Source organism: Quercus robur, chromosome 5 (genome assembly GCF_932294415.1).
Source record: "Quercus robur chromosome 5, dhQueRobu3.1, whole genome shotgun sequence".
In the NCBI taxonomy this organism is placed as follows: domain Eukaryota; kingdom Viridiplantae; phylum Streptophyta; class Magnoliopsida; order Fagales; family Fagaceae; genus Quercus; species Quercus robur.
The window spans coordinates 43,055,251-43,127,339 of NC_065538.1; the positions used below are offsets into that span (position 1 = coordinate 43,055,251).

The 72,089-nt window shown below is 36.7% G+C and overlaps 6 protein-coding genes across 6 annotated transcripts; 4 read left to right on the plus strand and 2 right to left on the minus strand.

Moving 5' to 3' along the window:
- The first annotated feature begins 7,617 nt into the window (after positions 1-7,617).
- On the plus strand, positions 7,618-8,903 carry LOC126726012 (ethylene-responsive transcription factor 4-like). The gene has a single exon (XM_050431099.1). It carries the CDS (start codon positions 7,767-7,769, stop codon positions 8,526-8,528), a length of 762 nt encoding a protein of 253 aa, XP_050287056.1. The 5' UTR covers positions 7,618-7,766; the 3' UTR covers positions 8,529-8,903.
- A 25,579-nt stretch (positions 8,904-34,482) lies between these two features.
- On the minus strand, positions 34,483-34,893 carry LOC126728206 (uncharacterized). The gene is made up of 2 exons (XM_050434070.1): positions 34,721-34,893; positions 34,483-34,669 (listed from the first exon to the last, which is right to left on the minus strand). The coding sequence occupies exons 1-2, from the start codon at positions 34,891-34,893 to the stop codon at positions 34,483-34,485; spliced, it is 360 nt and encodes a 119-aa protein (XP_050290027.1).
- Positions 34,894-35,073: 180 nt separating this feature from the next.
- Positions 35,074-35,541, minus strand: LOC126728207 (uncharacterized). The gene has a single exon (XM_050434071.1). It carries the CDS (start codon positions 35,539-35,541, stop codon positions 35,074-35,076), a length of 468 nt encoding a protein of 155 aa, XP_050290028.1.
- Positions 35,542-41,565: 6,024 nt separating this feature from the next.
- Positions 41,566-42,960, plus strand: LOC126728208 (uncharacterized). The gene has a single exon (XM_050434072.1). The coding sequence runs from the start codon at positions 41,566-41,568 to the stop codon at positions 42,958-42,960; it is 1,395 nt and encodes a 464-aa protein (XP_050290029.1).
- An 866-nt stretch (positions 42,961-43,826) lies between these two features.
- LOC126728209 (uncharacterized) lies at positions 43,827-45,413 on the plus strand. Its single transcript, XM_050434073.1, has one exon. The coding sequence runs from the start codon at positions 43,827-43,829 to the stop codon at positions 45,411-45,413; it is 1,587 nt and encodes a 528-aa protein (XP_050290030.1).
- A 5,738-nt stretch (positions 45,414-51,151) lies between these two features.
- Positions 51,152-57,561, plus strand: LOC126726013 (protein yippee-like At5g53940). The gene is made up of 5 exons (XM_050431100.1): positions 51,152-51,398; positions 53,917-53,960; positions 56,337-56,445; positions 57,102-57,157; positions 57,240-57,561. The coding sequence occupies exons 1-5, from the start codon at positions 51,303-51,305 to the stop codon at positions 57,316-57,318; spliced, it is 384 nt and encodes a 127-aa protein (XP_050287057.1). The 5' UTR covers positions 51,152-51,302; the 3' UTR covers positions 57,319-57,561.
- The last annotated feature ends 14,528 nt before the right edge of the window (positions 57,562-72,089 follow it).

Genomic DNA, 72,089 nt, shown 5'->3' on the forward strand with positions numbered 1-72,089 from the left:
TACTCAGATGGAGGAATGTGTAAATGTGGTCCCTCACAAAGTCATAGAAGAGATGCATCAACTCCTAACTAGTGATTACAGTGCTGAAGAAGTTAAGGTGGCATTGTTCCAAATGGGACCAACAAAGGCTTTTAGACCCAATGGTATGAATGCTCCCTTTTACCAAAAATTTTGGCATATTGTTGGTGATAATGCGGTAGTGGCTGTTTTAGACTTTCTTAATTCTGGTAATATAGTGCCTGAAATTAATTATACCCATATTGTTCTTATCCCAAAAGTCAAGTACCCTGAAAAAATGGCGGATTTCCACCCTATTAGTCTCTGTAATGTTATATATAAAACTATCTCCAAAGTCCTAGCCAATAGATTGAAACATATTTTGCCCCAGTTAATCTCACCTACACAAAGTGCTTTTGTTCCGAGCCAGCTGATTATTGACAATGTTTTAATGGCTTATGAAGCTTTACACACTATGCATTGTAAAAAGAGGGGCAAGAAAGGGTCCCTAGCTTTGAAAGTAAATATTGGTAAGGCCTACGACCGAGTTGAATGGGCTTTCCTCCGAGGTATCATGCTAAAATTGGGTTTACCAATTTTTTGGATAGACCGGGTGATGACTTGTACTACTTCATCTTCCTTTTCTATTCTTATTAATGGCAAACCCTTTTGTATGATTAATCCTACAAGAGGTCTCCGTTAAGGAGACCCTCTGTCACCTTATTTGTTCCTATTATGTGTAGAAGGATTTACATCCCTACTTGCAAAAGCAAAAATTGAAGGAAGAATTCATGGAGTCTCTATTTGTAGAAAAGCACCAACAATTTCTCACTTGCTGTTTGCAAACGATTCATTGCTATTTTGACAAGCATCAAAGAATGAGGTGCAAGTGATAAATGAGATCTTACTAGGCTATGCCAATGCCTCAGGTTAATGCATCAATATGGAGAAGTCATCTGTTTTCTATAGCAGCAACACTCCAAGTCGAATGAAGGATTGGACTAAGGAGCTTTTGGGAGTAAAAGAGGTGGATCGGTTTGAAAAATACTTGGGTTTGCCTACTTTGATTGGCAGGGCGAAATATCAAACCTTCTCTTATCTTAAAAATAGGGTTTGGAAAAAATTACAAGGATAGAAAGGCAAGCTACTATCTAAAGCCTAGAAAGAAGTTTTAATCAAAGCGGTGGACCAATCAATTCCTATGTGATGAACTCAATTCATTATGTGCTAGATTTTGGTGGGGGCAAATTAAGGAGGAGAGGAAAATTCATTGGAAGAGTTAGAGTGCTTTAACTCAGTCCAAAAAGGTGGGAGGCATGTGGTTCAGAGACTTGCGATCTTTCAACATTGCTATGTTATCCAAACAAGGGTGGAGACTTCTACAAAACCAGGAGTCACTTGTATACTGATGCTTTAAAGCTCAGTATTTCACACGCTGCTCATTTTTGGAAGCTGCTTATTCATCACACAGCTCTTATGTATGGAAGAGCATAATGGCGGGCCAACCTATTTTGAAAAGAGGAAGTTGTTGGAGGGTGGGTGATGGATCAGCCATAAGTCCTTTAAGGGATAAATGGATTCCAAACCATCCATCAAACAAGGTCCTTTTTCCCACAAATGAGGACCAATGGGAATGGAGGGTATTTGAGTTCATTGATCCAAGTACACGGTGTTGGGATAGAGAATATGTGTTGCTGAATTTTCAAAAGGAAAATGCAGAGGCTTTTCTGAGAATACCATTGAGTCGTAGGCATATTAAAGACTCAGTAATGTGGCTCCATACATAGAAGGGCACTTATACAGTAAAATCAGGCTACCATGTTGTTGCACAACTTGTAAAAGAGGAGAAAAATTGGGTTGAAAGCTCCAGGGGCTCACCAAGTAACAAGGTGTGGGAAAAATTATGGAAGCTTAGGATTCCAAACAAAATAAAGGTCTTTGCATGGATAGCAGGCCTAAATATATTGCCCTCTAAGGAAATTTTATTTAGGTGTAAAATTGCAGCTGATGATACCTATACACTTTGTAAATCTGCTCCTGAATCCGGACTTCACACACTGTGGGAATGTGGGGTTACACGAGATGTTTAGGCTGGTAGTGTTATGAAATTGCAGAAATTTGTTGTAGGACAATATGATGTCCTCAATCTCTTTGAAGAACTCCGAATGTGCCTGAACAAGGAGGAATTTGAACTATTCTTAGTGCAAGCATGGTTTATTTGGAGTTAGAGGAATCAGATCACCTATGGAGGTGTCTTACAAGCACCGGCACAGCTGAACAAAAGGGCAGAAGACTTTCTAGCAGAATTTCATCAAGCACAGGAGCAGCTGACTGTGACAAGCATAGAAGAGAGGGTGCAAACTTGGCAACCACCACCCGCTTCAAAATTTAAACTCAATTTTGATGTGGCAATCTTTATAAACCTAGGATGCTCGGGTGTGGGAGTGATTATACGCAATGAAAAGGGTGAAGTTATGGGAACAGTGACAGCTAAAGGACCAGGTGTTGCAAACAGCATGGAGGCAAAGGCTCTTGCCTGCAAAAGAGTGCTAAAATTTGCTGTGGATATTGGAATTACTAAGTTGGTCATTTAGGGGGATTGTGCACAGGTGATTTATGCAATAACTTCAAATCAATTCAGCTTGTCTAGACTAGGCCATGTATTTGAAGATATTCAGGTGCTCATCGCGGGTCTAAAGTGGGCAGAGGTTCACTGGGTGAATAGGAGTGCAAATTTGGTTGCACATAGCTTAGCACGCAATGCAAAAGATGCCGTACATGATGTAATTTGGTTGGAGGATTCTTCACTACCAGCCTTGGAAGCTTTGTATCATGACTCTTTGTCTATCATTGAATGAAATTTGATTCCAGTTTCAAAAAAAAAAAAAAATGTTTCGTTATTTTTAGGCCCTTAATAGGTCTACAAGAGATCAGGCTTGGGTGGTCAACCTATGGGTCCTCTCTCTCTCTCTCTCTCAATATTAAAAATATATTAATTGATTAATTATATTATGAAAATTATATAACATCAAATATCCCCAATATTCTTGTAACTCAATTGTATAAGTAATCAAAATATAATGAATCATTCATAATATGATGTAGAAAGTTGAACAAGTTACCATCTGTTGATATGATTAATAAAATGTGATTAAGGAACTCCAGGGTTTATTTGTATGAGTTTGATATGCTTGGAGTTTGAAAGTTTCTTGAAAATATAGATATTTTGTCTTTAATTAATTTATTGTTATTTTTCTATTCTAATTATCTATTATTTTTTTGGTTTTTGAGTTAAGATAGGGTACAAATTCCCATGGATTTTTTTTTTTTTTTTTTTTTTTTTTGAGCTCAGTTAGAAATCGTAAATCTAATGAATCTAATATACTACCTCCATCCCTTCCCATCCAGGACCACTTGAACTTGGGTCCTCAAGCCCCACAAGCCTTTGAGGCTTGGGGAAGTACCACTCCACCCATGGCTTGTTAATTGAGTAGAAAATTGAGCTTTTCAGAAGCTGATTGAATTTATAGTTTTTTAGACAATTCTTAATTGGTGTATCTCTTCGTCATTTGTTGGTTAAATAAGTATTATATATGCTAGACATGTATTAGGTGTATTTCAAAAGTGTGTTAATATTATCAATGGAAAAATATTCACTTATCAAAGTAAGAATTCAAATATTTGAGAGGTAGAAATTTCAATAAAGCAAAAATCATGATACAGAACAAGAAGGGTTGAAAAGCAGAGATCAAGAAAAAGAAGACATGAATAGGACAAATAAATAAATAAATATATATATATATATATATATATATTTATATGTATATATATATATATATATATATATATATATATAAGAATGGATTTTACAAGAAATAAGTCTATACAATAAGTTTGAAATCAATTTATCTGCTAAATAAATAAACACCAAAAAGTTTTTCTTTCCAAATTAATCTCACATGTATGGTTTGAATTTGTCTCTATCCTGGCCTAGTAGATGGTCAAGATGGGTGCAAAGTTTCCCTTTGAGAAAAAAACCATTTTGCCCACGCCAATAGAGGATTTTGTGACTGTACATTGCTTCTATAAAAACAAAGGATACTATACCATTTTGTAAAAATTTAAATAGTAATAGATAACCGGATGTAGGGGTGATTTTGAAATATTTTATGAATAGTTCTTAACGGACTAGACATGAATGCTTGCGCATGACAAAGGGAGGGGGAGGGGGGCCATGCCCCCCTAGGTTTTGAAAAACCTCTCCTCCTTGCAATTTCTATGAAAAAAAAAATATATATATATATATATATATATTTATTAATTTTTACACATTGGCACCTTCTTGCTTTGTCATATTCTTGCTCTTATTTCTTGGTAAAAGGTAGTTTTAGGTAACAATAGCCATAATTTTTCCGTACAGAAAAATATTAAATTCTTTTTTTTTTCTTACAACAATTTTAAAAAAAATGCAAAAAGTAATAAATTCAATATCTTCCATTCTATGAGGTGTAATTCTATGTACATTGTAGAAAAAATGAAAAACATTGAGGGTGCATGAATCTTATTCGTATAATTTGTTAGCCAATGTAATATGATTGATATCCATTTTTGCATACACTCCAAATTTTTAAATCTCTCAACCTCTAAAATCACACCTATGATGGATCAAACCCCAGTCCTCTTTATTAAACAGAAGAAGACTACCATTACGTTACAAGACCATTGGTGCAGACACTTCAAAATCGACACTGATTAAATATGAGATGATTTTTAGCCAATGGTCCTTGATAATAAGTTTTATTATTATTATTATTATTATTGGCACATTGTAAAGCCATGCGACAGATCATAATATGCAAATATTTTTGCATGCCAAATATATAAAGAATCACATAATATTAGTGTGATGACCGAAAGTCATGTTAGTTTTAAAATAATTATTAAAAAAAAAAATTCTTTGTACAATAGTGTTTGCCATTGTATATTATTTTGGATAGGGTATATTTCCTCCCTTTTCCACCTCGAATGGCTAATTCATAATGGTGGATTAGGGACCATATACATCAAGGTAAAACAAAATTAATGACTGCAGAGATTTCCCTTTCTCTTTCAACGGTTCCTTTACAAGGAGATTAATCAGAGATGGAAATAAATAACTAATAATATGTAAGCGACTACCTTTTCAAAGACGTCTGTCTTCAAACTTTATCTGTTACTAATTTTTTTTATTCCTTTTTAGATACATCTATCCACCTTTTTTTTTTTTTTTTTTTAATGAAACATTTATCCACATTTAATCTATAATAATTCCTTTTTTCCCAAAAAACCAAAATCCAAAAGTATTTAGCTACATACCTCTGATTCTCAACCCAAAAAAAAGCTACATACGTCTACATTTTTTTTAAGGAAAAGCTACATATGTCTACATAAAGATTGATTTAGCACTAAAATTAATTAACCATTTCCACTATGAATCGTACAGTATGAGTTTGATTCTTTGAAAGGTAAATCCAAAACGAACTTAGGCTCAAATTGTTTCCACATCTACATTTAAAAAATAAATAAATTATTTTTAAAATTTTAGTTTTTAGAAAACTATCTCGTTTTCCTATATTTGGTAGCAGCCTTAAAATGAGTGGTAAAACTATCTCTTGACTTCTCTTATTTAGCTTCGCATGAAATAAAGTTATTTTCCTTATTTAGTTTCATTTGATAAAGAATCATTTTCTAGAAACTTTTAGTGAAAAACATTGCTATCTAATGTCAAGTTAAATAAGAGAAGTTAAAATATTATTTTTCTTTGACCATTTTTTTTAGAGATTAAATTCTATAAAGATGTGTAAAATCAAATTTTACACCCCTCCAATCTCAACATACTATATTATCATATTACATGTTAAAAAATAGGCACAATTACACTCAACCAATTCTAATAGCCATTTGAAGATTCAACTTTTCATTGAGTTGTTATTATGAGTGATAAGATGTATTAAATTTTAAGTAAAAAATTGATGTGGTAATCTCTTATTGGATAGGGTGTAAATAAAATATAAGTTTTATATCTCATCCTTACTAAATTCGAACTTTTTTTTATACTATTAAATATAGAAGAATGCTAAGAAATTTTATTTTTACATAAGATTTCTTTATTAAAATAAACACAGCGTTACTAACAATATTGACATAAACTACACTCATAATTAAGTAAAATGTACGTGCTCATAACATAATCATAAACAAACTATATTTTTATCAAACTTAATTTATAAACCTAATAAGTTAATGAAAATAATTTTCTCAAACGGGCACTTTTTTAATTTTCGAATAATTCTCTTACGAATACGGAATAGTGGAATACCCTCTTTTTATAAGAACAGATGTTATTCGAATCCAAAAAGTAGCAAGAAAAAAGTGTTGCAGAAAAAATTAAACAAGAAATGCAGCGGCGGGCGCCGGGCAGATTTAATAATTTTTGGAAAGTTGGACGCGTGTAAAGCACGGAGATAAGATAGGCGCGTGGAGAGTAGATTATAGATACTTCTGTCAGAAACCCACTCCCCATGTGTAAGCAGCTGACGTTGGGGGGCCAAAGGTTGCGTGAGTTTTCACCGCTTGCCATGAACACGCGTAAAAGACAATGGGACACGTGTCGATCATTGATTGGAGGAGCTGCCTAATGCCTGTTGGTCCAAAAGCTCAAGCGGTTCAAAGGGACGCGGTGATAAAAGCGTAGAGAGTGAAATTTTAGAGAAAGAGAGACCAAAACCAAGGCAACCTCTAAAGCTTTAACAGCAGCCCTCGTTATAAGGAAAAATCAAAAAATCAAAACTTTAAAAAAAAAGAAAAGAAAAAAAAAAAAAAAACGACCCCAAGTCACGCGGCGAGAGAGCAGAATATGCCGACAACTTGTTCAACCGGTTGTTGTTTCAGACACACATCCAAATCTTGAAATCTTCTCTCTCAAGCCAGGCCACTCTTAAGACCAAGGACCATCCTATATATAATCATGGTCCAATTTCTTTTTTTTCTTTTTTGACTACTCATGGTCCAAATAAATAGTACCGTAGTGTTTCGAGAAAAGTTTTATTAAAAAGATCATTTACCCAAATTGTTCAAAAAACCAGAATATTTTGGTCCAATTCAGTGAGCATTAAAAAATCCCATCAGGCCCTCTCATAAATTCACTTAAATGTCAACTTATCGAAAATCAAGTCTCATAATCAACAAATAAAAACAAGAACAAAAATAAATACTAAAAGGCACTTGACTAAATTAGCGAGTGGATAGTGACGCGCTTGAAAAGCGCGTAGATAGTGACCACTCTCTACCGCACGCAAACGACACTACAATTGCAGCCGTTAGATCATGATGATGAGGACGACGATGATAATTGTTGATACAACACCCATTGAGTCTGCCGTCTCGACAACCCACATGCCACGTAATTCAAAAACTTTTTAAAACAAAAAACAAAAAAACAAAAAAAATTAAATTACAATCAAGCTCTCTTTAAGCTTGTAGCCGCCCCTAATTCTCTATAAAAATAAAAATAAAAAAACGTTTCAGTCAAATCCTTGGTTGACTGCGACCATTTCTCTCTCTTATAACTGCTCTATAAAACCGACCCTCGTCTCCCACTTCACAATTGCGAAACCCGCCCCAGTCATTCTCATCTCTTATCATTAAAGCCATTAGCAAACCAAAGCAAAACAGTTGTTTTCCTCAAAAAAAGTAAAAGAAGAATTCATTTTTTTTTGTCTGTCTATTACATGGCGCCGAGAGAAAGAGCTGTCAAGGGAAACGGTAACGGAATCGGAAAGGAGGTGCATTTTAGAGGAGTGAGGAAGAGGCCATGGGGGAGATATGCGGCTGAGATTAGAGACCCCGGGAAGAAAAGCCGTGTCTGGCTTGGAACCTTTGACACGGCTGAAGAAGCCGCTCGTGCTTACGACACGGCTGCCAGAGAGTTTCGTGGTGCCAAAGCCAAGACCAACTTTCCTTATCCTATCGAAAATGCGAACGACATGAACAACAACAAGATTGATGATAATAATAATAATAATAATGTTAATTGTCACAGTAACAACCAGAGCCCGAGTCAGAGCAGCACGGTTGAGTCTCCGACGAGAGACCCATCGGCTCTTCTCGTTGAGTCCTCGCCGTTGGATCTCAATATCGCTCAGGGTCATGCCTACGCTGGCGCCGCGGCGGGTTTTGGATCTGTTCCGGTGAGGTTTCCTTTTCAGCAGCACCACCACAGCTCCGGATTCTTCGCCGGAGGTCTGCCGGAGGCGACGGCGAATCACATGATCTACTTCGACACGGTGGTGCGCGCCGGGATGCTGGCCGGTCATCCGTATAACCAGCTGAATTTTGATCATTTCCAGCCGGCGGCGACGTTTTCCGGTGGGGTCCAGAGCGACTCGGACTCCTCGTCCGTCGTCGATCTGAACCATCGAGAACAGAAGCCTCAAAAACTCGGAATCCTCGGTCTCGATCTCAACCAGCCTCCACCACCGGAGTTTGCATAATTTTTTTGCCGATCACCAAAAAAAAAAAAAAGTCATCGGATTTTAATTTTCGCTTCCTTTTTATTTAATTATAATTATAATTTTTTTCCTTTTTCACTAAGCTAGGGAAAAATAGCCAAAAAAGAAAAAAAAAAAAAAAAGTGAAAAAATACGGTAAGATTGAGAATTATCAGAGGTCGATGTGAATAGGCAGTAGCTGATCTCTTTTTTTGCAACAGCTAAACGATGCGTTTCTTGCTGTTGTTCTAAATTTTACTTATTATTAGGACTCTTTTTTTTTCCGTTGTAATATTTCATTTTCGGCAGTGTTGTATTTTGCTGGATAATTTAACACTAATAATTTCTCAAATAAAATTATATTTGAATTTTTAGAAATTTTATTTAATTTCTGATCCATTATGTATGTTATTGACGGACATGGTACGTGGGATCCATGTCAGTACGGACAGCACACGAGTTTTGTTCTTCATGTTTGTTTTGTGGAAAGTGTTAAACTTTTCTGACTATCTAAGTTTTTCCCTATAGTTCAGACGGTAAAAAATGTATTGACTACGAGGCTACTGTCACGTGTCACTGTGAATCTTTTTAAGTTATTTCGTTTGTGGGGTCTACTATTATGTGAAAGGTAGGCCTCATCCTCATGCACTCGATGCAATGCAAAATATACATATTTCCGTGGAAGGTGAGGACAGGTGTCAATCATCGGCTTCGTCTATGGTGTTTATTCGAAGGTGCAGAAATTTTGTACTTGATGGGTGGATTGTTGTCAAATGTTCCTTTACCGTAGTAGTGGATAACAAAATTGATATTCTCATTCTACACTAAATCTTATCTTCTACTATATTAAAATAATGTTGAAACATGCTTTGATTTTTATAACGTGTCTCTCTCCGTGATATATAATAAATATATTACTCTAATCAAATGAAAAGATGCCACTTTTTTTGGTTGGGTGTGATTCATGTGAAGGGGTCATAATATTGTTTTTCTATTAAAACATGTATGGAAACAACTTGATGTACATGATTCTATTGTTAGATTTTCGATTCCTAAACTGTTTTGCCTTTAGTGACAATGCTTGATACTGGATGTACAATTGAACCCATGCCAACTGGATTCATCGACTCATCATATTTGTGCTAGATCTTGTCTCATTATACAGCATTAAGGCAATATTTTGAGCCCACAAACCCTTTTTTGGTATGTTTTGTCTAACAAATCACCTTTCATATACACTATTAAAATGGAAACTCAAATAAGAATTTAAATTAGTTTTAAATTGCACTCTAATTTTGTTTCAAGTATTTAATTATCCAATAATTTGATGTCCTCTCTCTCTCTCTCTCAAGTGTTTAGATTTTAAATGTACTTTAATTTCATGCCAAGTTTTTGTTTATTTATACTTTATACACTAATTTTGTGTCAATTATATTTTACATGCAAATTAATGCATTAAAGCCGTATAAATATAAAAAGACTCAAATCATAATATACTATACTTATATATAATATTATGACTATGTGCATTATGTTAGTTATTTTAGGAGAAGCGTTATATGCGTGAAGGTGGATAACTATGTAAAAATAATATAATTGTGGTTCTTTAATTTGCACATATGCATAGATATTGTAACTTTTAAATTGAAGTCATAAGCCGTAACATTATCGCTAGCTTCTTAACAAGACGTTGGAATTATATTCATATTTTTTTATTAACTTTCTCAATTTTCCTTTGTGTTTTTATTTTATTTTATTGATAAATCATTTCAATTAATTTATATGATTAAATTCTGAAAGTAAAGTAGACACCAAATGATTCTATTTCAACTATATACATAGACCAAACATGAATATATATATATATATATATATATATATATATATTTAGAAGGTTGTTGCTCTGGCATAACTTATTTACACTGGTTTGTTTTTCTTTAAAAAAAAAATAAATAAATAAGACTCGTCTACCTATCAAAGAAAAAAAATTCGAAAAACGATTATGCTTTTTAATGTTTAAGTAAGGCTGAAAATAAAATGAAGTGTATGAAGGGGGAAAGATGACTAAAGCCTCACGTTTGAGCCACTTTATATATGAACCTCATCATAAAAAATAAGTAAACCTTGACTGTGTTTTAGTGTTACCCATAAATACCTTTATTTAATTTGAAAGAGTAAAGAAAACAAAAAAGGGCTGGAAAGCATTCTGGAGAGTTTGTCGAATATACTGACATGTCAATATGCAAGTTGCTCACAGAACTAGCATAATTGGCTGGCTGCCAACCTTTTCTTTTAAATTACAGTGTGAAAGCAAAGGATTTGTTGTATAATGAGAAAGCTCCTAAGGGTCAACTTGATTGGAATTTAACTCACTATTACAACTACCAGTAAATCTATTCTCACTTCTTTTTCTTTTTTAGAGTAACAAATCTATTCTCACTTAGTTAGGTTAATCTTCTTTTGATTAGTTCCAATCGTTGAACTCATATGAATCAGGCAATTCTGTGGGCATTCAGGGTCCTACAACGTTTTATATATTTTTTATAAGATGTATAGAAAAACTGTAATTAATTTGCCAACATTGTCACTCATGCTTGACCTAGACATACCAATAGTGGGTAAGTTCTGTTACTATGGTGACTGCCTTTTAAATAGCAAATTATTACGATTCTCATTGTCCTCTATAAAGGGAACTTTTCTGAGCGGACGGGAACGAAGTTAAGTAATAATCATGCTTTCTAATCCTCTTTTTGACCAAGATAAAACAATAGAAGACCCCATTAAGACCTTAATTGATACAATATATTAATGTGGATTGCCAAGAAGCAACATGCATCCATGTGATTAGTGCTTGTAATTTAACGGTGTTTTTTTTTCTTGCCTAAATTATTGACATAAAGCGTAGTCATTAAAATGTAATTCTGATTCAGCCTACCATGATAATGTAATTACAAATCATCCGTGTGATCATGTCTTTAATCATCTTCTCTCTTCTTTAGGGTATTTGTGAGCAACAAAACTAGAAGGAGCGTTTAGGCGCGTGATGAAGAAACAACGAATATTGACAAGGGCGGAAAAGGTCGAAAGGAAAACATGCAAATGATGGGAATATCAATCAAATTTAAAAACATGTAGGGTTCCCAAAAAAATACAAGTTTCCTTGTTATGAAAGCTAAAAGATGCTCCTTTGGAGGATTGCTACCGGTGTATTGCCCCTTAGATGTTATTTCCAATGGAAGTTAATACTGGATCGGGAGCCATAAGGAAACAAAATATTTCGCTAGTAATCAATATCGGTCTATATATATATATATATAACCTCAAATAATTTGACATAAAACCTCTCTGAAACCCTTCAAGTTGGAAATGATCCGGTAATAAATAAGTTAAGAGTACAAGAATATACATAAGTCCTCTAAGTCTTAACTACCTAAAGTACCTAAGCCTTCCAAACTCCAGCTACCAACATACTTCTTAGAGTCCTATCTTCAACTACCTTTCTGGATCTCGCAACACCACCCAATTGCACCACCAAGCCTTACTGGTTGAATAATACATAGCTCCAATGCTTGCCAAGCTCCAAGATACTCACAACACTAAAATTGTGTGAAGGTTGTGTTTGGGTAAATCTCCTTCCAAAGTATGACAATAATATTGCAACAAAAAAAGAAAAAGGAAAAAAGATAATATATAACTTTGGCAAAAGACATTTTTTTCCATCTTGGAGGGGCAAAACACAACAATTGAAATTTAGTTTTTTCCATATCGCCATACTTTTTTAAGTTCAAATCAAAATCATCTACTAAACCTAATTAAAAATTTCTCATGACACTCCAGCTCCAAAGTCTAATTTTTTAAATTATGTCTTATTTTCTCATGATATTAATCCATGATACCTCCATTCTTCCACTAATCATTTTTCCTCCTCAATCTATGAACTCTTTTACAGTTTTAAACTCTGGATTGTGGCAATAAACTTTGGGTTCTCCAACAACGAATGGTGATAAAAATTGTTTATGAAATTGAATGGAGATTATTGGATGAATAATTGATTAGTTACATACATATTACAAGTGTCAGCTAATATTTTTTGTGTTTAATTTTGTTTCCAACTTTGACTTATAATTTTGCCCCGCTCTGAACCGAAAATCCTAGCTTTGCTGCTAATACTATCCTTAATCTTACATTAAGTGTGTCTCCATTATAAATTTTATATAATTACTCAAACTCTAAAAAGAACATAACTATGCGCTTAAAGTGAAAAAAAAGTTTACATCATTATCATTTATACGTAGAATAATTTGGAGACTTTTTTTTACATTTTATTTATTATCCTTTCTTTAGATGTAAAAATATATTATATAAGTGTGTGTATTCTCAAATTACATGATCATATACTCTGTGATTTTTAAGCGACATGAATATTATTACATTACATGGACCAAGATTATGGGTAACAAATTGTAGACACTCACCCAAAAAAAAAAACACACAATAATTTGAGAGATATTATTACATTTTACACACTCACAAAAAATAAAAAACACTACTAGCTTTTGCAAATTTATAAAATATATATGCACACACATGGCATTTATTTTAGGATCATGTTAACAAGTTTCCTTAAGGCAATAATTAACAATTCATTTTAGAAAAATTTTGACATCACTTTTATGAGAAATAAAAAAACTTAATTACTTTTTTCTTTTCCTATAAAAACTTTATTTAAATAAATTGTTAATCAATACTATAAGAGCATCCATTAACGTTTTCCTTTATTGTATATGAGAGGACTATAATTTATTACATGGCTTGAGCATTAAAAAAAAAAAAAAAATTGAGGCAGTATCTTTTTTTGTAAGGGTTATACTTGTAAATAAATTATACCATATGGGGAATATAAACTATAAAGGATTTGAAAAAGCAGATTCTCTAAAAAAAAAAAAAAAAAAAAAAGGGATTTGAAAAAGCATGGCTCCCATGTTGGTCTACATGCATTAGCACCATCATTGAAGAAGAATAGGCTTAGGTGCGTATTACGTTTTTTTTTACTGTCATTTTGTCTGCTGCAAATATTATAATTGAAAAATAAAAATAATAAAGGCAAAGACAGAAAGGAAGTAATTTCCTTGTTTGACTGTCTGGTCCTCGAGATTCGAGAACGAAATTAAATAATAGCCGTCCGATGGTGTGCGTGATTGACATTGTTCTTGTTTATTATGAGGTGCGGCGAAGAAGAAGCAGTGAGAAGGAGACAAAGGTGGCCCACGTGGAAATGAAAGTGGAAGTGGGGAAGCGCGGCGGCCGCTTTTTTGAGTGGGCCCCTTGGTCTTTGGTCTTCCCATATCTATGCCCAAAGATTTCGCTTTTTCCCATAGCTACTAACTCCCCCCCCATTTTTTTAATTTATTCATTAATTAATGCTAACATGATGTTAGTTGTTGTGCCTATTTGTTATATTATATATATATATATATATATATTATTAAAGTTCAGGGCCGCGCCGCGTAAGCATTCTCTGCATGATTATTAGCTAGCTAGCGTTACCGGGAAAAGAGGTATTGCCAGCATCTACTGTTTGGTTAACAATAATTCAACACCCTTTTCCTTTTTTTAACGTCTCTCTCTCTCTCTCTCTCTCTCTCTATATATATATATATATTGACATGATTTGAATGGTATCCAAATGGTTTATATCAAGTGGTTTGTGCTTCATTAATCGCATCTGATTTTAACTTACTCGTTCGGTTTGTTTCAGTAATGACATTTTTTGAAAAATAAGTTATTTTTTAAAATATATTTTTTATAAAATCATTTTATTTTCCTATGTTTTGTAGCTATTTTAAATAAGTTGAAAAATAATCTTATAACTTCTCTTATTTAACTTGCTGTAAAATATAATTTTTTTTCAAAAAAAAAAAAAAAGTGAAAAACGATCTCTAAAAATAAGTCATACTTTTTATGTTGATTAAATAAAATTTTACTTTGACTCATTTTTTTTGATTCTACCAAATATTGAAAATTTCAAAAAAATATCTTTATATAAGATTTTTCATCGAAACGAGTAGAGCGCTAGCTTCCTTTGATGATTATTATTAATATTGTCCTTTCTATAGTCTAAGCTAGCTGGATTACATAATGCCAGAAATTCTAAACTTTTCTCTTGCGTCATAAATGATATAGGGTGTAGAAGTAGAAGTTCTTGTTTAAGAAGATTAAAGTAGGAAGCTGGCAAGTTATTGCTTGAAAAGAAGAATAGAGAAAGAGAGGAGGGCAGCAAAAATACAACTTATTCCACATACTAATTTAAGACAAGTGTCTCACCTACCCTTTTGAATGCTTTACCTAACATACCAAATGAAATTATCATAACGTAATTTAAAAAATAAGGTAAAGAAAAGAAAAAGGCATATCCATGGGCTTGACAGAGAGTTATATGTTTCAAGTCTTTGTGTTGGTCAATTCTACATGATTACCAAAGCCGGAACCGCAATTTTCAAGAATAGTATAAAAAAAGAACTAAAGAAAGAAAGAAGGAAAGAAAAAAGGAAGTGAAAAGGTAACAAGTGAAAAACAACATAAAAAAAAAAAAAAAAAAAAAAAAATTGCTCTCTTTTAAACTTCTCGTGATATGGCATGGCATGGCATGCATGCATGAGCTAAAGACTAAAAGAGTAAACCTATGTGCATGACTGCATAAAAAATGATGACTTTAACATGCGTGTAATACACACTTAAATGCTTCGTGCCATTATAAGAAGCCACCCCCATTTGAACTCTTTACATCGGATTCCATTTTTATATTAGTTCTATCGTTCGTCAACGTTAAAAATATGACCATTAAATATTAATTTAATATATAGTAAATTCTAATTAGTTTAATTGATAAAATTTTTAATGATTGAATAAGAAATATGAGATTCAAGTAGGATCCAGTTAGTTTAACTGGTAAAATCTCTGATGGTTGAATAAAAGATCTGGGGTTCAATCTTCGCTTACACAAAAAATCGATTGGTGTCTTGGTCTGATGATAAAGAGCATCATCAGAAGTGGACGCCATAGGTTAAAACTATCATAAAAAACAGACGCTATAAATTAAAATTTTTTCTTAGAAAAATATTAACTATGTAATAAAAAAATTACTAATTTAGCAAAAAAGAGAATCAGAAATTTTATTAATTATTTATTTTCATTAACACTTAACCGACGTATTACTAATATGAAAATAAATATAAAATCAAACGAAAAAATAATAATTGATCCGTGTCTATAATCTATATGTGATCCATCCCTCCATCCATCCATCATAATCAACTAATTCAACAAATTAGAAGGAAAGTAGTAATTACGAGTAAAGTAACAACTAACAAATGCTATATATAGTACTATAAAAAAAGAAGGATAAAGTTTAGCTACAAAATTGGTTGTAGCCTTAGGCTACAAACTCACTCAATAAAATAAATATTACTGCATATTTTGAAAATCTAACCGTTGAATTACATGTTCTTTACGCTTTTAATACACATGTCAATTTTTGTGTCAATCGGATATTATTTACTATATAATCTATAATCTTATATTTCATGTATAATTTTAAATTACAAAAACTTGCAATTTAAAAATTTATAGATAACATAGTTATTGATCTTTAATTTTCTTGAAATTTTGCAAACATGGAGGATATAAGAAGAAGATATAATCCAATGATGGATTTGTCAAAATTCACCTCTAATAAAAAGATATTGAATGAGTTTGTAGCATAAGGTTACAATCAATTTTGAAGCTAAACTTTGTCCAAAAAAGAATTGTTTTATATTGGGGTATATATATCATAAAAAAGAGTACGGCGCAAAGAAGCAAGGTGACGTGTCGGGTGGGGACAGACAGTAACACTAGCGCCGGCGGGTCGGCATGTTTGCGTAAAAAAGATATATTTGGCGGTGTTGGGACCCAAATCCCATCTCGAGAGAGATTCCCTCGTGATGCGCCACGTTTCACTCCCAAGAGAAGGAACCAATTAAATAATTGTAATAATAACTGTAAAAGCAACCGCCAAAATATAAATATGTTAGGTGAGGGCGGCGGCTGCTGCTTCTGCCTTTGTGTCCACCATCTTCTTCTTTTATTTTTATTTTATCTTTTAAGTGGACTTTTGTTGCCTCTTGAGGTGACACTTTCTTTTTCTTTCTTTTTCCTTTTCTTTTTAAAGTTTTTACCACTTCTACTATTTTTTTATCTTCCCAATTTCTATAATTGGAATATTCAAACATCTTTCACGCGGATAAAGTTTCTTCTTAATTATTTTCAAATCTCTATTAAATTATTTTAAATAAATTATATAGTTGCTATATTAAATAATAATAAAAAAAATGTCCCAAGAAATTTAAAGTAACATATATATATATATATATATATATATATACCCATACACTTATAGAACAAGACTTAGATATATTATTTAAGTGTTGTTCCTTAGATTTCCCTTTTAAAATATGCTATGTGAATTTTTTCTAATAAGATGAAAGTGTATTTTTTAGTTAAGTAGCCACATAGCTAAATCTTAAGAGATAAATTTAAGAAATAATACTTAAAGTACTGCACCTAAGTTTTGTTTATATATATATATATATAAAAATGTTAATAGATAACATAAGGCTATGTTTATTTAGAGGGAAAGAAGGGAAATAACGAGAAGATAAAAGAAAGAAAGAGGAAAAATAAAGGCAAAAGAAAATATGTATTTGGATGCAAAGGAAAAGGGAAATGAAAGATATTGAATGTATTTTATACTTTAATCATTTTAATTTATAAAGAAATATGGATATAAATGTAATTTCACATAAAAAAATGTAATTTTATGGATTTGGATGGAAAGTTAAAAATAAAAAATTGGTAGAACCTATTGAAATCTTTTCTCTCAATATTTCATTTCTCACCTCTATTCTCTTCTAACCAAACAAATGATATGATGCTCTTTCTCTTCTCTTTCCTCATTTTCCTTCAAACCAATATAGGCTAACACTGTGTTTGGTTGGGGTGATTTTAGGGAGGATGGAAAACATAGGGAGGAAAAGTGGTTGGAAAACAGTGTTTTTCACTGTTTGGCAAAATAATAAAAACACTGAGGATGGAAAACCCGGGAGAAAATTTTCTCTCCCGGGCCCACAAATCTCATCCTCCTAAATCGGGAGAAAAATTATGGGGAGAAAAGTGGACTTATGGCATTTTTACACAAATGCCCTCTGGAATCAAGTTAAAAAAAAAATAAAAAAAAATAAAAAAATAAATAAAGCACTAGAGAATGAGAGCTGCGCCTAGAGAATGAAGCTTGGAACGTTCTTGAACTTGAATGAGGGAGACAAAGCAAATAAAAGAAGGGGGATAGAGATAAGGACAACGTGTGAAGGAGAAAAACAAGAAAAAAAAATGTATGGATGAGTTACAAGACTGAGAAAGGAAAAATAATATAAAGAATAAAAAAAATCTTGAGAAATGTTACCACAGTATTTTTACAATAAATTTTAAGTAACAGATTGTTATTAGTTAATATTGGTGAGTAAAAAAATAATTTCAGTGGTGGGTTCAAATTAGACCTAGTAACAACTTTCCATATAAATTTTGTTGTGAAAGTATTGCGAAAAATGTTGTGGACGTAACACTTCTCATTGAAAAATATAATTGTTGGTAAATTTTATATTATTTAATGAGTACAAATAAATCTATTTCTTACCTATTATGTAACAAAGGTATAATAGTCAATTTATATAAATTACATTTTATATTCTCTCACTTTTCTTTTCAACGAAACAAAAGAGTTTTCCACTCTCCCACTTTTCCATCCCTCCAACCAAACACGAGGGAAAATTAAATATTTTCTATCCTCCCACTTTTCCACTCCTCCAACCAAACAGACCCTAAAAGTAATAGTTTAGAAAATATTTTTAAAAATATTATTATAGAAAAAATATTTATTTTTTTGACAAATTATTATATTTCGTATAAAAATGATATCAAAATTTTCTTAAAAAAATCAATTAACAAAGATCTTAAAAGCATTTGTTAGCCGAACCTATGAGGACATTTGGTTCACCGTGATGTTACATCACACTATAATATTATATTATTGTAATTTTACATTAATGTAATTTCAATACAAGAATATAATATTACATTGTTTAGGAAAATGATAAGATTAAGATGATGCGATATATTTTATAATTTTAAATTATGATAATGTTAGAAAAAATAAAATAAACCAAAAATTTTAATATTATATTATTGTAATTTATATCACATCAAAAATATGTCATAACGAACCAAACTCCTTATAAAGTATCGTGGTTTAAATTGGAATTTAAAAGCTTTCCTTGGTGATATGCGCAAATGAGGTCGTGTGATTCCGTCAATATGACAACCTATGTGATTCCATCAATATGACAACCTAGCATTTATGGGGAGAATAATTAAGGGCTGGATGGCTTTCAAGAGTTTAAAGGGAGTGTTTGGTATATGTATTTCAAAATATGTGTTTTGTTATTTGAAAATATGTGTGAAAATATGTGTGAGTAAAAAAATGTATGAAAATACGTATAATATTGTTTAAAAACTAAAAATATGTGTTTGAATAAGTGTATCAAATACCCTCTAAAATGTGGCCAAAGAGAAAGTCGGAATTGAGTGAGACAAAATATTCGTTGGCGAGTGTAGTACTACAATTAATGTTAATGAAAATGATTACCTTTTTCTGTTAGGGTACGTTTGGTACACTGAATGAAGATTACGACATGAATTGTAATCTTTATTATTGGGAATAAAATGTGTTGTAATTTAATAACTAAACTTATTCATTAGTCTGGTTGTGAGTTATAATATTAGAATGAAACTTAACATTTATATTTGGAAATTTCTTACTCATACAATTATATCTCCTTAAAATTTGTTATTTTTAAATTTAAGATAGATATGTGTTATTTTTTTATGATGTTTTATTTTTATAATTGTTAGATATATATGGAAAGTTTATTTACTTGAAAATATATTAAGTTTTGAAATTATTATACTTACTAAGGAATAGCTAATACAACCTCTTAAAGAGGAATATTTATTCCTCATTTTGAAGAATAGGTATTCATAAGGAATGATTATTCCTTATAATAAAAACATAACCAAACTAAAGAATAACTCAACTATAAAAATAACTATTACATTACAGAGGCTATTACAGTCTACCAAACATGCCCTTAATTAATTGTGATTAGTGTGTGGTTTTGGTTGTTTCAAGATTTGATTCATTATGACTTTTTAGATTATAGGTGGATTATTTCGAAACGATAAGGTTAATAGCATCAAACAAATTTGTGGTCTCACAATATCACTAGTCACTCGTTATAACTAAATCACTGCACGTGTGATTGCTTTTTATTTTTTTGAGAAGACGTGTGACTGTTTTTGATTCTTGAGCTTTGGATGATTCTGTTTTGGTATGTGCCAGCAAATCCATACAAACTAATTGGGTGAATGATGTGTATTTATTTTAAAATATTAAAAATAAAATAAAATAAAATATTTTCCTTTAAAATATTTTTAAAAATATTTCCTAAATCAATACCCTTACTATATTGGTTAACATTTTCACTTCTTTTTTTTTTTTTTTTTTTTAAGTTTAGCTATAAATTAATTTGTAGTTAATATCTATAACTTCCATTACAAAAATTAACACGACTATATATTTTGAAAAGATGAGTACTATGTCCACAAAAATTTCACAATAAATTATAGTATAAAGTTTAATTACAAAATTAGTTCTAACCTAAAGTTACAACTTCTTTTAAAAAGATTAACATTAATACATGTTTTAAAAATATAACCGATGAATTGCATGTTTTTTACGCTATTAATACACATGTCAAATTTGTGTCAATCAGATATTATTTACTATATAATCTATAAGCTTATATTTTATACTTAATTTTAAATTACAAAAATTTGCAACCTCTTAAAGAGGAATATTTATTCCTTATTTTGAAGAATAGGTATTCATAAGGAATAGCTATAAGGAATAGCTAATACAACCTCTTAAAGAGGAATATTTATTCCTCATTTTGAAGAATAGGTATTCATAAGGAATGATTATTCCTTATAATAAAAACATAACCAAACTAAAGAATAACTCAACTATAAAAATAACTATTACATTACAGAGGCTATTACAGTCTACCAAACATGCCCTTAATTAATTGTGATTAGTGTGTGGTTTTGGTTGTTTCAAGATTTGATTCATTATGACTTTTTAGATTATAGGTGGATTATTTCGAAACGATAAGGTTAATAGCATCAAACAAATTTGTGGTCTCACAATATCACTAATCACTCGTTATAACTAAATCACTGCACGTGTGACTGCTTTTTATTTTTTTGAGAAGACGTGTGACTGTTTTTGATTCTTGAGCTTTGGATGATTCTGTTTTGGTATGTGCCAGCGAATCCATACAAACTAATTGGGTGAATGATGTGTATTTATTTTAAAATATTAAAAATAAAATAAAATAAAATATTTTCCTTTAAAATATTTTTAAAAATATTTCCTAAATCAATACCCTTACTATATTGGTTAACATTTTCACTTTTTTTTTTTTTTTTTTTTTTAAGTTTAGCTATAAATTAATTTGTAGTTAATATCTATAACTTCCATTACAAAAATTAACACGACTATATATTTTGAAAAGATGAGTACTATGTCCACAAAAATTTCACAATAAATTATAGTATAAAGTTTAATTACAAAATTAGTTCTAACCTAAAGTTACAACTTCTTTTAAAAAGATTAACATTAATACATGTTTTAAAAATATAACCGATGAATTGCATGTTTTTTACGCTATTAATACACATGTCAAATTTGTGTCAATCAGATATTATTTACTATATAGGGTGTGTTTGGATAGAACTTATTTTGCTGAAACTGAAAACTGAAAACACTATAGCAAACTAATTTTTAAATATGTGAATAATGCTGTGGGACCCATTTTTAATGAAAAAATGGATAAAAAATGAAATTTGTGGGTCCGTGAACAGTGCATATATGCACTGTTCACGGCAGAAAGTCCACTTTTGCGGTTACTGTTCATTGAACAGTAACCGTAATACTCAAAACGCGTGAAAAAAAAAAAAAAAAAAAAAAAAGAGGAAAACGCAGCAAAGAAACGTGGACGTGAATACAAACACACACATAATCTATAAGCTTATATTTTATACTTAATTTTAAATTACAAAAATTTGCAACCTCTTAAAGAGGAATATTTATTCCTCATTTTGAAGAATAGGTATTCATAAAGAATGATTATTCCTTATAATAAAAACATAACCAAACTAAAGAATAACTCAACTATAAAAATAACTATTACATTACAGAGGCTATTACAGTCTACCAAACATGTCCTTAATTAATTGTGATTAGTGTGTGGTTTTGGTTGTTTCAAGATTTGATTCATTATGACTTTTTAGATTATAGGTGGATTATTTCAAAATGATAAGGTTAATAGCATCAAACAAATTTGTGGTCTCACAATGTCACTAATCACTCGTTATAACTAAATCACTGCACGTGCGACTGCTTTTTATTTTTTTGAGAAGACGTGTGACTGTTTTTGATTCTTGAGCTTTGGATGATTCTGTTTTGGTATGTGCCAGCGAATCCATACAAACTAATTGGGTGAATGATGTGTATTTATTTTAAAATATTAAAAATAAAATAAAATAAAATATTTTCCTTTAAAATATTTTTAAAAATATTTCCTAAATCAATACCCTTACTATATTGGTTAACATTTTCACTTTTTTTTTTTTTTTTTTTTTAAGTTTAGCTATAAATTAATTTGTAGTTAATATCTATAACTTCCATTACAAAAATTAACACGACTATATATTTTGAAAAGATGAGTACTATGTCCACAAAAATTTCACAATAAATTATAGTATAAAGTTTAATTACAAAATTAGTTCTAACCTAAAGTTACAACTTCTTTTAAAAAGATTAACATTAATACATGTTTTAAAAATATAACCGATGAATTGCATGTTTTTTACGCTATTAATACACATGTCAAATTTGTGTCAATCAGATATTATTTACTATATAATCTATAAGCTTATATTTTATACTTAATTTTAAATTACGAAAATTTGCAATTTAAACAATTTATTGATCTTGAATTTTCTAGAACTTTTGCAAGGATGGAGGATATAAGAAAAAAAATGTAATTCAATAGTGAATTTGTCAAAATTCACCTCCAATAAAAAGATATTGAACAAGGTTATAGCCTAAAGCTTTGTCCTTTTGAAAATCTAACTTTTAAATTGCATGTTCTTTACGTTCTTACACACACAGGTCAAATTTCTTACCAATCAGATGTTATTTCTATTTGACTCATAAACTTATTTTATTTTATTTATAATTTCATAATACAAAAACTTGAAATTTAAACATTTAGTTGATGACATAGCTATTGATCTTTGATTTTTTGAAATTTTTTCAAACATTGAGGATATAAGAAAAAAATGTTATCCAATGGTGGATTTGTCAAATTCTCATCAAATAAAAAGATATTAAGTGAAGTTGTAGCTAATGGCTACAACTTAGTTTGTAACCAAATTTTGTCTCTTTTTTTTTATTAAAATAAATAAATAAATTGAATGTAAAAAAAAAAAAAAAAAAGTAAGGAAAATTTAGTTACTTAGATATTGGGTTTCTAATTAAATTTAAACACATTGATATATTCACCAATTAAGCACAAAAAGTTTTATATTTTTAGAGAATAATTAAAAATTTAAAACAATGTAGGTATGTATTTAAATTTAATTCAAAACCTAATATACTGCAAATAAATAATTGCATCTAAGTATTACCCCAAAAAATAAAATGATGGAACTCAATTGTTTTAGATTTCAGAACATTAATAATGAATTGATTCAATAATAAACATGGTATATCCTAAATATACATTAAAAATATGGTTAAAGTAGAATTCTAATATAAGCCATGCTAGAGACATGAATGTAGTAAGTAAATAAAAATAAAAACCTAGAGACAAAGCATTCTGTACAAAATTTCCCCCACAAATAATAACATGATATGTTATGATTTGAGCAACATCACGTGGATTCGTCACTAACATTACTTATATTACATGCATCAATTACAATAGGTTATATTAGCAGTTGCGAAAGACTTTGTCTTTAGACTTATTGTTTTTGATAATTTCATAATTTTGTTCTTTATTATCACTTGGATGATAAATAATCTATACTACTATTTAAGGGCCTTCTCCTATTTAGGATTCTCAATTTTGATACCCAAAATACCCACAAATTTACCCATTTGTAAAGCTTAAATAATAAGGTTAAATATGTGTAGTTGCTGATTTTAAAAACTCCTATATTTTATCTTCTTTTTTTTTTTTTTTAACATTTTTTTTCTAACCACTTCTCCTACCTCCACATTTCTCTCACACGTTAGTAGTCAAGCATAATTCAACTTTTTTTTTAATAAAAATAAAATTTCTTTTTTTCCACTAATGCACTCTTTCTTTTCTCTTTTTTTCCTAATTTCCAAATGAAATTTCCGAAAGTCTTATAAAAGAAAAAAAAATTCCACAAGTTTTTCTATACTACTATTTTTAAAAAATAGGATTTTTTTTTTTTTTATCCTCATCCCATCATCCCAATTTATTAGTTTGGTTATGAGTTCTAACATTAGAATAAAACTTAAGAACTATTTTAGGAAATATCTCAGTTATACAATTATATTTCCTAGAAAATAATATATTTTAAATTTTAGAGAGATAAGTTATTTTTTGATGATTTTTTATTTCCATAATTTTTAGGTGGATATGGAAAGTTTTATTTATTTATTTTTTATTTGGAAATATATTAATGTTAGAAATTATTATATGTACTACGGAATAGATATTACAACTCTTTTAAGGAAAATTAATAGGTACTCCTAGAGTACCATAAATGCGTACTCCCCCTCTCTCACATAAATGGTGGGTCCCACCATGAATTTAATTAGTGGGACCTACCATTCATGTGAGAGGAGGGAGTACGCATTTATGGTACTCCAGGAGTACATAATAATTTCCCCTCTTTTAGAGAAGAATAATTATTTCTCATTTTAAAGAATATCTATTCATAAGGAATGATTATTTCTTGTAATAAAAACATAACCAAACTATTGCTAAATCATAAGAATAATTATTACATTATAGTGCATATTATAGTCTACCAAACATGCCTTAAGTAAACTTATTATGTTTCAAAATCCTAAATTTTAGGCTACTTATAAAATCTTTCTTTTTTATTTCTCTCTCATAATTTTTATGCACATTTAATTCTATAAAAAATAAACCCAATTTTACACATGAGATAATTATTGATATTTGATAGTATTGAAATTTTGCATGCATAAAGGGTATAAGGAGATAGTAATTCTATGGTGGATTTGTGAAAATAAAAAAAATATTGACTTGTGTAATGTTGCAAAAAATGATTGGAAATCAATAACTATTTCATCATAAAAATTTCAATCTCAAATAATTTTTTTTAAATTTAAAATTATATGAAAACATAAGTTTATGGATTAGATAACAAAACAATGTAATTTAATAGTTGATTTGTCAAAATATTCCTTTTAAATAAAATAAAAAAGAAAAAGAAAAGAAAAAGAAAAGAAGAAGAGTAAGAAAGAATGATGCAACATCATACAAAATTAGATCAAATGCAACTTGAATTTTTTATTTTTCCCATAAGGCGAGTCATTAAATCGAAGAATGCAAAATATCTTTACTACATGTAGGGTTTGTCGATAAATTAGAGTTCACACACAAAGGCAAAGTCATAAATCAAAATATGGGTAAGTTGCAAAGTACACCTCTAAAATTTAGGAGGTTGCTTAGATTTTATATCTTGAAATTTGAAAACTGGATTTTACACCTTGAAATTTACCTTTGTTAGTGGACTCGCCCACATAGAAAAAAATATTATGCATCAGACACCAATGTGTGATTTGACGACCACATAAGCAAGTCTACTAATGGAGGGGTTGTTTTTACTTACGGATGTAAAGTGTAAATTTCAAGATTTGAAATTCAATCAACTAAAAAATTCAGATATGTATTTTGCAATTTACCATCTTTTTAATATTACTTCTAATAATAGAAATCAGCATTGTTAAAGCCTAACGTGGCATTCGGACCTGAACCTACCATAGTTGGACGTTAGACTCACTACAACACTAGAATTTCCCACAGATGGCACCAATTGTAAGGACGCAATTTGGGTCCCTAGCCTAAAGGATAAATGAACTTAGGCCTAAAAAGCGTAATACAATGAATTTGTAGAGAGTGGGTTGGAAAACTAGGCTTTAATGAATCAGACAACGAGTAAAGTGGATTCAAATAAGGAGAAAATGAAGATAGATTGGTTTATTCTAAATAAAATCATCCTCGGCACAGCCCGAGGAAATCAGTTCTTATATAATTCTCTCAAGTTAGATTACAAGTTCAATTCTTGATTGCTACAGTATTTTTCTCTTGATTTCTCGATCCCTTCTTCATGAAGGGTCACTTACATTATATAGTTCTCTTTAGACAATCTTGGCCCTCCACTTGTTGATCATCCAAGCCACTACTTGAGTGTTTGTCCTATCAGACACTCTCTCAGGCCCTCTGTGAATTGGGGCAGCCAAGACAGCAATGTTCAAGGGTCTTCTTCACGTTAATGTAGCTAGAAAGTTAGCTACAGAGTATTTAATGCGGTGGTAACAGTTTTCCCTTGAGATATTTCATGGCCTCCCTCTGTCCAGTTCCTTCTAAATATTTATCCTCATCAGTGGAATTGTCCGAAACATTGCTCCTAGTGTCAGACCACACCTTTTGACCTCGGCTTTGCTTAGCTGAGGAAGTATTCCTCCTCGGATAGCCTTCTAGGATGGTTATGATTAGACCTCACCTCTTTACTTACCAACACGGATTCTTAGGAAGGTGTTTACTCGTCCTCAGACTATTTATATCCTTGGATTGGGCCCCTGGTCCAATATATATATAGATATGCATTCTTGGGCCTATCACCCCTACAATAGCCCCTCGAAATTCTTCTTTCTGGCTCCTCGGAAAGAAAGGAGGATTTCGATGTCATTATAGTTACTCCATGCTCATCACACATCACCTCTGACTGCGTAAATTCCTTTTTAACTGCCTAAGACATGCTCCTGACGCTTCGTCATACGAGACGCGCCTTCATTAAATTTTTACAGCTCCATGTCCTCCCTATTTATGGCACGATGCGGATCCAACGGCTGAGGAATTTGTTAGAACCCGGGCGGGAATTTTCCCGCTTGTAACTCCTTCTTTCATATAAATATTACTCAAATCAATCATTCACCTCACTTTGGCACTCATACACTGAACTTGCAGACTTACCCAAACTACTTGTGCCCTCATAAATACCAAGAGCTAGCCTGAGGAGATTAGTTCCCTTTCTTATGTAAGTCTTTACAAATCTCTTCATTTACTTTTTCCATCTACTTTTCTTTTCTTTGTCTTTTCCTCCTCGGCTTCTCTTATTTCTCTTAATCTTCTTAGTACCTCCAAATCTTTCTTAGGAATGGATAGTTTTGCCATTTGGTAGACTCTGAGAAGGGTTTAGAGAGCTTCAAAACTAGGTATAGGATCCCTTCAAGAGTTGCGATTAGATATTGTAGGGAAGGGCAGTGGCATGCGGAGAGGCAAGAGGGAGAGGTGGTAATCCCAATGATTACCTTTATAGAAGGAGGGATGAGGATCGCTATGGGCATAGTCACTAGGGACTACCTTAGGGCACATTGAGTGGGGGTTAGCTCCCACTTAATGTGCCCCAAACATGTTTAGAATCTTAGGTAGTGTAGATGCCCTTAACGAGAGAATGGGCTTAAACATCACTCACCATGACGTCAATTGGAGTTACAACCTCCATCACCTAACGGGACAGGGGTATTACCTAAAATCTAGGTACCCTGAGGTCAGACTCATCTAATGCCTCCCTAATTCCAACAAAGGCCTAAAAAAGGACTTTTTGATTGTATTAGGAAAGTGGCACGATGGCCTCCCCTGTTTGACGAGAAATGGGATACCAGGTGGGGTTCTAGGTTTAGGTTCATAATTTCAAAGGTACCCCCTTTTCTTTTTCTTTTGTTTGTGTTTGTACATGAAATTTCTTTTGATTTGCGTTATTTTTTGCTAATGATTTTTTTTGTTTCTCTTAATGGTTTTGCAGATAAAAACGCTACTATTCCCAACTTCAATCTTGTGAACTAGTCGAGCTTGGACAAGATCTTAAAGGCCGAGGTGTTCGTCCACACAAACAGCTAACTGAGGGCGGCCCATCTTATCTTGGACTATATCCCCATCTCCAAAAGTTTCTAGGTGCCGAGGTGCGTAATCAAAGCAAGGGACCCTCGCCTATACCAAATTAACGTAGCTGCGCTGAGCTTCCTAAACCCAGGCCTCATACCACAAGGCATATTAAAGGTAGAACCGATCTTTCCATACAAAGCCGAGGACAAGGCCACCCCTTCATAGCCAGCAAACAATAAGGAAGAAGAAGAAGAAGAAAAGGTAGTTGAAGGACTTAACTCTGAAGACGACTTTGAAGTCTTTAACTGACCTGAGTCCTTGGAAGTTCCCATCAGTGACTTTAGTCACTTGCTTTCTGCACAAGTGAGCCAAATACAAGAAAAGCTTCCTGTCCCTGAAGCTATGGGCATACAATGTAAACCCAGGGCCAGCCTCATGGCGGTAATGAAGTCTCAAGTTAGGGGAAAGGCGCCCAAGGTGGTTGCTCAAGCTAAGATTCCCTCTCTTCCCCTTCCTCATGACCCCCAGCAAGAGCTTGCCGATTAGAAAAGGAAATGAGAGCAGAAGTGGAAGGACGTGGCGGATGAGAGCCGAGGTGGCCCCTCTAAGGAAATGGAGCCTTAAAAGGGGGCCAAGGTAGCCAAGATTGGCCATACAAAGTCCCTGCGCGATGGGGCGCCTAGAGATAAGGAACGAGATCTTCGTGCCAGGGTTTCAAACTAGAACCCCCCCTTTAGTGCTAGATAGGTCCCCTCTCCCTGCGAACTCATCAATCAGGGACTTCCAAAAGGGAAAGGCCGGGTATGTAGTAGATGTTGTAGAGCAAGCTTTGCTACTACCCGAGGACATGGTTGACCTGAGGACCATGAAGAAACACGAGGTGTTTCTAAGTCTAAAAAGAGACCCCACTATGGTAGGCCTTTTAAGCTAAGTTTTTTATTTTATTTTATTTTTTATTTTTTACTAACTACCAAGTTTCCTTTACAGGCTGTTCAAGTCGCCTTCAGAGCCGAGGAGTTGGTAGATGCCTCCCACCAACAAATGAAGTATGAGGAGGGTGTAGGCGAGTTGCTGTTGTTAAGGCCTTCAAGGTGGCCGAGAAGGGATTAAAGGAGTCAGATGCTAAGCTTATCGAGGCAAAAAGGGGTAGGAAAAGTGCCGAGGCAGCAGTGGATAATGCAGAGAGGCAGGCAGAGACTCAGCATAAGCAACTCCGCCTGACCGAGGATGAGCTCGCTGCTACTAGGGAGCAAATCAAGCTGTAAAAGAGGAAACTGGAGGATACTAAGAAGGCCAAGGATCAGGCCGAACAAGAAGGCTACGACGTGGGGGTAGCTGAGACCGAGGAAGCCTTCAGGATCGAGGAAGCCTTCAGGGCCGAGGTTTCAAGGGTATGTAGAGCATACTGCATCCAAGTTTGGAATAAGGCTCTTAACCTGGCTAGGGTTGAGGCCTCTTCGACACCTAGGAGAGCGGAGAATGAGTACTACCCTCTTGTAATCCGGGCGATAGGCTCTTTAGCCTCCCCAGATGATGCAACACCCATCGTTGCAAGCCCTATTGAATAGGCTTTGTCCAAGGACCCTCTTCATTCCAACAATCCTCAGGAAGTGGCAGAGCAAGCCAACCCAGTTGATAAAGAGAAAGAAGTCTCTAAGGAGGTCGCCCCCGAGATAACCAAGCCCTTGGACGCACCTAAGGATTCTTCCAGTGAAGGAGTGGTTTCTCAAAATCGAGAGTTGGTTTTGGCAACTCTCCCCATTCCTGCCAAGGAAGACCCCAAGGGCAAGGGTCCGGCATCCTTGACGGCAGCAACCACCCAGCCTACCAAGACTCAAAAAGACAAACTTGAAATAAAGATGAAACCATGAATTGTTTTTTGTTGTTGTTGTTGTTGTTGTTTTTGTTTTTGTTGTTGTTGTTGTTTTTTTTTTTTTTTTTTTTTTGGTTCTCAAAACTTGTAATTTAGTTTAACCTTTTGCAATCGACTTTGCCTCTTCCTAAGGCTCAGATCAATGATAATTATAAGTTTTTTCTTTCGTATCTGTGATGTTTGTATTGATCTTAACATAGTTTTTGTTTCAGTTAACACTTGACAAATGTGGTTATGAAGTATAACTCTGTTTATTAATTTGCATAAGTGGCAGCATAGTTGTCACACATCACGTGACCAGCATCAAGACATGCTAGATTTACTAAGTCCACCACCTCAACAAAGTATGGCTTTAACTTTAAGAACATACACATTGATGTAGTATACATACAGGTTTAACTCTACTCAATCCTCCATTCATTAGTAGGTTTAATGGACTAGAGGAGCAGTTAATTCTCAAACAGACATAGATATTCTTGCAAATGCTTTAAGCGATGCTTATGAGCATTCCCCCCCTTTTTTTTAACATGTTACTACAGTAAAGATCTTTGACATGTAGAGTGGCTGATTCTTTTTTATATTTAAAGAATGAATAAGAAGTACTAATTTACTTTAGGCATGTAGTCCGAGAAGCCTAAAATAACTAAGGCTCTGTTTGATATCTAGTAAAATGATAGGAAGTGTTAATTTACTCAAAGCATGTGGTCCGAGGAGCCAGACATAACTAAAGTTTTGTTTAACACTTAGAAAGATGTCGTTAAGTATTAATTTACCCACAGTATGTGGTCTGATGAACCAAACATAACTAAGGTTCTGTTTAACAATTAGAAAGATGTCGTTAAATATTAATTTACCCATAGTATGTGGTCCGAGGAATCAGGCATAATTAAGGTTCTGTTTAATATTTAGAAAGATGTCATTAAGTATTAATTTACCCAAAGTATGTGGTCCGAGGAAGTAGACATAACTAAGGTTCTGTTTAATACTTAGAAAGATATTCTTAAGTATTAATTTACCCAAAGTATGTGGTCCAAAGAACCAGGCATAACTAAGGTTCTGTTTAATACTTAGAAAGATGTCTGGAGATATCAATTTACCCAATGTATATGACTTAAGGAGCCAGGTATGACCAAAGTTCTATTTGATATTCAAAATAATAATAATAGGAAGCTCGACGAATAATGTGATAAACGAGAATGTGACAAGGAAAACTTTCATTAATAATAATACATTTTTGGGTTATTTACATTCCAGGGGCGTGGTACAACATTTTCATCTAGGTCTGCAAGATGATACGCACCTATTTTAGCCACCGAGGTGATGCAATATGGCCCTTCCTAGTTGGGCCTTAACTTTCCCTATGCTGGGTTCTTTGTAGTACCCAAAACCTTTCTTAACACCAAGTCTCTAGGTGCCAGTGGTCTTAGCTTCACGTTGGCATCATACCCTTGCTTGAGCTTGTGTTGATAATAGGCCAATTGGACCATGTCATTTTCTCTTCGCTTTTTAATTAAGTCTAAACTCTTCCCTAACAACCCATTATTGTTGCTCGGAGTGAAAGAACTTTTTTTCAGCGTTGGGAATCCAATCTCTAGAGAAATAAAAGCCTTGGCACCATAAGTCATTGAAAAGGGTGTCTCCCCTGTTGACCTATGAGGCGTGGTCTGATATGTCCAAAGGACGTGCTACAACTCTTCCACCCATTTTTCCCTTTGCATCATCCAATCTCTTTTTGAGTCCATTCACTATGACCTTGTTGACAATCTTGGCTTGCTCATTCCTTTGTGGATAAGCCGGGGTGGAATACCTATTCGTAATTTCTAATTCACAACAGTACCTCCTGAAGGCTTTGCAATCAAACTGAAGACCATTGTTCGAGATGAGGGTATAAGGGATCTCAAATCGAGTGACAACATTTTGCCAAAAAAATCTCTTGGCATCCATGTCCCTGATATTTGCCAATGGTTCAGTTTCAACCCACTTGGTGAAGTAATCCGTGCTGACTAGCAAATATATTTTATTCCCTGCCGCCTTAGGGAAAGGTCTAACAATATTCGAGCCCCATTGAGCAAAGGGCCAAAGGCTGAACAGAGGATTAAGGACTCCCCCTGATTGATGAATGTTTAGGGCAAATCTTTGGTACTGGTCACACTTCTTCACATATTCTTGTACTTTCTTCGGCATGTTTGGCCACCAATACTCCTGTGTAAGGGCTCTGTGAGATAAGGATCTACCTCCTGTGTGGCTTTCACAAATCCCTTCATGTAACTCTTCCAGAAGTAGCTATGATACCTTAGGGTGTATGCACAGCAAGTACGGCCCAGAAAAAGAGCGCTTATAAAACTTTTGGTCCTCGAATAACCAAAACCGAGGAGCCTTTCTTCACACCTTGTCGGCCTCGGATTTACTTTTGGGCAAGATGTCTTCCTTAAGGAAAAGCACAATAGAGTCCATCCAGCTAGGACCTACCCTAATCTGATGAATATAAGCCACGTTTCTCCCTACTTCAGTAGGCTTACATAAGTCTTCCACAAGGATCACTCGAGGTAAACTTTGTGCCGAGGAGGTTGCCAACGTGGAAAGAGAGTCAGCATGTGTATTTCTACTTCTAGGTATTTGCAATAAATTAAAAGACTCAAATCCTGACTGTTAGTGTCTAACCTGGTTCAAATACTCCTGCATTCTAAGATCTCTAACTTTCAGCTCTCCCCGTACTTGGCCGACAATTAATCTTGAATCTGAAAATATCTCCACTACTTTTCCACCCATTTTCTGAACCATGGTCATTCCTACCAATAGAGCTTCATACTCAGCTTCATTGTTTGTGGCCGAGAAGTCCAATCTTAAGGATTTCTCAATTATGATAATCTCGGGAGATATCAGAACTAGCCTCACTCTAGATCCTCTGTGATTCGCTGCACGATCAACGTATACCCTCCAAGACAAAGGTTCTTTTAAGGAGACTAACCCAACCGGTTTTTCATCGATATCTTGCTTCTCCATTCTCTCTTCTAATGGGGATTCAGTAAACTCAGACACTAAATCAGTAAGGACCTGACCCTTAACAAAGGAGCAAGACATGTACTTGATATCAAAAGCCTTTAGGATCGTGCCCAACTTGGCAATCCTCCCTGTATAATTAGCATTTTGACGTAGAGATCTAAGTGGAAGTTGGGTTAGGACAACAACTATGTGTGATTGGAAGTAGTGGGGGAGCTTATGTGTAGCATGCACCACTGCTAAAATGGTCTTCTCCAGTGGTAGGTAACGGACCTTGGCCTTATGTAGTGACTTGCTCACATATTAAACTGACCTTTGCACACTACTATCAACCCGTACCAGCACCAAGCTCACTGCATGGGAGGCCACTGCAATATAAGCAAACAAAACCTCATCCACCTCGGGTCTAGACATAATGGGTGGCCGAGAAAGGTATTTGTTCAACTGTTGGAAGGCCAGGACACACTCCTCGGTCCATTCAAATCCCTTCCACTTATTCAACAACAGAAAGAAAGGCCTACACTATCTATTGACCGAAAGATGAATCGGTTTAAGGTAGCAGTCATTCCCGTCAACTTCTAGACCTCTTTCGGGTTTCAAGGTAACTGTAAATTGTTAATCACTCTAATTTGGTCAGGATTGACTTCAATTCCACAGTGAGTAACCATGTATTTTGAGAACTTCCCTGATTCGACACCAAAAGAGCATTTAGAAGCATTTAGTCGCAGCTTGTGTCTCCTCAAGATCTCCCAAGGTCGTTAACATGCTCGGAATCTAACTTACTCTTGACCACCATGTTGTTTATATAAATCTCGATGTTTTTTTCCTAGCTGTGGCTCGAACATCCTGATCATCATTCTCTGATAGGTAGCCTTCGCATTCTTAAAACCAAAAGGCATCACTTTGTAATGGTTATTTTTAGTGGGGGTGACAAAAGTTGTCTTATCTTAATCACTCAAAGTCAGTGATATTTGGTGGTACCCCGGAAGGCATCCAAAATACTCATCCGAGGATGACCTACAGTTATGTCCACTAGTTGATCAATCCGAGGCATGGGGAAAGGGTCCTTTGGACAGACCTTGTTCAAGTCTGTGAAATCCATGCATACTCGCCATTTTCCACTTTTCTTATTTATCACCACTGTATTAGCCAACCATTCAGGGTAGAACACTTCCTTAATAGCCCCAGCCTGCTTAAGCTTGTTCACCTCCTCTTTGACAATATCAGAATGTTCTTTAGATGAACGCCGATGTGGTTGCTTCTTAGGATGGGCAGCTAGGTTGACATCCAAATGATGGCAAATGAAGTCTGAATCGACCCCAGGAGCTTTGTAAGCATTCCATGCAAATACATCAACGTTCTCTCTAAGAAATGCTATCAACTTTTCCTTCTTCCGAGGAGGTAGCTAAGCTCTAACCTTATAGAACTTCCCTAGATCACAATCTATAACAATTTCTTCCAGCTTCTCACACTTTGCCCATTCCAACACCACATTCGTAGATAGGACCAAAATCCTTGATTGCTATGAGCCCCCCGCAGTAGAAGCCGAGGACTCAGTTTCAGGCCGATGCATAATTGCAACCACTCGGCACTACCTAGCCACGGATTGACTCCCAACAAGCTCTTCAACCTGGTCCCCGAACAAGTATTTTACCTTCAAATGCAGGGTGGAAAAAACAGCCCCTAGGGCATGGAGTCAAGGTCTTGCCACAATGACCGTGTAGGGAGAATAAGCATCCACCATAATGAAGTCCACCTCCACTACCTTTGAACCTGGTTGCACAGGTAGTCTAATCTGACCCTTTGGAATGACAATTTTTCCATCAAAGCTTACCAAAGGTGAATCATAAGTTGTCAAATCCTTAGACTTCAAGTTCAGCCCTCTGTATAAGTCAAGGTACATAATCTCTATACCACTACCCTAGTCTACCAACATTCTCTTCACATCATACATTCCTATCCTGAGTATGACCACTAAAGCATCATTGTGTGGCTGTATGGTTCCAATCTTATCCTCATTCGAAAATTTGAACGCCAGTTGAACCTCCACTCTAGTCCTCTTCAACTCTGGATTAGAGTCCTCGGCGTGTGACCGAGTTACAGACATCACTTTGGAGGGCTACGAGCTAGTTCTCCCAAAAGCAGCAAAGATGACATTAATTGTACCTAAAGGGGGTCTTAAAGAAGCGTTCCCCTAAGCCCTTGACCCTACTTGGTCTTCGTGCCCATTGGGCCGATACAAACATTGTTTCAACCTTCTATCTATGACCAGTTGCTCCAGGTGATTCTACAGAGTTCTACAGTCCTCGATAGTGTGTCCTCGTTCCTGGTGGTACTGGCAATGAAGACTTTGGTTGTGCCTTATGGGGTTTCCTCCTATCTTGTTTGGCCATTTGAAGTATGACTTATTCTTGATTTTCTCCAAGACTTGATGTACTGACTCTCGAAACACTGTGTTAACCACCTGAGGAGCTGTAGACTCAGATTGCCCAGCAAAATCTCTCCAGGGTCTATTACTATTGTAGCGATTTGACCTGAAATCCCTCATCTCTTGAGGGATAACCTTACCCTTCCCCTTGCCTTGCTGTTGGTCCTCCTCAACCTTCTTATACTTATCAATACAATCCATGAGCTGGCATACACTAGTTGTAGGTTTCCCTGTTAAAGACTTCCTCAAGCAATGCTCAACAGGTAGGTCGACCTTGAAAGTCCTGACGGCTATGTCGTCAAAGTCACCATCTATCTCATTGAACATCTCCTAGTATCTGTCCGAATACGTTTCTAGGGTCTCCCATTTTCTCATGGATAGAGACAACAAGGAATCTAAGGGCCGAGGAACCCTATTGTACGTAATAAAGCGAGATCCAAATGCCTGAGTGAGTTCCTTAAAGGAATTAATGGAACTTGCTCCTAAGCCATCAAACCACCTCATGGCCACGGGCCCTAAACTAGAAGGGAATACCTCGCACATCAAGGCCTCATTCTTGGAATGCATAGCCATTCTCTGGTTGAAATGGCTCACATACTCCACAGGGTTTGTTCAACCATTGTACATGGTGAACGTTGGCTGAGTGAACCGCTGAGGAAGTCTCCATTCCTCAATTCTGCGCGTGAAAGGTGACTTGGAAATTTGGTTGAGTGCTTTTCTCATCGCATCATTTCCCAAGCCTTTGGAAGATAAATTTCTGTTTCTACGCTCATGATGGTAGTCCTCATCATACGAGAAAGACTCACTAGGAGGAGTCCTTGATCTGCGTTTATAACTACCATCCTCTTCATCGTTAGAAGAGACGTCAGAATTGGAGGGAGTTCACCTTCGCCATTCGTGGCGCAACTTCCTCTTTAAATGATCAATCTCCCATTGCATGTTCTTGGCATCTTCATCATGAGAGAGGTGGCTCTCACACCGAGACTAGCTCCTACTGGTCTAGGTAGTATGCATACTCCATTCTCGGTCCCTTCTTCATTCAAGATTACAAAAGTGATCTTAATGCTGAGGCCCTATAGATTTTGCCTGATTCGGACCTAAACCTACCATAGTTAGACGTTAGACTCACTACAACACTAGAATTTCCCACAGACAGCACCAATTGTTAGGATGCAATTTGGATTCCTAACCCAAAGGATAAATGAACTTAGATCCAAAAAGCCCAATACAATGAATTTGTAGAGAGTGAGTTGGAAAACTGGACTTAAATGAATCAAACAATGAGTAAAGTGGATTCAGATCAGGAGAAAATGAAGATAGATTGGTTTATTCTAAATAAAATCGTCCTCGGCGCAGTCCGAGGAGATCAGTTCTTATATATTTTTCTCAAGTTAGTTTACAAGTTCAATTCTTGATTGCTACAGTGTTTTTCTCTTGATTTCTTGATCGCTTCTTCATGGAGGATCTCTTACATTATATAGTTCTCTTTAGACAATCTTGACCCTCCACTTGTTGATCATCCAAGCCACTACTTGAGTGCTTGACCCATCGGACACCCTCTCAAGCCCTCTGTGAGTTAAGGCAGCCAAGGCAGCACTGTTCAAGGGTCTTCTCCACATTAATGCAGCAAGAAAGTTAGCTACAGAGCATTTAATGCGGTGGTAGCAGCTTTCCCTTAAGATATTTCATGGCCTCCCTCTGTCCTGTTCCTTTTGGATACTTTTCCTCATTAGTGGAATCATCCGGAATGTTGCTCCTAGTGTTAGACCACACCTTCTGACCTCGGTTTTGCTCAGCCGAGGAAGTATTCCTCCTCGGACAGCCTTCTCGGATGGTTATGATTAAACCTCACCTTTTTACTTACCAACACGGATTCTTAGGAAGGTGTTTACACATCCTCGAACTATTTATGTCCTCGAATTGGGCCCCTGGCCCAATATATATAGATACGTATTCCTGGGCCTATCACCCCTACAAAAACTAAGCCTAAATGATATATATTTAAAATCTAGTTATCTAAATAATGCATAGAACCATATGTAGTAATAAATTCGTTAAAAGATGGGCAACTATACACACCCTATTTTGTACCAACAATTTCGATTCTAATTGAACAAGAACCACCATCACCACCAACAAAGAGTAGCTCAATCTTAAATTGATATATAAAACATTTTTCCTTTAAAAACCTTAGGGCTTATGTTTGAAGCAGCGTACGCTCCTCCCACATGTGTTCTACACAAAAAATCCTAGGGGATGTTTGGTACACCCACTCAAACACACATTTTCAGTTTTTAAACAACATTACACGCATTTTCATATACTTTTTTACCCACATGTATTTATACATATATTTTCAAACAACAAAACACATGTTCTTAAACAAATGTACCAAACACCCCCTAATTTTTCTAGAATGTTTCTAATTGGCAGAGTCATTTCACCAATTCCAGGGCCCTTGGCTTCTATAAAAAAAGATCCCTCATACCATTGGGAAGTAATCTTTTGATGGGCTAACCATTTTGACAAAAGATATATATATATATATATAAAGAGCTCCTTTGTGTTCAGTGACGGCTCCAGGAATTTTTCTCAGGGTTTTCCTTAAAAAGTATAAATTATACAATCTAATAAAAAGAGAAATTTATATATTGACAAAAAAAAAAAAAAAACACGTAAATACATAGGGCTTGTTTGGTACATGTATTTAAAAACTGAAAATTGTTGTTTAAAAATTTTTGTGGAAATACATGTGGGTGAAAAAGTGTGTGGAAATGCATGAAATGTTGTTTAAAAACTGAAAATTGTTGTTTGGAAACACTCACCAAACACCCCTATAAAGTTTACAATTGCCTTCTACGGGTTTTCACATTTTGAAATCGTTGCATGATAGTCTCATTATCAATGTTACGATTTACGTCTCTTTTAATGTACACAACCAAGCAATCATTCATCTACTAAATGTAAAATAAATTATGGAGCAAAATTTAATTTTATTGGCATAAAAAAAACTGAGGGTGTTCCCAAATTTTTTTTGAATGGTAGACAAATAAAAATTTTAATGGCGCCGCCCCTGTTTGTGTTTTGTACTAAAAAAAAAAAAAAAAAAAAAAAAAAAAAAGAGCTTTAAATGTCATCACCCCATTTTGACCACTGAGATTTACATAATTTTTTTTGTGCAACTTGAGACGCTCAAAGACACATTTTCTAACCCGATGGCTATCTCAGCGACTACATATCCCCAGCATGCCATTATCCATCTTCCACAAATGACGGTGTTCTTTATCTTTACGTGAATGGCTTTCTTTATGAAAGAATTTAGTATTCTTGTCCCATGCTTCCAACCATTTCTTATATAAAAATCTTATTGATGTCCTCCACTCCTCCTTCAAGTGATTGATGGCATTTTCGTGATCATTCGATGTATCAGTCTGCATAAGTCTCTCCAACAGTCCAACTCCACCTGTTTGGCTTCTAAGTTCCCAAGCATCCTGATTTTTAAAGTCATAAAAAAGTGCTAAAACATTTAATATGATTATTAAGCTAAAAGAAAATGTTTTATTTTTAACTTTCCTAATTTTGAAACATATTTACTAGAAATAAAGATCATCCTAATTCTTACCTTGAATGGTCAATAGTCAAGCCACTTTTTTTGGATGAGAGTAATATGAGGAAATGAAATAGATAAATAAGAATTTTAAAGAATATTCTTTTTATTCTCATACTTAGAACTTAGAAGGTTAATAAGAGAAAAATGAATGAAACCCAATTTATAATCCCTCAAAAAAAGGGGGTGAAATATAAGGAAATGAGATGCGTTTTAATGAATTTCTACTAAAGTCCCTATAATACTCCTCCCCCCCCCCCCCCCTCCTCCCCCCACCCCACAAAAAAAGACCATACCCCTACTTTTATTAATGAAACGGTACAATAGTAATGTTGTTTCTTTTTATTCAACTCCCAAATAAGATTACTTCTTATTCTATTCATTTCTTTTCAAACATCCAAAAAGGAAGATATCAATATTTAATTTCAAATAAGAATACTTGTCTCTGAGAACTAGGGTTTGAATTAGGGCTGTACATTTATCAACATGGTCATCTTTTGAGGGGGTTTCCAATGTTGTTGAAGGTCAAATTCTCTTGGTTTGAGACAAAGACATTAAGTAATTGAGAGAGAGAGAGAGAGAGCAATGAATTTGGAGATAGATAACACACAAAACAATGACTTACTTGACCCCTGTTGATACCCATTTTCGTGACGCATTTTTTACAAGCCCAACTTTCTTATGGGTTCAATTCATGTATCATATTTTATTTTATTCTTTTAAGCATGGCTCAAGCCCATTTGACATATTAGGAAAAATTGAGAAAATGTGATTTGGAAAGTATGAGTCGTTTTCCTTCAGACCTTTTGCATGAGCTTAGCTCATGCATATTACCAAGTGGGTAAGGGACATTGGTAGCACCTCGGGCTCATGGAAGAGGTCTTGTACATGAAATTTCCACCCCAAAAGAGCTTTTATGCTCTGGCTGACTGTGGCCTAACTTTTCTGCTTTACCATTTTTGGCCTAAAACATATAGTTGACCTAAGTGGTTGGCCTTGTTTGCCACAACAACCAAATGCAGCCTCCAAAGACCTACCATGTCTAGGAAACATTACCCTATGAATTTAGGCTACTTTATTTCCTAAATTATGCAAAACGTAAGACAACACTCTTACCCAATTAAAGCAAATCTGACCATAATCTCCTTGATTGATACCTTGGGGTTCAAAGCCTTTCTTATTAACCAAAAACCAGTCACTTAGAGCACCCCAGCCTCAATACAAAGTGCCTTAATCAAATTTAAAAGGGACCAACCACTTTTTACCCAAAAAGCAGAAACTTTAGATTAAAAGTTCATTCAGCTAGGATGCATTCTCACAATTTCGAAGCTCGGAGGTGGAAATATGGGCATAGGGAAACCTTCTCTCTCTTCCTTACAACCTCTCTCAATTTCATCTTCTCATTGACAGTGGGTCGAAGTTTCGAACCTGTATACTCTTTCTGCATTTTCTTGTATTTCAATTATGGCATTTTGATTTCTTGCTTGTTAAAGTACCATTAGCCTTTGTTCATTATACATTTGAAATTTTGGGCTTGATTATCTACAAATAAACATTTCTAAAGAACTCAAAGAGAGATATGGGCTACTCTTGCATTTTTTGCCATTGTTACAAAAACGTCCCCGACAACTCCTAAACAGCATAATTTGATGGGTAAGAAATTGTGCAACATTTGGGCCTGACGGATTCGAAATCATGGGCCGACGTTAAGCAGGGGCCCAAGGCTTAGTCTCGCTTAAAATGCTTGATACGCACGTTTAAAATCCAAGGGAATCCCAGAAAATCAGGAGGTCCACACAAGGGCAATTCTAGAAGATCCGCCTTAATGAAAAGACTCACTCTACAAGGAAATATTTGCCCATCACGTTTGGAATTTCAGGAAAAAGAGTCCTACAAGGAAAAGACTTCTAGTCCAAGGAAGAAAGACCGACTTTCTTCTACTATAAAAGCTTGAATACTCTCGCAAATCAAGGTACGCAAAAAACACCCTCTCTAACACTCTAGAGTTGAGAACAATTCTAACTTGATCGTCAGAGGGTATCTGGTCGACACCACACTGGTGCCCACGGCAAGATCACTTTCTTTTTCTTTGCAGGTTGCTAGTTGCGGCGAGCGTGGACTGTGCGGGTCACTGGTGATTTCACGGCCTCATCAGTTGGCGTCGTCTGTGGGAACTGCGAGAAAGATTGTCGCCTCCCGGACGTAAGAGTTGCATGGTACTCACTCGTTCAATGGCCACCACCAGCAACGCCCAAGGAGACGAACCGCCAAGATCTACCATACTGGAAAGGCAGGTCCAGACCCTCATGACGGCGGTCGAACGACTCACAAAGCAGAATCATGATCTGGAGGAACAACTACGTCAAAGGGATGCAGGACCTAACCCTCAGGAACGAAACCAGGAAGGTGACAGTGCCGAGTGAAGGGAGCGGGAGAATCCAGAGGACAGCAACATCCCAAGCCGACAGGAGCGGCAAAACGAGAGCCTTCCGTCTCTCACGGATCCTGCCCCCCCACCTATCATCGCGGAGATGCAGGCAATGAAGGAGCAGATGGAGGTCATGATGAACGCCCTCAAGGGGCGGGTATCCTCCGACCTCGACGATTTAGTGAACAGGACCGACTCACCATTCACTGCGTCCGTCAACTCATCCCCCCTGCTACCGAAGTTCCGAATGCCTCAGATCGAAAGTTACGACGGGGTCAAGGACCCCCTCGATCATCTAGAGACCTTCAAGACCCTGATGCACCTTCAGGGGGTACCTGACGAGATCATGTGCAAGGCGTTCCCGACCACACTGAAGGGACCTGCGAGGGTTTGGTTCAGTAGACTGACATCGAACTCCATCAATACTTTCAAGGAGTTGAGCGCCCAGTTCACCTCCCACTTCATTGGCGGACATCGGTACAAGAGGTCCACCGCGTGCTTGATGAGCATCAAGCAGCGAGAAGACGAGACGTTGCGAGCCTACATAACCCGTTTCAACAAAGAAGCCCTTTCGATCGACGAAGCGGACGATAAGATACTCGTAGCCGCGTTTACAAGCGGGCTGCGGAAGGGGAAGTTCTTGTTTTCCTTATACAAGAACGACCCGAAGACCATGGCGGATGTACTCTACAGGGCTACCAAGTATATGAATGCAGAAGACGCACTGTTGGCCCGCGAAGAGAAACCTAAGAAGAGGGAGAGGCAGGAGGATATGCGACAAGATAAGGGGCGAAAGGTCGCTAGAACCGGGGATCAGCGTGATGAAAGGCGCTTCAAACCCCCCACAGGAAGATTCACCAATTTCACCCCATTAACCGCCCCAATCGACCAAGTACTGATGCAAATCAAAGATGAAAGAGCATTGACATTCCCAGGGAAGTTGAAAGGAGATCCCAACAAAAGACTGAGGGACAAGTATTGTCGCTTTCACCGGGACCACGGGCATGACACTACCAACTGCTATGACCTGAAGCAGCAGATTGAGGCACTGATCAGACAGGGAAAGTTACAAAGGTTCGTGAGCAGAGAAAAGACCGACAAACCGGAAGAACAGACCCTACGACGGGAGAACGAGTGCCCCAGACCACCAATAGGGGACATTCGGATGATTATAGGGGGCACAGCTGCAGCCGGGTCTTCCAAAAAAGCCCGCAAAACCTACCTTAGGACGGTCCATAGCATCCAACTCACAGGATCCGTACCGAAGATGCCACGAATAGGTAACCCCGTCATACAATTTTCAGAGGATGATGCTCGGAGACTTCACCATCCTCATGACGATGCGCTGGTGGTCAGCCTACAGATTGGGGATTATAATATGCATCGGGTACTCATCGACAACGGCAGCTCAGCGGATATCCTGTACTATCTAGTATTCCAGCAGATGAGAATTGACAGGGAAAAATTTTCCCCAACGAACGCCCCACTCGTAGGATTTGGGGGCGCAAAGATATTCCCTTTGGGCACAATAACTCTAACAGTGACAGCAGGTGACTATCCTCAGCAAATCACCAAGGAAGTAACATTTCTCGTGGTCGACTGCTCGTCCGCCTACAACGCCATCCTCGGTCGACCAACTCTCAATTCTTGGAAGGCAGTAACTTCAACGTACCACCTAATGATTAAATTCCCGACGGAGTACGGGGTATGAGAGCTGCGGGGAAATCAAGTCGCTGCCCGAGAGTGCTATATTGCCATGATAGAAATGGAGGATCAACAGCAGACGATGTGTATCGGGAAACAGAAAGTAACGGCAGAGCCAGTTGAAGAGCTAGAAGAAGTAAGACTGGACGACACACGGCCTGAACGGACAACCAAAATCGGCACGCTAGCCAGTTGGCCGGTGCGACAGACGATCACAACTTTCCTAAGAAGTAACCAAGACGTCTTCACTTGGAACCATGAAGACATGCCGGGTATTGACCCATCAGTCATGGTCCACAGGTTGAATGTGTCACCCTCTTTTCCTCCAGTCCGGCAAAAGAAACGAGCTTTCGCCTAGGAGCGGGATAAGGCCATAGCCGAGGAAGTTCAGAAATTACTAGGGGCAGGCTTCATCAGAGAAGTATACTATCCCGACTGGCTGGCGAACGTCGTTATGGTGAAGAAGGCAAACGGGAATTGGCGGATGTGTGTAGACTTCACAGACCTCAACAGAGCTTGCCCCAAAGACAGCTACCCGCTCCCACGGATAGATACCCTGGTGGATTCAACTGCAAGACATCAGCTCCTAAGCTTCATGGACGCTTTCTTGGGCTACAACCAAATCCGGATGGATGTATCTGATCAAGAAAAAACCTCCTTCGTCACCAGTCAGGGATTATTCTGCTACAAGGTAATGCCCTTCGGACTCAAGAACGTCGGAGCAACGTACCAGAGGCTAATGAACAAGATGTTTGCACATCAGATAGGAAGGAACGTTCGGGTTTACATTGACGACATGTTAGTCAAAAGCCTGCGTGAAAAAGATCATCTAGACGACCTCCGAGAAACGTCGACACACTTCGATCATTCAACATGAAGCTAAATCCGAGCAAGTGTGCGTTCGGGGTCACAGCAGGAAAGTTCCTGGGTTTTATGGTGTCCCAGAGAGGAATAGAAGTCAACCCGGAGAAGGTACGGGCCATAATGGAGTTGGAACCCCTGAGGACGGTCAAAGAAGTCCAGAGTTTAAATGGAAAGATTGCGGCCCTAAACAGATTCGTCTCAAGGGCGACGGACAGGTGCTTACCATTCTTCCGAACCTTAAGAAAGTCATTTGAGTGGACGGATGAATGCCAAGCGGCCTTCAACGACTTAAAGGTGTATCTCTCATCTCCACCATTGCTCAGTCCTTCCGTGCAAGGTGAAGAACTCTACCTTTACTTAGCAATCACGCATGCCGCAGTGAGCGTAGCTTTAGTAAGGGAGGAGGACGGGATACAAAAACCTGTCTACTTTACTAGTCGTGCACTTCGTGGTACAGAGGAGAGGTACCCCCAGATGGAGAAGTTGGCTTTCGCACTAGTAATAGCTGCGCGGAGACTTAAGCCATACTTCCAGGCACACACAATCATTGTCTTAACAAACAAGCCACTAAGGAAAGCTATGAACAGCCCGGAAGCAGCAGGAAGAATGGCCTTGTGGGCAATAGAGCTAAGCGAGTTCGACATTCAATACCGCCCGTGGACGGCCATGAAAGGACAGGCAGTAGCTGACTTCGTCGCCGAATTTACTCTCGGGGAGGACCAATTGGCAGAAGTAAAGGAACAGTGGAAAATCTACACAGACGGATCCTCAAACAGGCGAGCCGGAGGAGCTGGAGTCGTAATACAAACTCCGCAGGGAGACACGATACGATGCATGATCCGCCTGGATTTTCCAATAACCAACAATAAGGCAGAGTATGAGGCCTTGGTGGCGGGACTAGACCTCGCAAAAGCCGCAGGAGCGGAGAACGTAATTGTCCATTGCGATTCACAAGTAGTAACAAGTCAGATCAATGGCGACTACGAGTGCAAGAACGATAGAATGAAGAAATACTTGGAAGAAGTGAAGTACCGGATCAACAGTATTGAAGTCGAATTCGTTCAAATCCCGAGGGAAGAGAACGGGTGGGTTGACCAACTAGCAAAGTCTGCATCAGCCGAGTTCGTAGTGGTCCCCGAACAGGTATTGTCATTCGTGCAAACATCCTCATTAATCGATAACGAAACAAACATGCAGGTTGAGGACTCTGAGGGTGACTGGACTACGCCATTGATTGCCTACCTAAAGGCCAGGGTGTTACCGGATGAGAAAGGTGCCGCCAGAAAATTGAAGGTCCAGGCATCACGGTTCATGCTGATAAAAGACATCTTATATAAAAGAGGTTTTTCTCGACCATACCTGAGGTGTTTATGCAAAGAAGAGGTGAATTATGTAATGAGAAAGGTGCACGAGGGTATCTGCGGAAACCATTCAGGGGCGCGATCACTGGTACATAAACTGATCCGTGCAGGGTACTACTGGCCTACAATGATGAAGGATGCGCAAGCCTATGTCCAATCTTGCGACAAATGCCAGAGGTTCAGCAATTTCATCAGGCAGCCGTCCGAAGATCTAACACCTATGACGGCACCCTGACCGTTTGCGCAATGGGGACTTGACATTATGGGCCCCCTTCCTACAGCAGTCAGGCAGTTAAAATTCCTGGTCGTCGGCATAGACTACTTCACCAAGTGGGTCGAGGCGGAAGCCTTAGCCACCATCACGGAGAAAAATATCCGAAGTTTTTTCTGGAGAAACATCATATGCAGGTACGGGATACCTAGGGTACTGGTCTCTGACAACGACAAACAGTTCGACAACAATGCTTTCAGAGACTTCTACGCAGAGCTAGGGATCAGGAATCATTACTTGTCACCCGCACACCCACAGGCGAACGGACAGGTTGAGGTCACAAACCGATCCCTACTCAAGATAATCAAGACCCGTCTTGAAGGAGCAAAAGGCATATGGCCAGACGAACTACCTAGTGTCCTATGGGCATACCGGACCACAGCAAGAACACCCACTGGAGAAACACCGTTCCGACTTGCATATGGGACGGAAGCTCTCATTCCTGCAGAAGTGGGGCTCACCAGCTACCGGGTGGAAAGCTACGACGAAGATGTGAACAAAGAAGCTATGCGCCTCCAACTTGATCTACTAGACGAAGTCAGAACGACGGCCGAGCAAAGGCTAGCACGCTATCAGAATCTCATGGCGAGACATTACAACAACAAAGTAAGGCATAGGGACTTCAGGGTCGGGGACCTAGTGCTATGGAAAGTAATGGGTGCCGCCAGAGACTCCTCACAAGGAAAACTAGGCCCCAACTGGGAAGGACCCTACAGGATCACGTTATGGCTAAGGAAGGGCACCTACCACCTCGAGACATTGGATGGACGAAAGCTATAGCACCCATGGAACTCAGAGCATCTTCGGAAATACTACCCGTAGAAAGAAGAAGAATATGAGAAAGATTTTCAATTTCCCCTATTTATTTTTCTGTTAACTTTTACTACGTTTTCTCCAACTTTTGATACAATCTTTTTGTGCCTTTTTAAGCCCAAGGGGGTAGGCACTTGGTTTTTTTATTTATTTATTTATTTAAGTATTCACAGACAACTTAATTTTTCGCATGGATATGGATATGCTACAAGGAACATGTCCGCAAAGCGGACGGATCACCGAAACGGTGAAAATTCTTACAAGTCCATAAAATGGGCGGTGCAGATAAAGGTGATATAACCGCCACAAAGTGGACGAATCACCACAACGATGAAAGAACTGTCCGCAAAGCGGACGGATCACCGAAACGGTAAAAAATCTTACAAGTCCATAAAATGGACGGTGCATTTAAAGGTGATATAACCGCCACAAAGTGGATGGATCACCACAACGATAAAAGAACTGTCCACAAAGTGGACGGACCACCGAAACAGTTAAAATTTTTTACAAGTCCATAAAATGGACGGTGCATTTAAAGGTGATACAACCGCCACAAAGTGGATGGATCACCACGACGATAAAAGAACTGCCTACAAAGTGGACGGACCACCGAAACGGTTAAAATTTTTTACAAGTCCATAAAATGGACGGTGCTTTTAAAGATGATATAACCGCCACAAAGTGGACGGATAACCACGACGATAAAAGAGCTGCCCACAAAATGGACGGACCACCGAAACGGTTAAAAGAGCTAACCATGAAATGGACGGTCATATTAAAGATAAAACCACCACAAAGTGGACGGATAGTATATCCATAAGTCCACCTAACAGACGGATCCAATTAGAAGTGAGATAACTACCACAAAGTGGACGGATCCCCATGGTAGATAAAAGCTTTCAACAAAGTGGACGGATCAAAAAACCAATGCAACCCATTTGCGTGTTCATAGATTGGACGGACCCTCCAAAAGGTAAGTTTGTCCAAATTAACAATTCCCATACAGAAAGACGGAGAGAAAAATCCTTATGGATGCAAACGCTCAATCAACAACAAAAATATGCATAAACATAGTCAAAAAAAAAAAAAAAAAAAAACATTGTTCAATATGAAGGCTGACATAAAGCAAAAATAAAAGTTTAAAGTGCACATTGACGGATAAGTCTATCGTGAAACTGCTCAAAACGTACAAGAAGGAACAAACCGTCCTCCAAATACAAAAATTACAAGAGATCAATCAACTTTCTTAGGGTCGGCATTCGGAACGTCCTTCGGCATGGTTGATTCTCCGTCACCCTGAGCTGTTTCATCTTCAAAGAGGTCCTCCGTATTTTCGGAAGCGACAGGAATAGCAGAAGTCTGGCCTTGGTCGTCAACTTTGATCATTGACACATCCAACTCGGGATAGACCTTCTTGATCTGACGAAGCGAGTCGTCAAAGCCTTGCAGAAAAGAGTCCGCCAGCTCGCTCAACAAGGAGTTTAAGTCGCGGTACTCCTTGACGGCTACTTCTTTAGCATGACGGATCTCTTCCTTCAGTTCTTGGATCTCCTTCTCCTTCTTCTCCAAAACCGTCGACGCCTCGTCCGTCTTCTGCTCCAACTCTTTCCTTACTTTCTCAAAGAGCTCCATCTTCTTCTTCATATTGGACCTCCATTTATGGAGTTGACCAAACTCTTCCTCCGTCTGTTCCGCCTTTGCACGCACCCGGTCCAAAGTACTCTCACGATTGAGACACCGATCCAGTAATCCCTTCATCATGACCAAGGACTACAAACGAAAAGAGAGCCCGTCACGTAATGTATTAAACAAAAAGGAAAAACAAACATAATTGACGGACATAACTCACTTGAGCAACAGCAAAGAGGCCCGTCTCTCCCATAGCCTCCGTCGAGTGATTTCCTAGGTCCTCATAATCCTCCGCCGTGATAATAGAAGACAGCTTCTCTAATGCGAACTTGGAGTCATCACGGAGGAGGGGAGGAGGTCTCTCTTGTTTGGTGTCCGGGGCCTTCATAAAACCCTTCCCCGTCCCATGCTTAGCCGGGGTGACGGCCTTAGCACCCTCAGCCATCAAGCCAACAACTGGTTCAAGAGAAATCTTGGGTTGTTTAAACGGACGGTCGGGTTTTGATGTCAGCTTCCTCTTCGAGGATGGAGCCGGCCCCTTTGGTGCCACCTCGCCGGATTCCTTCTTCTTGACGGCTTGAGATTTAATCAAAGCTCTCCTTTTTGCGTCCTCCATCTCTGTAAATTACGACGGATGAAATTAAACTAAATAGCGATGAAATAAATTGGCCAAGTAAAATTGATGGGCTTACGTCTGTGAACTCGCTCGTCATATCTAATGGCCTCTTGAGTGGGATCAGGACCGTCACAGTACCAATGTATGGTCTTCGGGTTCACCAACTTGGCCCAGGTCCTTTCCTCCGGCTTAGTTTTTCTGTAAATCTTTTCAAGGAAACTGAATTCCTCAAGGCTAACTTGAGGGCGCCGTCTACCTACAGAGAAAGACGATCAAAATATATATATATAAATGGACGGGTATGAAAGGTATTACGAAAATAGGACAGGTGCATACACGATTGATTTATCACTCCCCAGGTTGTGTCAACAGGCATGTACTCCGTCTCCCCTGGACGGTTCATCCATCTGACACCCTCCAGGAAGAAGTAACGACTCTTCCAGTCTCTATTTGAGTCTGGGGTCTCAAAGATCACCTTCAACAAGGGGCTTCGACTAGCAAAACTATACATCCCCCTTGATTTATCAATCTCATCAGGATGGTAACAGTGAAGAAACTCACGGACCGTCAATCTCCTTTCTCCATCCGACATTGCACCATAGAGAATCTCCATTGCTATGAAGACCCTCCAGGCGTTCGGAGATATCTGGGTGACGTACAATCCCAGATAGTGCAAGAGTTCCCAATAAAGTGTACTAAGCGAGAACCGAAGTCCTGCCTTCAACACCTGCTCGTATACCCCAACACCTTCTACCCCTTCGTAGAAACACTTCTCCGACACATAGGGTAGACAGATGGGAATGTTGTCCAGAATTTGGAAGTTGGTTCTAAAAGTGCTGAAATGTCTCTCCCTGATGACGGATGTGAACCTATGCACCGTCCACTCTGGTAACATGATGAACTGCCTTAGTCCATCAGCACCTACAACAGACTCCAGTGCTTGATTCCCGTTGTCACCAGAACTCTCTATTTCAACTATCTCCACATCCTCATTTGTTGAGGATGAAGAGGAGGCAGACAGACTCCTATCTTCGCCGGGACTCTCTTTGTCTTTATGACCGGACGGGTATACATCCTCGTATTCCGTCCCGTCACGAACCACCGACTAGTTACTTGACGCACTAGACATTTCCTACAATTGACGAAGAAACCTAAGACTGACGGGTTTGAAAGTATTGACGGGGGTAGTAAGCCTAACAAAAATGCAAGGACAGAAATGTAACTTGACAATGATATTAAAATAAGTACTCACCACACTTGGTAGAGGATAGTTGACGGTTGGTGTGATCTGCGGATACTAGTCCTCGACGGAGTGCTCTGACAAGGGTGACGACTTCGCTCTGACAAACGATTTCTGGCTGAAAATAGTAGAAATGGAAGAGTGACGCGCTTTATATATATGGGAGATGCACGGAAGACGAAGCGATGCTTTGATTCGATACAACGCCCATTCCGAGATTGACACGTGGCATACCCAATAAATGTTGACAACCTGTTAGCACGCATCAGCAGATTGTACCCTTTGTGGAACCGTCAACTTTATGAATCTTCAGCCAACGGGTTGATCCATCTAGAAACGTCAGTTTCTCAACCATCATCATTACGAACCTTTAATCGTCATCCCCCAAATTTATCTAATCGTCACCCTAATGCTCCGTCCATTAAAAACAATGACAGACCATAGGGTGAAGGGGGCAACTGATGGGTAAAAAATTGTGCAACATTTGGGCCTGACGGATTCGAAATCATGGGCCAACGTTAAGCAGGGGCCCAAGGCTTAGTCTCGCTTAAAATGCTTGATACGCACGTTTAAAATCCAAGGGAATCCCAGAAAATTAGGAGGTCCACACAAGGGCAATTCTAGAAGATCCGCCTTAATGAAAAGACTCACTCTACAAGGAAATATTTGCCCATCACGTTTGGGATTTCAGGAAAAAGAGTCCTACAAGGAAAAGACTTCTAGTCCAAGGAAGAAAGACCGACTTTCTTCTACTATAAAAGCTTGAATACTCTCGCAAATCAAGGTACGCAAAAAACACCCTCTCTAGCACTCTAGAGTTGAGAACAATTCTAACTTGATCGTCGGAGGGTATCTGGTCGACACTACACCGGTGCCCACGGCAAGATCACTTTCTTTTTCTTTGCAGGTTGCTAGTTGCGGCGAGCGTGGACTGTGCGGCTCACTGGTGATTTCACGGTCTCATCATAATTAATGGTGGAATTTGATGGATCGACAACAATATGGTTAAGGACAAACGAATTTGGGGTGAGAGAGAAATAGAGAGTTCCAAGTGTAAAATGACAGAGTTTGATATTTTTATTAGAGTTAGGAACAAAACGACGTAGTTTGGTTTAACACTAAACAACATTTTTTTTTTTTTTTTGATAGGATAAACAACATTGTTTTGTATACATATATATTTTCATAAAGAATTAAATGATGATGTTTATATCCAATCCATTGGTTGATTCGATATTATTGGAAACCCAATTTCACGACTAATAACTGTGCCAAATAATGTCGGAAAGTCGGGAACTCCTTTGACCGCCCCTAGTTTGAAATTTTGAATACCAGCCCCACTTTTGGGAAGATAAAATAAATAAATAAATAAATAAAAGGAAAAAGAAAAAAATCTTTAAAAAATTACTACGAGCCCGCGAGAGAGAGAGAGAAATAATAAGGAAAGGGCACCGGAAATTGCCGGTTTCGGTAGTAGAAACGTCAACTGCCAAATCTGTTATGATTCGATTCGTGGTGCAGAGAGAGAGAGCTGACAGCTGAGTTGGAAAAAAATATGGGGAGGTTGTTCTTGGTAGACCTTGAAGGCAGGGCTTACCGCTGCAGATTCTGCGTGAGCGATCTTGCTCTCGCCGATGATGTTCTTTCTCGGGTACTACTTATTACCCACATGCCCAAAGTTTGTTCTTTTTGTTTCATGTGATTTTTTGCTATGCTTTGCCGTGGACCAAACACATGTAAAGATGTACTATGTTTTATCTAACGGTTTGGTTTTTGTTTTGGTCATTTAAGACTAAAGGGTTTGTAGAGCCTTTGCTAGATGTTAGTTGGGTGTTTTGTATTTTGTAGGAATTGGTGTATTGTTAGATTTTTGCATGGATTAGATTATGGTCTATCATTTATTATTTTTTGAGTTGGGGATTAAGAGCCTTGCTAGATGGGAATTGGGTTTTTGGCTTTTGGATATTGGGTGAGAATTGTGGTAAGCATTGGATTATGCATGGACTAATTTTTGGTACCATTGTTATTTTTGGAGATGGGATTATGGTTTTGTAAATGATGGGAATAAGGGAATGTTCTGGGATCGGATGGTATTTGGATGGTGATGGTATAGACTGCTTGACAATATCTTTGACAAGGTTTTGGGAATAAGAATATGTGGCTTTGCTGGAGGAAATTTTGAATGAATGAATCAGGCATTGATATTTGGTGTGCACCATCTAGCTAGTTTGGTAACTGCCTAAGAAGTTTTGGTGGGAGAGAGTCATTGGGTTGAAGTTAAATTGAGTTCATGTTAGGGAGGTTATGTTAAAAGCTATTTTGTATCCTAGTGTTAAGTTAAATTGATTTTAATTAAATATTGGTATGATCAAGGATTTATATGTGAATGGTACAGAACAATATGCAAAGGCTTTGGTTCTCAAGGTTCAGCAGCTCTCTTCATTTGCTGATGCATGTGCTTTGCAATTGCAGGCAATTAGGTGCATCATATAACAACCATAATAATAATAAAATAAAATAAAAGGCTCAGGAGTGGTTTCTGTCATTAAATTAACAGTAACAGAAATTGTGAATGTCCAACCAGAAGTGTTTACTTACAAAAACCAATGGAAACAGAAATAAGCAAATACATAAGCAAAATATTTAGAAATAAGCAAATGCCTTTTTTTTTTTTTTTTTTTAAAGAATAAGAAAATACCCAGCACAATATGTAGAAATGAGCAAATACTACCTAAGCAGAATATGTTTCCAATGGAGCTGGTCTTCGAGCACCCCCTTGCTCCCCTGGCCTTTTCCCCCTGTACAGCATCCATCAATTGAAATATTTGTTTTATTCCTTTTTTTCTGCTTATAGTGTTTGAGTAATTAATCTAAATTATATGATTCATAGTTTTAATATGTTACAAATGCATAGCTTTTCTGGTTATTGTCCTTTGTCACTACAAACATAGAGCAGAGAGCAGAAGAAGTGAGCTAGTTAGGGCTGTTTAGTGATAAGTTGTGACCCTAATTTCATTTTTTTTACCTTATAGGGATGAGGTTATGACTTTAGGTAAGGTGAAGAGTTGGTTGGGGCTGAGGGTAAAATTGGGTTTGAGTGCCCAAGCTAGAAAGCTTTAGAGTTTCTCTATCATTTTGCTTCACAATGTTTGAATTCTTAAAGGTATTTTCTTATGGATATATTTAAATGCATATTAGTTTTTTTTAATAAGGTTCAGAGAAAAGTTTTTTTTTAACCCAATATGGATGTTTAAGGGGAGATTTTCAAATCTTGGGCATGGACTGGGTTTGTGCAGCCTTGGTCCCAGCAGGATAACAGGTAGTATCACAACTCACCAGTCCTTACATCCTTTACTATTCTATGCCACCTTTAGTCATGATATCCCTTCCTCTCTCTAGATTGCCTTTCCTTTTGAGTGTTAAATATTCTAATGAGCTATGAGAAAAAGTTACGTATATTTTCCATGGAAGTTTATTCATATGCATAACTATGTGAAGAAAATGATGTGGTAGTTTTTGTTGGTAAGTAAAGGACCTAGAGGTGTCAACTTCATTCTCTGGATGCTTCTCCAGTCCAATGATTTCTGTAGTGTCACTATACTTCTGTTGTGGATCATGCTCAATTGGCCATATTAGTGTGTACAATAAAAAATGTGCTTAATATATTTATCCACCCTTTCTGTGAAATAACAATGAGGCCACCTGATGTTTAATTGATAGCTCACAAACAAATACTTCTGCTTCCTTAAGCCATTTAAATTTGAATATGAAGATTGGAGAAACTGTTAAAATTTGTGTGTATATTAAGTGTTGGATGATTTGCTAATTTAGGATATTCCTGTTGACTTTTACATTCTCAGGAAACATGGTGATACACTGATACTTGTAATGAAACTTTAGCACTAACTGCTAAGTGATGGATGTAACTCTCTTTTGTTGTTTTTCTCCTCTTTCCTATCTTTATAAATATATTTGCTTGCTAACATAAAAGAAATCAAAAGAGGGAAATGCACAAAACCTGATTTTTCAGTTATTTTCTTGATTATTGTATCTTGCACTTTGTGTATATATTCTCTGCTATTTGTTTTTGCATATATAACTTTAGTCAATTTACTATGCCTTGATGTTCAAGATTTTGACTCTTGCTTGTTTCTCTGTAATGTGATCAGTCTTTCAGTTGCAATCAAGGGAGGGCATACCTTTTCAGCAATGTGTAAGTTTTATAGTTTGTTCATTATTGTCATGCCCCGAACCCAAGTAAGAGTTAGGCACATGACAACAGCCACACACTCATACGCACATCCTAGCGGAAGCCTAAAAACATGTTACTGTTCCTGATCAAAATCTGAAAGGAGAAAGAGGGGGTGAGTTGACAACTCAATAAGTAACCAAAGTCTTAAAAAGTTCTATCAAGCAAATAGATCTGTAAAATAATAAGTTGTATATAGACCAAATATTTTAAATCTTACAAATATATCATAAGATGAATTAGAAATTAATCAATTTTCCATATATATCAAAGCTATAATTTACAATAGGTTCCAAAAACACATAAGCAGTTTCAAGGACTTTAAACAATTCAAATATTCAATATAATTCATATTCTTAACAATCTTTATGACTATGGTCACACTATATCCCTGTGACTGTGCATTAGATTCAGATGAAACTAGTTTTATGCTAAAATATATCCTCCATTAGCTGGGTCTAGAAACACGATATACTCATGATGCTCTAGATAGAACTAGTTTCAGTACCAATGAATAACTCCCATTGGCTGGATATCAAAGTACCAATGAATAACCCCTATTGACTAGGTATCAGAGTCAAAACATAGTCAGATTGTCTAAAATCATATATATCAAATCATAGTTCAAACAAAAATATATTCCATTCAAATACATATATATATATATATAATTATATATTCAGTAATTAAAATATATTTGTGATTATTCTTTATTTTTTACTTTAAATCAATGTAGCTAAAACAATTAGATAAAATTGTGACAATTGTAAACAAATTTCAGTAGTTAAAATATAATAACATAAGCAAAATAAAACCAATTAGGATAAGGTTACTTACCGCAGTTAGCTCACCATAAAAGAACTTCTCCCTAACACTTCCTCTAAAATCCTTAGATATCACCTCAATTGTGTAGTCAAACCTTCTCTACTTGAATATTTTGGATGGTCTTTTCTCTCAAAATATCTGTCATTATATGCTGACTTAAATTAGATTATATATAACTAGGGTTTTAACCTTATTTTCTAAAAACCTCCTTAGTAATATTAATTATAAAATTGACCCCATAAACAAATTTACTAAAATACTCCTTTTAAATCTTTTTTTTTTTTTTTCTCGGGTATTACAATTATCGTGCTTTTATGTTATTTGTGACTGCATTATTGGGCTTACGTGTAGTGACTGCATTATTGGGCTTACATGTAGAGTAATGAATTCCAGAAAATAGAAGATTTACATGACAAATCGCAGTTTCATTTTACATTTATAGTTGGTCTGTCTCTGTCAAATCACATGATCAATTATACATCTAGATCTCTTTCTTGATTTTAAGCCAGTTCCTGAGCAGTCTTCCTTATCTGATTATAAATCACACAGCATTGGTGCCCAAATAACAGCTTCTAATAAGAGGTTACTTTTTCCCTTTTCAAATCAAGTGCCATTTTTTTTGGGGGGGGGGGGAGGAGGGGGGGAAGGGTGAACTGATTTAGTCTCTTTTTCCAAACATGACATTAGCTTCTAATTGTGGCCATTTGCTCTATTCCAATTCTGCCACCAGTGGAGTACTCTCTCCTCCTATTCTCATGAAATTCCCCCCCCCCCCCCCCCCCCGCTCCTTTTTTTTAAATCCCATCAGACTTTATATTTACAATTTTACATCCTCTTTGAGGTACTAATTGGTCTGATATCTTTTCCCCCATTTTTGCTGGGTTTTGTATTTGTCATTTGTTTGATCACTTTTTGTCTTTGAATCTTTTGCCGCTTCTCCATTGGAACCTTATCAATTTAGTTCCCCCACCCCGCACCCCTCTCCCCCTTCTGTTTTAAAAATCAGACAAAATAAAAATTTGCATAACAAGGCATGAGGATTGAAAGAATTGGTACATTGCATAGGGGCTAGAGCTTGAGGGTGTAGGCCTGTATTAGAGATGTGATGGACCTAGAACAAGATCTTAAAAATCTTATATGCATATCCTTTCTTTTCAATTTTTTTTTTTTTGTTGCTGGTCTATCCCCAAATTCATTAGGGGAGAAATATGGGATATTACCGTTTTGTCTGTCTTTTTAGCCAATTGCCCTTCCAAGTAAAAAGGACAATTTGGTGAAAATAGGGTGGGCAGAATGCTAACCTTCATATGTTGGGTATAATCTATTCAAATCTCAATGACATGATCTTTGTTGTAATTGTGGTCAGTTTGCGATTAGAAATCTGTCTTGTGATTCAAAACTCGTAACTGTCTTAACAAAATAAGATATTATGGTTCTTGTCTTTTTAGGACATGAAGAAATCTGATTGCATGTTGTAGTCCTTAATAATTTCTAATCTATGGAGGTTTCATACAGGGTAAATATAACTCTTGGACGTCAAGAAGAGAGGATGATGCTTTCTGGTATGCATACTGTAGAAGATATATTTTGCTGCAGCTGTGGACAATATCTTGGTTGGAAATATGTAAGCTTCCTTCTTCGTAGATCAATATGTTTTTCCTAGGATAAGTGCATTGTTTGTTTCTATTGAAAATATTTATTGATAAAAATCTCATCAGCTAATTATATAGTTTTCTCGTAACAAATTTTAGAGACGTAATAAGTTCTTTATAAGTTAAATATTCCAATTTCTGCTGAATGGAATGGAGATTTGAAGGGGTGTGTTCTTCTTCTTCATTTTAAATTATCTTCCATTGGAATGAATAAATAACCAGTGAGTCATGCTCTTGTAACCCAGAAAATCGTAATATTTAGATATGGTCCTTTTAGACTTTTCCTAAGCAGGCAATAAACAATGAGGGTTTTAATTGGTTTGATATGTAATAAATAAACATTTTTCTTACCACCTAGAAAATTATGACAGTCCATCTAGAAGGCATTCTTTATTGAAATCAGCAATCCGCTATCATCAGCTGCTGCACTGAACCCCGTGGCCACTTCACCTAGAACAGTCAGATTGTGTGCCACACATTTCTTTGGTGTATGTGTGGGGGTTCCAAATTTTAGTTTCCTACTTCACAAACTGAATTTTACCTTTCTTTTACAAATTACAATCCAAAAACATGACATTTTGGTAAATGGAAAACAATGCGACTGATGCTAATTTTTATATTCCATTAGGTAACGGTGCATGAGAAGAGCCAAAAGTACAAAGAAGGGAAGTTTGTTCTTGAAAGGTGGAGTTTCTACAGCTCTCTGTATCTTTCAAATTTTGAATCTAAATCTAAAATCTTATACATGTGAGCATCTGTGTGACAGATGGAGGATAGTTGACGAGGTCACTGAGGAATTCAATTTGGATACCCGCCCTAGTTCAAGTGACGCAGAAAATGCTTAGAAAGTTTCTGGGTTTTTTTTCCCCTTATTAGAACTTCAATAATAATAATAATATATGGTCTGTTTGGATACCGCATATTTTGTTGAAACTGAAAACTTATTGTTGAAAGTATTATACATAAAGGTAAAAATTAATTGAAATAGTACGGTGAGGCTCATAAATAGTATCAAAAAGTACAATGGGGTCTATGAATAATAGCAAAAATAAGCTGAATAGTAAAATAATTTTAATTTTTCATCTCTATCCAAATGGAGGCATATTAATATATGCTTCCGGAGTCTCACTGGCAAGATTCATATGAAGCAGAAGGATTTTGGCCTCTAATGTTCTTATTATCATCACATCTCTAGCATAGATTTCGAGAAATTCATTTAGAAGTTACCTTAAATTGTCATCAAATTAAATGGTTTTGAAGTCATCTTAATGTTCTTTTAATATTATTCTCCTCAGCATGGTATGATGATATGATGATGCTAATCTTTTTTTTTTTTTTTCTTTTTTTTTTAATAATATCTTTTTGAGAAACACACACACATAGGAGAGAGGAATGGAGTTTTAACACAAAAGTACACCATAAATTTTACTCAATAGTTATGTTATGATGATAATCTTAATAGAATGTTTCTTCAGCCTAAAAATTTTACCTTTTGAAAACTTGCACCTTAAATCTTTGTCATTAGGAACCTTTTTGATATGACATTATGGTAAGAATCAAGTTGAAAAGCCAATCATAGGTCATGGTATGATGATAATATGGGCTTTTAACACGAAAACACACAATAAACTCTACTCAAAATTCATGATATGATAATGATAATCTTAACCTAATGTTTCTTCAACCTAAAAATTCTACATTTTGGAAATTGCACATTAAGGGTCCGTTTGGATTGAGCTTATTTTTGCTGAAACTGAAAACATCGTAGCGAAATAATTTTTAAATATGTAAATAGTGCTGTGAGACCCATTTTTAATGAAAAAAATTGGTAAAAAGTATAATTTGTGGGTCCATAAACAGTGCATCTGAGCACTGTTCATGGAAAATCTAGTCAACAACTGCGGCTTGGAAAAGAAAAAAAAAAAGAAAAAAGGAAAACGCAGAAATAGTGAACGTGGACACGCAAATGTGCAATCCAAACACAGTCTAAGGGTTTGTTTGGGATCCATTTATTTTGTTGAAAGTATTGTAGATAAAGATAAAAGTTAACTAAAATGGTATAATGGGACCTATGAATAGTGCCAAAAAGTGCAGTGGGACCAATAAATAGTAGCAAAAATAAGTTGAATAGTAAAATAAGTTGGCAAAGTAATGAAAATTATAAATTATTTTACTATTCAGCTTATTTTTGCTACTATTCATGGATTTACTGTACTTTTTAGTATTATTCATGAGTTTCACTGTACTATTTCAGTTAACTTTTACCTTTATCTACAGTACTTTTAAGAAAAAGTTTTTAATTTCAGTAAAATAAGTGGATCTCAAACAAATCCTAAATCCGTCATTAGAAACCTTTTTGACATGTGACATTATGGTAAGAATCAAGTTGAAAAGGGAGCTAAAGAGATGGAATAAGAGCAGTTTTGGAAATTCAAGGGAGATAATCAAGGAGATAGAGAAGAAGATTACAATGATCCAAAATTTAGAGCCTACCAAAGAATTGGAACTTGAAGCTTCATTGCCTTTAGAACTTAATAAGTGGCTGGCTAGGGAGGATCTAAAATGAAAATAAAAATCAAAGGAATTTTAGCTTTGAGAAGGCGATAGAAATACAAGGTTTTTCCATTTATCCACCCTAATAAGATGAAGAAGAAACTATATACAATAGATCAAATTAGACAATGAATCTTGGATAAGTGATAGAGTAGACATCCAAGAATATTTTAATACGAATTTTAAGGCTCTATACAAGTTTAATTGCCCAAATATTCCTAAGAATTTGGAAAACCTTATTAATATGTGCATCTTTGATGACCAAATATTCCTAAGAATTTGGAAAACCTTATTAATATGTGCATCTTTGATGATGAAAATGAAGAATTATGCAGAGTTCCTACGAGGGAGGAAATCAATAGAACTATTTTTGAAATGAAATCCCTCAAAGCTCTAGGGCCAGATGGTTTCCCGACTTTATTCTATAAACATTATTAGGAAACAATGGGAGATCAAATCGTGCTAGCCACTCAAAGTTTCTTTAGAAGTGGGTGGTTGTTGAAAGAATTCAATCAAACTTTCATATCTTCAACCCCTAGGAAAAAGGGGGAGTGCAATTTCAGCCAATTTTGACCTATCAGTTTGTGTAATGTATGCTATAAGTTGATATATAAAATCCTGGTGAGTAGATTGAGGCCTTTCTTACTAAGAGTGGTGGATCCAGCTTAGGTGGCATTTGTGCCAAATCACTAGATTAGTAAAAATGTGGCTCAGGAAGTGGTGCATAGTTTTTTTTTTTTTTAATTAAAAAAAAAAACATAGAGGATTCTTGGGAATCAAATTGGATTTCAAAAAAGCCTATGATTAGATGATATGGAAATTCTTATTATTGGGTCTCAAAGTGGTTGGCTTCAATGACAAATTCATAAACTTGATCAACCCATGTATATCCACGATCCAATTCCTAGTATTACTAAATGAAGGCTAGTGCCTAAGCTTCTCTCCATCTCGTGGGATTAGATAGGGAGATCCCATATCTCCATATCTCTTCATTCTAGGAAGTGAGGTTCGTATGAGGCTTATCAACATGGAAGTATTAGAGCATTAGTATCCGGAGTTGTAAAACTCTGGATATGCTAAAATTTAGCATCAAACCACTAAAAAGATGCATTATCCGGATTTCTAATTGTAAAAAAATTTACAACTTAGCTACAGTACCATCCTAAATTTATGATGGCACTGTAGCAAGATTGTAACATATTATATTGCTTTTTACTCTCTTTTTTTTCTCTCTCTCTTCCTATCAGTTTTTCCTTTCTCTTTTTTTTTTTTTTTTTTAGTTTCTGATTCTCTCTCTCATTCAAGCCCTCTCTCTCTCTCACGTCCCTCTCTTTGTAAATCGGTGCCTATGCGTTGCCTCTCTCAGTTTTCTCTCTTAGATCACACAATGTTGGTTAGGTGGTGCAGCAGCGTGGGTAGGTGATTGTGGCGGCATGGGCAAATGGTTGTAGCAGCGTCGGCTTGGTGGCTTGGCAGTCGCCGATGAAGCAAAACCTTGCCATGCTTGCCTTCATTAAGCAGACTCTCTTCCCTTTCTATATCTCTCTCACCTCTTTTTCTCTCTTTCTTCCCTTGAATCTAGCCTTCGTGGGTCTTATGAGTTGATGGAGCTCATGGGTTTGATGTGGTGGTAGATGTGGTAGATTGGAGTGGTGTCAAGGTGGTGGATCAGTGGGTGGAGGTTGTGTTTTTTATGGTGGATTGGGGTGGTACCGTGGTTTGTGGATTGGTGGGTGGTGAATGGAAAGTTTTGGGTGGATCGGTGGGTGGTTGTGTTGTTGATGGTTGGGTTGATTTGGGTTTGGGAGGTAGTTGTGTTCATAATGGTTGGATTGAGTTATTGTGGAGGTGATGAGAGAGAGAGAGAGAGAGAGCCAAAAATTAAAGAGAGACAAAAATATATTTTATTGTGTAGATATATTATTTTAATGTGTTGTATAGGAAAATAAAAGTTGGGATGTTGGATGTATTGTAAAATAATATGGTACAATAGATAAAGTAGTTTTTAAGATGGTAAAATGAGATTTTTTTAGAAACCAGATGTGAATGCTCTTACAAGGCTAAATTTATGTGGTTAAAGTATCAGGTAATGGCTTCTCTCATATCCAAACTCTACCATGACAATGATGTAATTAATCTTTTGCAAAGCAAAAATGTAACAACTTTTTGTTTTAAAGAATTGTTTGGAGAAATATTTTCTTTAGTCTTGGCAGGTGATTAGTGTAGAGAAATCTGGTTTATTTCACTCGAAGGAAGTTAGCAAACAATCCCTAAATTAGTTAAGATGTTGTTGGGGGCTCAACAAGCTTCCACCTAATACATAATACCTAGGTGTACCACTGTTCTTTTCAGCCAACATAAGCAAAGACCTTAAGCCGATAAAAGTGTTAAATATATTATTAGCAACGCGATGTGTTATACTATGTTGGATATGCTAGAGTGGATGCCGAAAGGGAAGCATAAAATAGGAACACCGAGAACACGAAGGTTACGTGGTTCAACCTGGTTGGCCTACATCCACGGAGGAATCCCTTAAAGGTTACATCTTTATTATATAAGAGTGTAGTACAATAACCTGTGTTACAATAAACCCTAACATGAGTATATATAGGCGACTAAACCCTTGACTACTAGTACAAGCAGGAGTGAGCTTGCGCTTATTACATTGGGCTAATATGTCTAATATATCTCTAACACCTTCCCTCAAACTCAAGGCGGCAGCTCGATGAAGACTTAAAGTTGGATAAGCATGAGAAGATCCCTTAGAGATGCCTTGAAGAATGCCTTTGAAGAAACCACAATGAAGAATATGCCAATTTACCAATTTTGGAGCTTCAAATGAAGAAACAGAGTCCAAAATTGGAATCTATGCAAAAAACTAAGCAAGATAGGTCCTTTTGGAAATTTTAACTTTGGTCAAAGGTCAACAAAAGTCAACGAATCCTAGTCAAAGTCAACAGTCAATGCTCACGAGTCAGATCCGGGCGATTCGGGTCAATGGTCAGCTAGGTGACATGGTGTTAACGAGGCGACGCTGCTGGCATGGCTAGCTAGCGTGGCTAATGACGTGTTTAGGGCTGACGTGGCTTTTTTGACATTATGGATGACATCATATTAAGCTGACGTACAGTGCGTGGATGGTGCGTAAGATCTCCACCGGTGCGTACAGGAGATGCCAGAAACCCAGGAGGTGCATGTTGGTGCGTGTCTTGATTTTGGTTGTTGGGCTTCTTGGGTTTTATAGATCAGAGGGCTATGAGGCCGACAAAGCGACGCGTGTGCCATAATCCAGTCTGGAATTCAAGAACTTCGGCGGCCAGTGGGAGGAGTAACCGGAGGCTTTTTCAGCGTGTGGAGGTGAGTGCAGTGGCCGCTGGATTCCGGGTTCCAGGGTTTTGGTCGCAATATGCCATGGAGCGCTTCTGTCTTGTTGGTTTCATCAGGCGAAGGCTTGATGTGCACAGATCTAATAGGGAGAGGCATGGATTGCTTGGGCTTAAGGATATGGACACAGCAGTGAGCCATGGCGGCTGCGAGATGCCATGGAGTCTAGATTCAGCAGACAAGCATGTGTGACTTCTATTGGTGGTGTGCACGTGAGAATCTTCTTTGCATGCTAGAGATGTTTGTTTGATGCCAAGAATGACGTTTGGCTCTGATACCATGTTAAATATATTATTAGCAACACGATGTGTTATACCATATAGTATATGCTAGAGTGGATGCGAAAGAGGAAGTATAAAATAGGAACACCGAGAACACGAGGGTTACGTGGTTCAGCCTTGTTAGCCTACATCCACAGAGGAATCCCTTAAGGGCTACATCTTTATTATATAAGAGTATAGTACAATAACCTGTGTTACAATGAACCCTAACATGAGTATATATAGGCGACTAAACCTTAGACTACTAGTACAAGCAGGAGTGGGCTTGGGCCTATTACATTGGGCTAATATGTCTGATATATCTTTAACAAAAAGAAAAATTAGAAAATAAGCTTTGTGGTTGGAAGGGTAAAAATATATCTTGGCAAGGCAGAGCAACTTTCATTAAATCCGTTGCTCATGCCATCCTAACTTACACAATGTTAGCTATACAATTCACAAAAGAGCTTTGTGATCAGATGGATGCTACTATCAGTGGAACCCAAAATCTAGATTTGGATCCTTTTTGACCCCCATGGTGTGGTCATCTTTATGTTGGCTAAGGTTTGGGATTTAATTAGAAGATCCAAGGACTTTAACCAAGCTTTCCTCTCCAAAATTTCATGGAGGATTTTAATCAAGAAAAACTGTGTATGTGTAAATGTACTCTAGACTAAATATAAATTTAGAAATAATTGGTTGAATCATCATACAATGGGAAGCTCATCACCAATTTGGAGAAGTTTTGAAGGAACCAGAAATATGCTATCTCGATGTGCTTGCCTCTTGGTAGGAAATGGGAACTCAATAAGGACTTGGGTTCCTAGCCTCCTAACTTTCATTCTAATTCCTAATGAAGGAGCTAATCTTGATATTGCCACATTAGTGTCTGAATTACTCAATCAGAAGACTTGGGATTTAGCCAAGCTAAACAACCTTTTTGATGAACTCACTATTAAGTTAATATAGAAAATCCCCCTTTCAGTATTTTCCTAGAATGGCAAATGGACTTGGACTCACACCATAACAGGAGATATGTCAATCAAGTCTACATATTAAATAAGTAGAATTACAAACCCCCCTTCCCCCTAACTAAGATATAATCCAACATTAGATTTGGAAAGCAAAAATTCATGATAAGCTCAAAATGCTTTTATGGTGAATTGCTGCAAATTGCCTCCTTACCAAAGCCTTCTTGTCTTGATTTTTTGACATTAGCGACACCATGTGCCCTCTATGCAATGCTGAGGAAGAATCTTGCCTCCATCTCTTTGCGTTTTGCTCTTTTGCAAAGGCCATCTAGTTCTATAGCCAATGGGCCTAAAAATTGAATACATGAATTTTTTGTCCACTTCTCAATTTATCAGAGTTTTCCTTTCCCCTCCCTCTGAATTTAACATAGAGGGGTTTCATAGAGATAAGTTTATCCTATTTAGGGCTATTGTTTGTTAATAAAATCATTCCATTTCATAAAAAAGAATAAAGTTGAAAAGCTGTTAGGATCACTTTTATAATGCCATTGTTGTAACTGTTGTATTGGTTGTTGTACAAGCTGATGCTATTGGTTGAATTAGTTGGTTATACCTGTTAACTAGGGCTTAACTGTGGTTAATACTTGTAATTGTTGTTAGTTAGGTTGAGAGGGTCAGTTGGTTAGGGTACAAAGTAAGGGCAGTTATGCAGTTAAAACAGGGTAGTACTTTGTATAAAGGCTACGATGGTCATTAATAACAATTCAAGCAAATTGTCACTGATTCAACCAAATTGTCACTGATTCAACCTAACTCCTATCTTTATTCTCTCATTCTCCATTCTTTCTCTATTCTGGAGGCAGAGCTGTCCTCGAACTCAGCTACCAACAATTACAATCACCCTTAATTTCCTTTACAATCAGTTCACTATCCTTGCAATTGGTATCAGAGCAGGCTTTCCTTGGCATCCATGGTGGAGACACGTGCTTTTGCTGCAACCAATGAGGCTATTGCTTCACTTCGAAATACAACTGATCATCACACAAAGGAGTTACAAGAGATGAGAACCATACAAGAAATTCATACAAGAACGTTGAATGAAATGAGTCAACAGCTAATTACAATCTTGCAGAAATTGAGTTCTTTAGACCAGGGTGGGTCTCTCTAATCTCTGAGAATTGGGGAAAATCAAAGTCCTAGTTCTTCATTGTTGCCTGTGTCTCACCCCATGAGGTTGGAATTTCCCAAATTTTTTGGTGAAGAACCTGCAAGTTGGATGTATAAGGCTAATTAGTACTTCAAGTACTTTAATACCCCCATTGGAGAGAAATTGATGATAGCTTCATTTCATATGGAGGGAGAAGCACTGATTTGGTTCCAAGAAAGTGAAGAAACAGGTTTGTCCTGTAACTGGGAGTCCTTGGTTCAAAATATGCAAGTGAGGTTTGGCACGACTGCATATGATGATCCCATGGAAATGTTAACCAGGTTGAGGCAAACAACTACTCTGGCAATGTATAAAGCTCAATTTGAAGTCTTGTCAAATAGGATCAAAGGGTTATCCCCTGCACACAAGTTGAGTTGTTTTCTTAGTGGCTTGAAGGATGAGATAAGGCTCCCTGTTCGTATGCTCAATCCTCAATCATTAAATGAGGCATTTGGATTATCCAAGATTCAAGAAGAGTACAATTGGAGTTTTAAGAAGTCTTCCAAGGTTCAGATGGATCAAGGTAAGCCCTCAATTCTTGGTCCACCCAAAGCCCTTCCTTTGATAGATAACAAGTCTAATAAATTGCCAATTAGAAGAATATCACCTGCACAAATGGAAGAGAGGAAGAAAAAAGGATTATGTTATAATTGTGATGAGAAATGGGGTCCTGGGCATAAATGCAAAAATGTTGTGTTGTTTCTTCTTGATTGTGTGGAGTTTGTGCCTAATAATAGTTCAGGGATAAGAATTGCTGAATTGGAAGAAGGAGGTGAGAATTCTATTACTGATTGTTCCTTGAATGGTCAAGAGGGTAGTGTTGAGGAAGTTGGAATCACCATTTATGCTCTAAGTGGTACTCCTACTTCTGGTACCATGAGGGTAATAGGGAGGATTAAGCACAAATCTTTGGTAATTTTGATAGACTTAGGTAGCACACATAATTTTGTTGATACTTCACGGTTTTCTCAGTTGCACATTCCTATGGACACTTCACAAGTTTAGGAAGTGAAGGTAGCTAATGGTGAGGTGCTTAGGACTCAAGGATTGTGTGAGGCGGTTTCCCTTTGTTTATAAGGGCACCAATTTGTGGTTCAGTTACATGTATTTCCTATGGGGGGGGGGGGGGGGGTGATCTGGTCTTAGGGACTCAGTGGTTGAGTACTCTTGGGGTCATTCAATGGGATTTCAAGCTACTAACTATGTGTTTCACTAATGGACAAAAGACTGTACTCTTACATGGTTTGAAGGAAGCAAGCTCTCACATTCAAGAAGGCAACCAGTTCTTGAAAGAACCTGTGAAAAGAGGACTGGTCTTGTAGATTGCATGTCATACCACTGCTCATTCTACAGATCAGACTACCCAAGTTCCTACCCAAGTTGCTGATCTATTGCTGGAATTTGAGTCAGTTTTTGCTACTCTTGTTGGTTTACCTCCCATTCGAGGGCATGAAGACCAAATTTAGCTTAAGGAAGGAGCTCAAGCCATCTACCAGAGGCCTTACAAGTATCCTTTTTATCAGAAAAATGAAATTGAAAAAATAGTTCAAGAGTTGTTGTCTGCTGGTTCAATTAGGCACAGTTGTAGTTCATTTGCTTCACCTGTTCTTTTGGTAAGGAAGACTGATGGGTCTTGGAAGATGTGCATAGATTATAGGGCCTTGAATCAAGACACTATTAAGGACAAGTATCCTATTCCTGTCATTGATGAGTTGTTGGATGAGTTGGGAGGGGCTTGTGTGTTTTCTAAGTTGGACTTGAGGTTTGGATACCACCAAATCAGAATGAAAGAAGAAGACATCCCTAAAACTGCTTTTAGAACACATGAGGGCCATTATGAATTCTTGGTTATGCCTTTTGGCTTAACTAATGCCCCCTTCACTTTTCAGTCCTTGATGAATGACATTTTTAGGCTCTTCTTAAGGAAGTTTGTTCTTGTTTTTTTTTTATTTTTTTATTTTTTTTTTAATGATATATTGGTGTATAGTAAAGCCTTGTCTAATCATCTTGGTCATCTTAGATTGGTTTTGGAGACCTTGGTCAAACATCAACTATTTGCTAAGAAAGCAAAATGTATGTTTGCTTGTGGGGAGGTAGAGTACTTAGGTCACCTCATTTCTGGTAAGGGAGTGAGAACTGACCCAAAAAAGACTGTTACTATGTAGCAATGGCCTATCCCTAGAGATGTTAAAGCCTTGAGGGATTTTTTAGGTCTCACTGGGTACTATAGGAAGTTTGTGAAGGGCTATGGACAAATTGCTGCACCCTTGATTGCTCTACTGAAGAAGGATTCCTTTGTTTGGACTGTAGAAGCTGCTAATGCATTTTAGAAACTTAATGAGGCTGTCTCAAATCCTTCAGTGTTGGCTTTGCATAATTTTGCCAAGCCTTTTACTGTGGAGTGTGATGCTTCTAGTGTGGGTCTAGGGGCTGTCCTAATGCAAGATCACAGGCCTATTGCCTTTCATAGTCAAGCATTGAAAGGTAATAAGCTCTCACTTTCAACCTATGAGAAGGAATTACTAGCTTTAGTGGTGGCAGTCAAGAAGTGGAGACCCTACTTGTTGGGAGGACCATTTGTTATTAAAACAGATCATCAAAGTCTCAAATACCTTTTAGAGCAGAGGGTGGGACACTAGCACAGCAGAGATGGATTACCAAGCTCCTTGGTTATGCTTTCATTGTGGAGTACAAACAAGGTAAAGAGAATGTGGTGGCTGATGCACTCTCAAGAAGGTCAGGTGATGAAATTTCAGTTTCTGCTTCTATCCAATCTAATTTGCATATTTCTGTTCCAAGTGTGTCAGCTATTTCAGATGTTTCTCCTGCTTCAGAAGGCACCTTGTGCATTATCTCATTTCCTACTCCATCATGGTTGTCTGATCTCAAGAAAAGCTATACGTCTGACTTTAAGATACAGTCTATTATGCAGGCCATTCAATCAGGTTTTGATGCTCATCCTGGGTTTACCCTTTGCAATGGGTTACTATTTTATAAGGGCAGACTGTATTTGGGTAAGTCTAGTGGTGATTTGAAGTTTGTGGTCCTGCATCAGGTGCATGACAACCCCTTAGGAGGCCATTCAAGCTACCTTAAGACCTTGTAGAGGCTTCAGAGAGATTTTTACTGGACTGGTTTGAGGCAAGACCTGAAACAATATGTGAAGGAATGTGATGTCTACCAGAAACTCAAACATGAGACTTGCTTTCCAGCTGGGCTACTGCAACCCTTTCCTATTCCAGAAAAACCAAGGTTAGATGTGATCATGGATTTTGTGGAGGGGCTGCCCCAAGTCTCATATGCAGTCTGTGGTGTTGGTGGCAATGGATAAGCTTACCAAGTACACTCATTTTATGGCTCTCTTCCATCCTTACACTGCCGCCAAGGTGGCTAATCTCTACCTAAAATCTGTGTTTAAATTGCATGGTATGCCCTCTACCATTGTGAGTGATAGAGATCCTATATTCACTTCTCATTTTTGGAGGGAATTGATGAGGTTACAGGGAGTGGCTTTAACTATGTCTTCTTCTTACCACCCTCAGACTAATGGCCAAACTAAAGTGGTAAACAAGAGTTTGGAACACTACCTAAGGGCTTTTGCAACTAACAAACCTACTACTTGGGTTGAGTGGTTACCCTTGGCAGAGTTTTGGTTTAATACCAATTTCCATGTTGCTGCTAAGATGACACCCTTTAAGGTTTTATATGGTTACCCTCCTCCTCGGGTTCTAGATTATGTAGTTGGTACTACAAGGGTTAGGGCAGTGGACTTGTTGCTTAAGGGAAGACAGCAACTTTTGTCCTTGCTTAAGCAAAATTTGTGTGCTGCTCAAGAGAGGATGAGGTGGTTTGCAGACAAAAAGAGGGTAGAGAGGTCCTTTGCAGTAGGGGATTGGGTGCATCTAAGGTTGCAGCCATATAAGCAGTTCTCAATGCATCATAAGAAACTTGGGAAGTTGGCTCCAAGGTACTATGGGCCATTTCAGGTCATCCAAAGGATTGGGGAAGTGTCTTATAAATTGGACTTGCCCTCTGGTTCTCTCATTCATCCTGTGTTCTATGTTTCCTGTCTCAAAGCTAAGTTGGGAGACAAGGTGGTGCCTAGGCCTACACTGCCTGTTGTAAATGCAGATTTGGTGCCTACCCCAGAACTTATGCTGATCTTGGACAAAAAATCTATTCAATTAAGAAGTAGAATTGTGACCCAGGTTCATGTCCAGTGGCAAGGTGAATGTAAGGAAGATGCTACTTGGGAAATCCTATATGATTTGCAAGCCAAATTTCCTCACCTTGTGGGCAAGGTGCTCTAAGGGAGGGGCTCTTGTTAGGATCACTTTTCTAATGCCACTGTTGTAACTGTTGTATTGGTTGTTGTACAAGCTGATGCTATTGGTTGTATTAGTTGGTTATACCTGTTAACTAGGGCTTAACTGTGGTTAATACTAGTAACTGTTATTAGTTAGGTTGAGAGGGTCAATTGGTTAGGGTACAAAGTAAGGGCAGTTATGCAGTCAAAACAAGGCAGTACTTTGTATAAAGGCTACGATGGTCATTAATAACAATTCAAGCAAATTGTCATTGATTCAACCTAACTCCTATCTCTATTCTCTCATTCTCCATTCTTTCTCTATTCTAGAGGCAGAACTGTCCTTGAACTCAGCTACCAACAATTACAATCACCCTTAATTTCCTTTACAATCAGTTCACTATCCTTGCAAAAGCCAATCATAAGTAAGGGATGACATCTTTTAGCGTTTCTAATGAAGATGTTTACAATTCAAATCTCCCTTCTCCCATTGTAATTATTGAATTTTATCATACATGCACGCGCACAAAAAATCTAAGGATGGCAAAAATGTCCCATTCCACTTGACTTGCTTTGTCTCAGTCCACTTCACATAGGTTTTCCTCCACTCTAAAGAGGGAACGAGGTGGGATGGGTTTTAGAGTCCCACCCACGTAGAATGTATATATATATTTTATTTAAAATATATATATGTATTTATATAATTTAATACCTTTTATGAACATCGTATTTATAATTTATTTATTTTGTACATATTTTATTATTATACCTTAATCAAATTTTTTTTTGTTCTCTCTCTCACGCAACACTTTCTCCTTCGCGCTTTCCTTTTTTTATATTATCTTCTTTATCTCATTAATGACATAGTCAACTAATTAGAGATGACAAAATGCCTCCATCTCATGTCCTGTATTCTGTCATGACTTACTCTTCTTCCATCTCAGTGGGTTTTCCTCATTTGAAAGTGAAGATGGGACGCCTATGGTCCAACTCTAGCCTTGTACCATTGTCATCTCTAATAATAACCATAAAATACTGCTTTTGAGAATGATATAGCTTGGTCCCTTAAATAAAAATTTTTGATTTTGCCATTGAGAATGATAGTTGCCAGTTGCCATCGACAATCCTTTTTGGTCTCCTAAACTTGTTTTAACTTCTACCATGTTAGAAGAATAATAAGATTTTACATTTTTTTTTTTTTTTTTGTTATTATAAAGTTAAGTGAATTGTACTAGACAACTCGTTTCACCAATATAACCTAAAAGTACTTGGCTATGCATGTACAATTCGATTTTCTTTTTCTTTTTTTATCTTTTGGGCGGGGGAGGTAGAGGTTTAAATACTTAGGGTATGTTGTAGATTCCAGTTAGCTCAACTGGTAAAGTCTCTAATAGTTGTATAAGAGATCTAGGGTTCAATCCCCACCTACACCAAAAACTGATTGGTGTCTTGGTTTGATGATAAAGAGCTATCATTAGGAGCGGATGCCATAAGTTGAAACTCTCTCAAAAAAAAAAAAAAAATACTTAGGATATGTTTGGTAACTGTTTTTTCTCCTTATTTTCTGTTTTCAAAAACAATTTCCTATTTTTGAGACTGAAAAACTTGTTTAGCAACTCAAAATGAGCAGAAAACAAAAACTGTTTTCAAAACTCAATTTGTGAAGCAAACTGAAAATATGCAAAATGCTATTTTCAGTTTCTAATTTTCTAATGTTAATGAAAACACGCATTTAATTTAATAAATTTGTCTCATTTAATGAGTTAACTTTAAATTTCAAATCCTAATAATAACATATTTTAGTATTTTCTATTTTTTTCTTCAAAAAACTATCTTCTTAATTTCAACTAACCAAACATGTTTTTGATTTCAAAACTACAAGAAAATTGTTTTTTCTTTATATTTCCAAAAACAAGTCTTTGAAAATAGAAAGCAAAAACTGTTACCAAACATAACCTTAACTTTTCATCCTAGCCATCCAATTTGACGAGGAAAAACACTTTTTAATTTTTTAACTTTTTATCTTCTATGATTTAATGGCTAAAATTTAATTTTTAATTTTTCATCTCAACCATTCATAAGTTATTGCATCTTGTGTAATATCTTATATATTGCGTGGGATCTTGATCTAGAGGGTTCTTTGAGTTAGTGTAAAGAAGAATGATGGAACCTGTATATAAGTTAGATCTCTCAAGTGTTACTAATTTATTCAGTATTTTATTTTTTATTTTTTGTGTGTATTTAAGAGTATTAACATTGGAGGTGCTAAAATAACCAAAATGCTATTTTAGCACTTCAACTCTCTCTCTCTCTCTCTCTCTTAAGTCAGTCTCTATCTCGCTCTTCAACTCCCTCACACACTCTTCTCTCTCTCTCTCTCTCGTTGTCATTCTCGCAACCTGGTTCATGGATCTCTGTGATTTTGGGTCCCCGTGGTTGATCATAGTGGTTGTTATCAACATATAGAAATTATTGTGCGTCAAATAACATTAAAAGTATTGGTTTCAAAAGAGGAAATGTCAAATGTTTTTTCACCTGGAGAACTAATTGAATTGTTGCGGGTGGATTGAACAGGGCGCGCTTTGGAAGAAGCGATTTGTTACCGAGCTATCTTATTGGGAATAACGAAAGCATCTCTAAATACTCAAAGTTTTACCACAGTAGGTGATGATTTTGGGTTTCAATTGATTTTGTGGCAGGTTTCGGTTGTTGTTGCAACGATGGTGGGTTGTTGGGTTTTGTGACTGTTTGTGGTTGTTGGTGAGATGGGTTTGTGGTGATTTTTTTTTTTTGGATGAAAATTTTTGGCTACGAATTGTGGTGGTGGCTGGTTGCTATGGATTCTTGTGGGTGTATGTTTTATACTATTTTAATGGGTGTTTATGTTGTTTTAATGAGAGATGTGTTAAAAGTAAAAAATTTGACGTAGAGTATA

Excerpts from the sequence above, each read along its gene's own strand:
- LOC126726012 (XM_050431099.1), top strand. The coding sequence starts at position 7,767 with ATGGCGCCGAGAGAAAGAGCTGTCAAGGGAAACGGTAACGGAATCGGA.
- LOC126728206 (XM_050434070.1), bottom strand. The coding sequence starts at position 34,893 with ATGTCTGTAACTCGGTCACACGCCGAGGACTCTAATCCAGAGTTGAAG. Across the intron at positions 34,670-34,720 it reads ATGTATGATGTGAAGAGAAT|AGGGCTGAACTTGAAGTCTA; the intron begins GTTGGTAGACTA and ends TGACTTATACAG.
- LOC126728207 (XM_050434071.1), bottom strand. The coding sequence starts at position 35,541 with ATGTTCAATGAGATAGATGGTGACTTTGACGACATAGCCGTCAGGACT.
- LOC126728208 (XM_050434072.1), top strand. The coding sequence starts at position 41,566 with ATGCACCTTCAGGGGGTACCTGACGAGATCATGTGCAAGGCGTTCCCG.
- LOC126728209 (XM_050434073.1), top strand. The coding sequence starts at position 43,827 with ATGAAGCTAAATCCGAGCAAGTGTGCGTTCGGGGTCACAGCAGGAAAG.
- LOC126726013 (XM_050431100.1), top strand. The coding sequence starts at position 51,303 with ATGGGGAGGTTGTTCTTGGTAGACCTTGAAGGCAGGGCTTACCGCTGC. Across the intron at positions 51,399-53,916 it reads CCGATGATGTTCTTTCTCGG|TCTTTCAGTTGCAATCAAGG; the intron begins GTACTACTTATT and ends TAATGTGATCAG. Across the intron at positions 57,158-57,239 it reads GGGAAGTTTGTTCTTGAAAG|ATGGAGGATAGTTGACGAGG; the intron begins GTGGAGTTTCTA and ends TCTGTGTGACAG.